Here is a 72,089-nt window from a genome sequence, read left to right as displayed (position 1 = left end):
AATGACAACAATTAATGAGAAGAAAAGTTCAATAATCCATTCCACCATCAACATCTAATAATCATTAACAAAAAAAAATCTAGAAGTAGTTGATAATGAAAACAACCACGAGAAAAAATGAGCTCACAAGAATATAATATAATAAGTAGTCATGTTTGAATCATTGCTTGTATTTTTTGCAAAGTGCAAACCGTGCATTATAACTAACAAGCACCTGTCTCCAAGAAGAAATATGTTTATTGCATGAAATAGGTGGATCTCGAACGTCATATCATCAAGCATAGGAAAGTAACAAAAACAGTAAAGATCAGTTACAGAACTCTACAGGACAAAAGTAATAACAATGATATAACAAGAAAGGTAATATGCTAGCTACACATGATATGTCAAGACAACATTTTAACTTTTATAAGTTAGCATATATTTTGTTGTCAAAGAAGATATGTCATATTCTTATATTATCTTCTATCATGTTTAAAGTTAAAAACTACAAAAAGATGATCCATCATATTCCGTGGCATACTATCATACTTCATCAAGTACAAAGACCCTCCATAACATGCACAAAAGAATGATCCATCATCTTATTATATAATCACTCTTCTGTCATGTTTAAGGTTCAAAAATACCAAAAGACATCCCATCCATTTCTCATACTATCAAATATAACCCTCCATCATGTCTAAAGTAAAAAAATACAAAAACAAAGTAGCAATAACTAAATGAAGATCCAATAATTTTATATAATATTTATTTTTTCCTTTGAAGTGCTTTCTGTGGAGAATTGAATGAGCATACACATTGTGTAACACATGTATAAAAAGATAGGGCCACATACCTGTCCCTGCCATTGCGCTGATGTGAGAAATGAACGATTTTCTCAATCAAACTGCTCTTGTTGATGAGTACAAGCCTTCAAGCAGTGGGCGAGCAGGGACCAATCTCTCTAAGCCTTCAAATTCCACACTTACACCACTGCTTATCATGTGGCATATATAGGTATCCAAGGGATACCTTTGAAAGGTCACCATGCATCATACCAAAAGGTATGATGCATGGAAAGAGACACATACGAAGGGACACTTTATTTCCCAATATTCTCCCACTTGACCCAAGTATGTGAAAGTTGATGTGGATAGGTCTTAAGTCCACTTTATCAGTCCAAATTTGTTATTATGCTAAACTCTTAAACTTTATGAGCAAACTTGATGCATAACCAATAAAAGAAAGAGAGAGAGAATCATATCTTTATTACCAAAATGTGATCACATAAAAGTCAATGTACATGATTACAGGGTTTCAAACAGACCCATCCTCTTAACGTGTTCAACATATAATCTTAAAGACAAACCCTTAGTAAGAGGATCAACTACTATTTCCTTAGTCCCTATGTTATCAATATACACCAAAAGATTCACTGTCCTCTCCTTTACAACAAAATACTTTAACTCCATATGCTTACAAGATGTACTTTTGTTGTTATTGGAAAAGGATGCAACTTCATTATCACAGAATACTTTCAGTGGTCTCCCAATGGATTCAACCACCTGAAGTCCTGAGATAAAGTTTCGCAACCAAATGGCTTGTGAAGTTGTCTCGAATAGAAATATGAACTCAACCTCCATGGTGTGGACAACAATAGTAGACTGCTTCCCACTCCTCCAAGAAATTGCACCACCGGCTAGCAGAAATATGAATCATGTGGTAGACTTTCTACTATCAGGACAACCTCTCAGATCTGCATCTGAATAGCCAATAACCTCATGGTGGTCCATCTTTCTATAGGTTAACATATAAACCTTTGTCCTTTGCAGATAGCGCATGACTTTCTTAGCAGCCTTCCAGTGAGCTAGACCTGGATTCGACTGAAATCTGCTAAGAACTCTGACTGCAAATGATATATCAGGGCGAGTGCATGTCTGAGCGTACTGCAAGTTGTCGACCACTTATGCATATGGTATCAGGGTCATTTGTCCTTTTTCTTTTTCAGTCTGTGGGCAGTCTTTAAGGCTCAATTTATCATCTTTTAATATGGGTGTCATAGTAGGAGCACAATGCTCCATCCCATATCTTTTGATAACTTTATTAATGTAAGCTTTCTTGGAAATGCTTAGTACACCTTTAGACCTGTCTCGACAGATCTCAATGCCAAGAACATAGGCTATCGCTCTCATGTTTTTCATTTCAAAATGGAAGAATAGAAATTGCTTGGTTTTTGTGAGCATATCATTATCATTGGTTGCAAGTAAGATCCCATCCATATAAAGCACCAGAATTATGAACTTACTCCTACTTGTCTTAAGGTATACTCGATCAATGATATTTTTTATGAATTCAAAGGTCAAAATGACTTTGGTGAACTTCATATACCATTGACCAGAGGTCTGTTTAAGTCCATCTATTAACTTTTTCAACTTGCAAACCAAACTGTCTGACTTACCTTTATAGAAACCTAGAGGTTATTCCATGTATACCTCTTCACTTAATTCACCATTTAGAAAAGTTGTTTTTACATCCATTTGGTGTAGCTCTAGATCAAAATGAGCTACTATGACAAAAATAATCCTCATTGACTCTTTAATTGATCTAGGAGAAAATGTATCGTTATAGTCAATGCCCTCCATTTGAGTAAAACCTTTAGCAACCACCCTTGCCTTATACTTTTCGATATTGCCTTTAGAGTCTCTTTTAGTCATGAAGACCCACTTGCACCCTGTGGCTCGTTATGTTGTTGGTGATGCACGAATCATCTTGCCTCCTACTTCAAATTAAACTCAGAATTCCCAACCCAAAAACAATATCTCGTGGAAAAATACACCCCCAAAAGGACATATAGGGGTCTCATCCACAACACGTCGTGTGTCAAAGGCTAAAAGAAAAAACAATACACAATGATACCTACAATTAGCTTTCTTAGATACATGTTTAGCTTAAAGAGATGGAGTCATATCAAGAGTACCTTGATCATAGGTTATTTCGTTCATGAATTTGTTCATACTCATAATGAACAAAATCAATATTCAAATCAATCATCAAAACTTTACTTATTAAAATATAAATATATTGTTATATACCATTAATTGTATAAATTTTGGTGTACTGTGAGTAGATTGGAGGGAACCATATGATGGATCTTGACCACCATGAACATGATAATGCAAGGTCTATCTACACGTCTCAATTACTTTGAACCATAATTACCAGTATGTGAAATGGATACGGGAAGAGATTCGATAAGCGGGCAGTACAAAATTGTATGAAGCGTGAAGCAAAAGGGAAACAAACGTTAAGAGAAAGAAGATTTGAGAGAGAAGCGAAATGGGATACAAAAGGGAAGCGAAGTGGGATATGAAAGGAAAACAAAAGTGAAGTTACAAGGAAGCAAATGAGAAGCGAATATATTCATAGTAATTAAAAAAAATATTTTATCAAATCAAGCAAAACGGCATTAAGTAATTCATCAAATATATGGATTATAAACAAATAGAAATCAATGACAACAATTAATGAGAAGAAAAGTTCAATAATCCATTCCACCATCAACATCTAATAATCATTAACAAAAAAAAATCTAGAAGTAGTGGATAATGAAAACAACCACAAGAAAAGATGAAGTCACAAGACTATAATATAATAAGTAGTCATGTTTGAATCATTGCTTGTATTTTTTGCAAAGTGCAAACCGTGCATTATAACTAACAAGCACCTGTCTCCAAGAAGAAATATGTTTATTGCATGAAATAGGTGGATCTCGAACATCATATCATCAAGCATAGGAAAGTAACAAAAACAGTAAAGACCGGTTACAGAACTCTACAGGACAAAAGTAATAACAATGATATAACAAGAAAGGTAATATGCTAGCTACACATGATATGTCAAGACAACATTTTAACTTTTATAAGTTAGCATATATTTTGTTGTCAAAGAAGATATGTCATATTCTTATATTATCTTCTATCATGTTTAAAGTTAAAAACTACAAAAAGATGATCCATCATATTCCGTGGCATACTATCATACTTCATCAAGTACAAAGACCCTCCATAACATGCACAAAAGAATGATCCATCATCTTATTATATAATCACTCTTCTGTCATGTTTAAGGTTCAAAAGTACCAAAAGACATCCCATCCATTTCTCATACTATCAAATATAACCCTCCATCATGTCTAAAGTAAAAAAATACAAAAACAAAGTAGCAATAACTAAATGAAGATCCAATAATTTTATATAATATTTATTTTTTCCTTTGAAGTGCTTTCTGTGGAGAATTGAATGAGCATACACATTGTGTAACACATGTATAAAAAGATAGGGCCACATACCTGTCCCTGCCATTGCGCTGATGTGAGAAATGAACGATTTTCTCAATCAAACTGCTCTTGTTGATGAGTACAAGCCTTCAAGCAGTGGGCGAGCAGGGACCAATCTCTCTAAGCCTTCAAATTCCACACTTACACCACTGCTTATCATGTGGCATATATAGGTATCCAAGGGATACCTTTGAAAGGTCACTATGCATCATACCAAAAGGTATGATGCATGGAAAGAGACACATACGAAGGGACACTTTATTTCCCAATATTCTCCCACTTGACCCAAGTATGTGAAAGTTCATGTGGATAGGTCTTAAGTCCACTTTATCAGTCCAAATTTGTTATTATGCTAAACTCTTAAACTTTATGAGCAAACTTGATGCATAACCAATAAAAGAAAGAGAGAGAGAATCATATCTTTATTACCAAAATGTGATCACATAAAAGTCAATGTACATGATTACAGGGTTTCAAACAGACCCATCCTCTTAACGTGTTCAACATATAATCTTAAAGACAAACCCTTAGTAAGAGGATCAACTACTATTTCCTTAGTCCCTATGTTATCAATATACACCAAAAGATTCACTGTCCTCTCCTTTACAACAAAATACTTCAACTCCATATGCTTACAAGATGTACTTTTGTTGTTATTGTAAAAGGATGCAACTTCATTATCACAGAATACTTTCAGTGGTCTCCCAATGGATTCAACCACCTGAAGTCCTGAGATAAAGTTTCGCAACCAAATGGCTTGTGAAGTTGTCTCGAATAGAGCTATGAACTCAACCTCCATGGTGTGGACAACAGTAGTAGACTGCTTTCCACTCCTCCAAGAAATTGCACCACCGGCTAGCAGAAATATGTATCATGTGGTAGGCTTTTTACTGTCAGGACAACCTCTCAGATCTGCATCTGAATAGCCAATAACCTCAAGGTGGTCCATTTTTCTATAGGTTAACATATAGACCTTTGTCCTTTGCAGATAGCGCATGACTTTCTTAGCAGCCTTCCAGTGAGCTAGACCTGGATTCGACTGAAATCTGCCAAGAACCTCGACTGCAAATGATATATCAGGGTGAGTGCATGTCTAAGCGTACTGCAAGCTGTCCACCACTTATGCATATGGTATCAGGGTCATCTGTCCTTTTTCTTTTTCAGTCTTTGGGCAGTCCTTAAGGCTCAATTTATCATCTTTTAATATGGGTGTCATAGTAGGAGCACAATGCTCCATCCTATATCTTTTGATAACTTTATTAATGTAAGCTTTCTGGGAAATGCTTAGTACACCTTTAGACCTGTCTCCAGAGATCTCAATGGCAAGAACATAGGCTACCTCTCTCATGTTTTTCATTTCAAAATGGAAGAATAGAAATTGCTTGGTTTTTGTGAGCATATCATTATCATTGGTTGCAAGTAAGATCCCATCCATATAAAGCACCAGAATTATGAACTTACTCCTACTTGTCTTGAGGTATACTCGATCAACGATATTTTTTATTAATTCAAAGGTCAAAATGACTTTGGTGAACTTCATATACCATTGACTAGAGGTCTGTTTAAGTCCATATATTAACTTTTTCAACTTGCAAACCAAACTGTCTGACTTACCTTTATAGAAACCTAGAGGTTGTTCCATGTATACCTCTTCACTTAATTCACCATTTAGGAAAGTTTTTTTTACATCCATTTGGTGTAGCTCTAGATCAAAATGAGCTACTATGACAAAAATAATCCTCATTGACTCTTTAATTGATCTAGGAGAAAATGTATCGTTATAGTCAATGCTCTCCATTTGAGTAAAACCTTTAGCAACCACCCTTGCCTTATACTTTTCGATATTGCCTTTAGAGTCTCTTTTAGTCATGAAGACCCACTTGCACCCTATGGGCTTGACTCCTTTAGGCAATTTGACAAGATCTCATACTTGGTTTTTGGTCATAGAGTCTAGCTCTTCTTTTATGGCCTCTATCCAAGATGAAGATTGCTCACACTCAACAACTTCCTTAAAAGAATATGGATCCTCAATATCTATGAAATCATTGGGCTCCTATAGATACACCACATAATTTGGATGGTTAACTGGTCTTTTAATTCTTGTGGATCTCCTGACAGATGAATGGTGTGAGTTTTATGAAAACCCTTTTTAAAACAATATTTTTAATGAAAATTCAGTGAAAGCCAAACACCAAAAATATAAAAACCGGCTTGCACGAGTGGTGGAGTCCGGGTCGATCTCAGAGAACGGGATATACTTGTATTCAAACACACAACTATGCTACTCTTTATTGCCAAGACAAAGAATTAATTAAATAAATGAATAACTAAAGAGTGTTGCCCTACGTAGAGGGCTTAAATGAATAAAAGAATAAAACGGCCTTATTACAACCCAATGAATTGAATCAACTAAAATAAAGGCCTAAAAAAGAAAAAGGAGAAAAAAAAAATCTTCAGTGCTGAGGTCTTCTTGTCCCCTTTTAAGACTTTGCTTTTTTTATTTGCATATCACTTTGTGGTCTCTTGAGGGGCCCTTCTGAGGGTCTGAGGGTACTTTTAGGGCACTAAGAGGGCTCTACCGCACATTCCAACGCTTCCCTGCAAGACACAAAACACAAAACAAAGCAGTACAAGGGAAAACTAACAGGAATTTACTAACTAATGGTAAAAGAATTCAGCAAAAATAAGTTTTGAATTAACTAAACTAAACTAAACATGAACTAAACTATGAACTAAACTATGAACTAACTGAAAGACAAAATAGCAAAACAACCTAACTAACTATAATCCAACTAATGTAACAAACTAAGGACTAGATTAATTCAAGAAACTAAAGTAAACTAAAGTAAACTAAAGTAAACTAAAGTAAACTAGGGATTACGAACATAATCAGCTGAACTAAGAAGTTAAACTAATATTAACAGGTTAATAAAGAAAGCAATTAACAAGAACTATAAAAATAGTGATTAAATCAAATTACACTAATCGACTAATCCGAATCAACCCTAAGGCTAATGCTAACTATATGCAAGATAAAAAAAACTTACTAACTAATGAATGACATAATGAGAGATGTCGTAAGAATTTTCAAAATTAACTAATAAATTAAAATTAAACTAGGCAATCTATCTAACTAAATCAATAAATATAAGAAAAAAAAGATCAGTCATCTATTACTTTCACTAAATATGCAAGGCACAATAGACTCAACTACTTAATTGACGTGAACTGAAATTAAAACCAAATTATACTAATGGACATAAAGCTACAGCAAAATGTGACTAAGAATTTTTTTTTTTAATGTGAACTATTCTAAAGGCAGAACCGACTATTACTGGAGGGAATACACCCTTGACGATTAAACCTAATAAAAAATGTGATGTGGTTGTGCTAAGCTACCAACGAGTGGACGAACATAACTAACTACTTATTCTACTTTAATCATTGTGGAAACCAAACTTAATTGAAAACTAATGAATAAATAAAAAAATATGCACAGGCACGCTACTAGCTAATTCGGCTAAAGAGAATAATGATAACTCAAGTTAACATCTAAATTTAATCTACTGGATGAAATAAAAACTCTGTAATAAAATCTAATTGAATTTTAACTAATGAAGGACAATGATTTAATGGTATTAACAAATAAATACTTAAGCTACCTGTTTGACAAAGCAACAGAAGATGATCCTCTACAACTAGCTACGCTAATTTAATATGATAAAACAGCAAAAGAAAAAAAATATTGCTTTAATCTGAACCTAAGCTAACAAAACAAAACAGTTATTCCGGATGAAGAAAACAAATAAACTATCTTAATGTCAACCCAAAAGAAAACAAACATTAACAAAGCCTACTAAACTATGCTATGTAAAACTTTAATCAACTAACCTATGCTAACATTAATTGATTTACCTGTGCAGGAATATGACAGACTACCACGATAAACGTTAGAGACCTCGAAAGGAAAGATGCTAACCCTATGCAGCTTGTTTCCGATGGACGGGTTGAAGAAGAGAGCGGTCTTCTGTGATGATCACATGCTTGCCACCAAATCTGAGGATGAAAGGAAGAGGAACCAGGGAGGAGGAAGGTGAGGGGAGAGGAACGAAGAGAAAGGAAAAGAAAAGAAGGGAGAGAAGCTGGTTGGAGAAGGAAGAGAGTGGGAAGAAGAGAGAGAGACGAATTAGAGAAGAGAGAGAGTGGAGGCGTGAGCTTCAAAATTGGAAGACGCCTCTTCTTTCTCAAACTTTCCTTTTTATAATAGTTTAATTAGGTTTTGGATTTTTTTTTCAAATATTTCAAACAACTCCATTTTTTTAAAAGTATTTTCCAAAAACTTAATTAATTTCTCAAAAAGGCTCAGAAAGGGTTCACATTGCTCAATTTAAAATTTGATAAAAACTTTGAAAACCTTCGCAAACAAGCATTTTTTAAGCAATTATTGACATGATCATGCATGAAAAATATATGAATTTATGTGTAAAAATTATGCATGATCAGTGAACTAACTTGATCAACTTGTGGATGCTCTTCAGCATGATCCACAAATGATTTTTCTTGAGTTGGTGCATCACAAACTGGATCAACTTTTGTTTCATCATTCAAATGATTAATGAAAGGAAGTTTTAAATTTTTATGTGGAGTAACTTTATCCTGAATTTTCTCAAAAGAGATATTTTGCAATGCATTTATACCAACTGAACCATCTTTTAAAAATCTAGCTTTATCTTATTCTACTATTTGTGGTGTATAAGGTGGACAATAAAACCTGAAACCTTTTGACCTTTCTGGATAACCAATGAAGAAACTACTGATTATTCTGGGGTCAAAAGCCTTAATATGGGAATTATATAATTTTGCTTCTGCAGGACAGCCTCATATGTGCATATAACTTAGACATGGTTTTCTACATGTCCATAACTCATAAGGTGTTGTTGAGATAGCCTTAATAGAAACCTTGTTTAAGACATGCACGATTATTTGCAGAGCTTTACCCCATAGGGTGATGGAAATGGTTGAGTAGTTCAACATTGCACGTACCATTTCTGTAAGGGTACAATTTCTTCTTTCAGCTACACCATTCTGGTATGCACTTCCTGGCATGGTGTACTGAGGGACTATTCCTTCTTCCTTAAGAAATCATGCTAATAGTCCTTCTCGTTGTCCCATCTTAGTGAAACGCCCATAGTACTCGCCACCTCAATCTGATCTTACTATTTTTATTATGTCCCATGTTTGTTTCTCTACTTCTTTCTTGAAGTTTTTGAAAACATTATAGACTTCATATTTTTCAAATAACAAATAGAGATACATGTACCAGGAGTAATCATCAATGAAGGTGACGAAGTCTCTTTCTTTTGTATGGCAAGGAGATAAGGGTCCACATACAACTGTATGAACAATTTCCAACTTGTAGTTGCTCCTTTTGGCATATTTCTTGTATGTGTTGGTTTGTTTGACCTTTATGCAATCCAAACACGGTTTCTTAACTATGAAATTAATGGATTTAAGAATCCCTACTTTCACAAGTTGTGGGATCCTATCTTTAGAGATATGACCCAGACGACGATGCCAGAGCATATAGAATTGTTCATCTAATAAGCCACGTTTATTGTCAATCAACATATTTTTTGAGAAAAGGGTTTCATAAATTTGGACATTAGATTCCAGATGATACAATTCATCACATACATTCGCGGAACCAACAAGAACTGAATTCTTATAGATAGTCATTTTTGAATTTTTAAATTTAAAACAATATCCAATGAAATCCAGTTTTGATAAAAAAATGACGTTTCTGCTGTATGTTAGTACATAAAATGTATCAAATACGTCCAAAATAAAACTATTTTCTAAAATCACTCTGCAGCTTCCAACGACCTTAACATGTGAGCACATCTTGTTTTCTGAGAAGATGCTCCTTTCAAGATCCGTTGGATCCCTTTTGTTTAGAAAGACCTGCAAGGTATTGACAATATGAACAGTGACACCTGAATCAATCCACCAGCTGTTAGTTGAAATGTTGATCAAATTACATTAATGAGAAATGAATGACAAATTATCATTCTTTGCCAACCAGTTCTTGTGCCTCATGCAGTCTGCCTTTAAATATCCCTTCTTCTTGCAAAAGAAACACTTGATAGAAGATTCTTCATGGGACTTGGCGCCTCACCCGTTGGACACAGATGCATCTGAGTTCCTCTTTGTCTTTTTCTAAATGTCATTATTCTTTGGTCCATGCCTTTTGTGGCCTTTATGAGAAGATACATGAGCACTATGTATCTTCTCTCCTTTCAGTCTCTCTTCTCCCTCAACACACTTGGACATCAGGTCATTAAATGTCCATTCGTCATTATGTGTGTTGTAAGAGATCTTGAAGAGTCCATGTTCACTAGACAGAGAAGTCATTATTAAGTGGACCAAAAAGGAATCAGATAAGCTAACCTTCATGTCATTCAATTGAGTTGCTATATTTCTCATTTCTAGAATGTGTTGTACGATGTTCCCTCCATCGGTATATTTCATAGATATTAACCTTGTCATCATGGTGCTAGCTCTTGATTTATGTGAACTAATAAATTGCGCCTCTATAGCTTCCAGAAATTCTTTTAATTTTCTATGTGTGGGTATGACGCACCTAATATTCTTAGCCACATGAGACTGCAGAAGCAGTAGGCTAAGTCTATTTAAGCGCTCCACTTAACAAAATTAATTTTCTGTTCAGTTGTGCTATTATCAGTTAACGGTGCAGACTCAGGCTTGCACAAGGCTAAATTTAGATCCATATAACTTAATATGAATTCTACAATTTCCTTCCAATCACTAAAATTTGATTCATCTAGAAAAAAAATATGACTTAGACCATCAAGAACCACAAAATTGGACACTATAATGACAAAAAGACATTCATAAATATTCATGAATATTTAAGATTTAAAAAAGTAAATGTAATAATAAGACCTCTATCATTTACACTTTTCTAGGCAAGTGCTAGGAGTCATTATGATCCCACTTTGGTGAGTACCCATAACACGCAAATGCACTTCTTCTTCCACTATTTAATAAAACTGAAAAGACATGAAGCCAGAGACAAGTTGACATGGCACCTTTGGGTGCTATATGTTTCATATGTTGAGATACACTCTTTTCATTTCATCCTGCTAGACTTTGAACATGACATCACTGCCTTTGGGTAGTCCATCATTTCATTAAGTTTGACGCAAGTCTAATATTGACTCATTTAATTATTGGTACAGAATACCTTAATTAAGCATACATTTGACCACTTTGGTGATTACAAATGCATCTTAATCAAATTCAAATGACATTCTTTATGTCAATATTGTTCATATAATGCACAAAAATACATATAAAACATAAATAAAACATCATGCATCATAACATAATGTGTGTGAAATAAACTAAGTGTTATATATGGAATGTGCTTAAAACTCCTTAATTGATGCAAAAACTGAATGAATCAATCACCTGAATCGGTCTAAAAAGGCTTTGAACCGATCCAAAAAACACTGAATCAAACTGCAACATATAGAACTGGTCCTAGAAAACACTGAACCAACCCTCAAATGCCTCGAACCAATTCTGTACTGTCACGAACCGGTCTCAGAATGCAAAGAACCGATCTGAAACAGCCAGTCCCAAAACTAGTCAAACCTTGATGAACCGGTTCCAAAAACAATTTGTCCAGTTCGAGATAGAAGAACATCTCATTCCGGACAACAGGGAACACACTGTTCCGAAACATGAAATGGATCGGGTCGGGTTCAATGAGAAACAATACTCAGGATTCGAAAGCCAAATGGATCCGGGTCTTGAATTGCGGATCTCGGAGCGCTCTGACGACCCAAGATCCATAAACTTAATGGATCCGGGTCATTATCTCGGGTCGGTCACACTAGCAGACCCGGATCCAGAAAACTTAATGGATTCGGGTTGCAGGTCTGATTCCCGAAATCTGAAGTAGACTCATATCCAAAAACAAAAATGGATCCAGGTTACAGGTCCAAGGCTCGGACCCCACCACGGGTCGGGTCAGGATCCCAGGATCGGGTCTGCAAACTTCAGACCCGATCCAGAGTTTTAAATAAAAACCCGTTAGCGTTTTCTCCTTCTCAAAATTTCTGAGAGAGAGAGAGAGAATAGGAACCCGATCAACCGAAAACGGTGGGCAACGGGCAACGGGTGAAGCGCGAACATCCAACGATCAGTGTCTCCAACAGAGGGGTGCAGATACAATGCCGGGAAAACGTTTTCCCCAGCGTCGCTCCTCGACCCTAACATGATGGTCTCTGTGGTGGGTTCGATCGACCCACAGAGGGTAGACGACCCTCGATCGGAAAAAGCTAGCTTTCGGTGGTTGATGGACCCGACAGACGCAATAGAGGCGATGGACTCGATGATCCGTCAGCATACCCTAGCATCGGCAAAGCTTCCATCAATCCAACATTCACAGGAGCAGAGAAAAGGGGGGTTTGAAAAACCCTCAGATATCGCATGTCACCAGACGACGATAGCACTCCCCCCCGGCGTCAACCCGCGGTGACCCTGGATCTGGCGTTCTCAGCAGTAAAGCCCTTCCCCTCCCGAATATATATATATATATATATATATATATATATATATATATATATATATATATATATATATATATATATAAATGCATTATCTCGGCGACGATCGACAGCAGATGTTGTCGGCCGTCGGTCGAGACAGGGGAAGGGGAAAAGATCTGAGCTGAGTCGCCGACTCGAGTATCGAACCAAAATGGTTTGATTCCTGAGATGAGCGATCTGACCTGGTTCAATAGAACCGAGTCTCTGTTCGGGTTAGGTCCATTTAGATTCAACTCAGATCCAAAAGGATCCGAGTCAACACCGGTTCCAGAAATGGACCCAGTTTGAAACCACAATGAGCACGTTGGTTCCTTCTTCTTTTTTCTGTTTTAACCAGTGTGACAAATATCGCAAGATTTATGAAAATCTCACAATAATATAGCGAGAAATTGCCTAAAAGTTTAAAACAACAAATTTCTCACGAGATTTACAAAATATCACGAGATTTATGAAAAAACATAAATACTGCGATTTGAATATGATATTTATATTTTAAACTGCTATTTATCACAAAAAAAACATGTATTTTTATTTTTGAATAATTTTTATTAATATTTTCTTATAAAATTAATTTTTATATTTTTAATTAATTTTTTTATTGTCAAGAATTTGCCAAAAAATGTGACATTTATGGATTTTTTTTTAATTTCTTGCAAGTTTTTAGAAAATGAGAAATTGCCGATAAAAACATTTGTCACTATTATTTTAACAAAAATACAAAGAGTGGAAAAATAGGGTCAATGGGGAACCTGACTCTGTACCACAATGTGGAGACTTGAATGAGCATAGACATTGTGTAATACATATATAAAGGGATAGGGCCGCATACCTATCCCTACCACTGCGCTGATGTGAGAGACAAACGATCTCCTCAGCCGAATTGCACCTGTTGATGAGTGCAGGCCTTCAAGCAGTGGGTGAACATGAACCGATCTCTGTAAGCCTTCAAATTTCATGCTTACACCAATGCTCATCATGTGGTATATATAGGTATCCAAGAGATACCTCCGAAATGTCACCATGCATCATACCAAAAGGTATGATGCATGGAAAGAGACACATACAATGGGACATTTTATTTCCCAACACTTGCACTATGTCTAAAATTTGCATAGACACCTTCTTTTTCTACTCCCTCGATCATTTCTTAGAATTAAAATATAATTTTAAATCAAATATCAAATGAAAAGAGCCATAAACAATGATTTAGAGTCCACATGCACACACAACTGTTAAAAGCTAGATGTGTAACCTGTTATGATTGTTGATTGTGAATGCAAAAATATGTTGGAATCCCCTCCATATGATGAAACACGAGTTCGAACAAGAAGTCACCTTGCTCAATTATGTTGCATAGTTTAAGATGAAAGATCCAAGTAAACTAATTGGGATTGTGGATAAGTTCAAGAATCTGACATAAAGCACATGATCAGAACATTTGCTTATATGTAAAAAAAGGCAAATACATATATAAATTTATAAATATATGAAAACAATTTAACTCTATCAAAATTACAATAAAAATATGATGTTTCTATAACAAAAAATGACCTTATTATACGACAAAATGACTTGTTTTTCGAAATGCCCTTTATTTTGCTAAAATATGCCTCATTACATCTCTACTAATGACACATGATAGGGATGAGATATAATGACACTTGTAATAAGGACAATCCTAATTGTCGTCAGAAAATTGGTCAAAACAAACCTGAGAGGTTAACTTCTTTCATTCATAACTTCCTGCTCCAATGTCTCTTTGAGATGATTTTTAATGTGTTTTAAAACTCATATCCTCAACTTTAATTAACATTTTTAAGCAAAACAAAATTCGACATTTTTTATAGTAAAAAATGTGTTTGAATTGGGCCCTATCTAAAAATACTTTTTTTTAATAAACAAGTCACATTTTTTATCGTAATTTTTTACTACGATGTCGTATTGACTTGATTTTTACTAGTTAGAAAGCTAAAATCTTCTAGTTTAATTATTCTTTTAGACAAAAAACTTGAAGATGTTGTTTTAGAGGCAAGAAATGAAGTTAAAGTTATTAAAACATCAAAATTTGTCAAAAACAATGAATTTTTTGTACAAAAAGTATCTTAGTTTAAAATTTGGTGTCTATAGAATGCCCTTCTTTGTTATCGAGCATGTAAAACTCGATCGACAATAAAGAAGTAAACACCAAAGCTTTGAAAAGAGAGAAAAAGATTGCTCTGACAAAGTATTTTAAAAAGGGAGAATTTTTACAAAGACAAAGACATATATGGCTTGTTGATGATGTTAGCTAAAGACACACATAGCTTAATACAAAGGTCTCTTTGTAGTGTATGTCTATATAGACAGCGAGGTTTGGGCAAACACAGTTGAACTATAGATTAAGCTAGTACCTTGTTCTACGTGAGGACTTTCCCATGAACTTGGTGTTGTAAGTGGGAAGTCTTGCTGAATGAGGTCAAACAAATACATAATAAGTACCTTTTTTTGCTCACAAAATTGCATGAAAGATGGTTGATGATCTTGACAAAGGTGATTTTTTTTTTCAAAACACAAAGACATAGACAAACTTTTGGGCAAAGGGCATAAAAAAGGACTTAAGATATTTTTGGACAATACACAACAATTCACTTGAGTATCAGTATCGACCGATACAGTTGAATCAATAGCCAAATGATTTTAAGTCGATACCTATACTAACAACATTGATTCATACGCCACACTTTGGACACAAGTTTGACCACATCGGACATGATCAAACATGTTTGGTTGCAGCTTGCATTAGACATGATCAAACATGCCTTTTTGGACATTCTTGTCCAGTTTTTTATAAACAATTTTTTTTTAATTTAACAAAGAATATTCCAATCTTTTAACCAGTTTTCTTTTTTGAGAAGCCCAAAAGGGCACTTCACATGCCTTCCAAAAGGAGCCCATACACACCAAGGCTTGATTGACCGACGTTATAGAAAGAGAGAGGTCTTTGACTCTTGTGTCTCCTTTAACGTGGAACTATTTTTCTTGTGTTTCAAAAACTAAAGAATGACATATATTGATGACATATGTTAAACTTGCTTCTCCCACCACGTTTTTTGAAAAATGTTTCTAACACTAATGCATATGACACCCATTTGCAGTTCATTGTTCTTCAAAACCATGTATTGTTGGAACTCAAGACCCATGATTAAATCTCATAATTCATAAATTATTTCCCAAGGTATAAATCCACACATATATTATAATGTGCATCCAAAAATTACATCATAGACATGTTGCTTAGGATTAAGGATTGGGTTTATGACGATTTGTGTGCTCATTATATGGGTTCAAATTACTCTATCAATAAGTGGAATAACCTATGGACTTAATATCCATCTATCTGCAAGATTATCCTGAAGTAGGACTAAGTAAATTTTTTTCTAATTGGACATGGGACAATTGGATTCCTATAAGTTGTATCGGTTGCAAGAAAACTTGTTAGTAATATGCATACAAATGCATAGACAAGACATAATGATGCATGATGAAATATTCTGATTTGGCTCATTTTGATCAAGGTGAACACAAAGCAAGTTTTTAAGACAAATTTTCTTACTCGTACATTATCATATTTTGAGAAAACAATGCAAGTGATACTTGGCATTAGCTTACTTGAAGTTGACATCGTCATATTTAAAAAATGATTATGTTAACAAAATATATTTATAGACGTACCTCACTTTGCGACTTAATGATCAATCGTTCATGGCAGAAGATTCTTGTTGATGACCAACCATCTGTCTCAAAACAAAGAAAAAACTTTGTCTCACACGACGGTCTCCCCATTATAATGAGTAGCCGTGCAAAGTGGGAGGTCTTGCCGAAAACCAACTGTCGGTCTCAAGACGAAATGCAGTAAGACAAAGACATTTTTAAAAGATTGACTCAAACTGGCACTTATTGCAAAAACTATGATAGTTATTTGTATTGTGAAAAGCCCAATTTGGATAGAATTGATAAAGATTGAAGAATCCTTTTTTGTCCTGATAAATCTTGTTGTAGAATCAACTTGTACACCTAAACAAGACAACACGAATGATTGGATGCAATATGAATGTTGTGGATGAGACAATCAAATCATGATGTTAAAGAACTTCATGACAAGACAAATGTGACATTTATAAATGACAAGGGTGCATGATATAATGCTAAGTGTCATGGTGGAGCTTATGAAATGCAATGTTAATGGCGACCTAAGTCTAAAAATGATGCTATAATTTTTTTTCAAAGGAAAATGAACTTACTCTTGCTAAAAGTTCTGAGAACAAATTTTGAAAATGAAAACTTTCATTTGATTAGATGTTTTCCATGAAAAGTGTTGCAAACATGAGAATAGTGAGTGCAGAAGTGAGTGAGTGTAACTTGCATTACTCAACAACAATTTGTTAATGTTGATTTGATTTCACTTTCTAATATTTTTTACCTAATTAAAGTCATCACAAAACAAATAAACTTGCTCTTCTTTACTAGAATAAATCTCTTGTCCGACCTTTAAAATTTAAAGTGACTAGTCATACCAACACATGTATAAGCTCATGCTTCAATGGTTGCTAATCTAACTTCACAAATATTGAGACTTTAGAAACTTCCAAATGAACAAGACTCCTTCGCCATCTCAGCCTGAAAATGAGAACTTTAATTGTGTAAAATCTTGGGAGTTTTCACTTTGTTGCACTTTAATCTTCTCACTCCAAAGTATGCATCAAACTGATCCATATTGAATATTTCCAAGTGGCCAATCATATTTTGTAGGCTTTGTAGGAAGCAAATATGATATGGGTTATTAGACTTGGGATATTGGGGGTATTTGATAATAACAATGGTAAGGTATGGGATGATTTTTTTAATTTTTTTAGGTAAATGAACTTTTTTTTTTTTGGGGGGGGGGGGGTCATGTGACTAAAAAAGGGTTAACAAAGAAGATTAAATATGACATTCTTGACTGTAAGGCTCAAAGAAAATCTAGTGGGTAGGGGAATCTTGGGCATCTCTTGCTTGATACATTTGATTGTAAAGGAAACATTGAAATTTTTGGGACCTTTTCGTTTTTTTGCCATTTTTTAATAATGACTTTTTTTGACATTTTTCTCTTTTTTATGACATTTTGGCATTTGTGAGGATTTTTTTTCCTTGATGTTCCTCTTCACAAAATAAAAAAAATGTCCCAACACGAGGCCTAAATGGGTAGGTTTTGTTTTGTAAGATGAGATAATCAACTTAGTCATTTTCAAGGATGTTGAAAACAAGGCTTAAGAGCAAAAGGCACTATAGCATAAGATGGATAAGTCTCCAACACCAACCAAACGAAGGCAAACATAAGGTAGTCTTGTAATGCCCCATAATTTTACCCAAATTTTCAACAATTTTTGTTTTTTAAATAAGCACAATGAAAATATATAAACTAAATAGGTTAAAGTCTTGGGCGAGTTACGGGTGTTAGCATCCAACATGAACATTAATTTATGAGAATTAAATATCCCTCAACCTATGCATTTAAATTAATCCTAACACTCAATTTATCACACTAAATTTAAAAATTGTTTAAATGATAATTAAGCAGTGTCCCAAAATCTCACAAAAATGTTGACCCGATGGCACCAAATGTAGCATCCCGCAACCGCTCTGGCTTAATCATTCCTGACCTAAAAAATTGTTAGTAAATGTGGATCAAACTTCACAAGTCTCAACAAAAAATATTTTTCAAGGCACGCAAACAATGTGCCAACACATAAGAGTATGCAACATTTGGAATTATAATAATTCAAGCCATCATACTTATTTCATAAATGAATTCATGCAATCATAAACTATATATTGGGCATTTGCCAATATTTGAAAATTGAAGACAAAACCTGTCTCAAAGCGTATCTGAACTAACAATAGTGCATCAACATGGTTAAAAATATGCATAAACAACTAATTACGGTAAAGTAAAGTTATACATGTAAGATTTATGTTTCACTTGATTAACCATCTATGGGGATGCACAGTTGGAATATGTCGAGACATATGAGACCACCCGAGAGTTTATTATGCTTTGGTCTTTTAAAAGCCAGAATGACTATCTAAATCAGATTCCTAAAAAGGTGGTATAATGACTAAGAAAAAACCCCTAAACGTTGAACTAAACAAGATGCATATGACTTCTGCAAAAGGCACAAAACAAACCCACCTAAGACAAAATTTATTAGTCTGGATCTCCTAACTTTGTAGGCGGGCGATCATTGAGCTATTATCACTCATAGAATAAAACAACAATAGGCCAACATAGTTTATACCATCTACTCTCTCTAAGGTAGCCTGAGACTAGATGAGTATCCATCTTTTTAGGTTATTTCATAAATTTTCATGTGTAATCTCACTTGTACCTACCTCATTGGGCATTCAAGGCTCCAAGAGCCTAGGTGCCTCCCCAAGGTATACAACATGCCTGCCTCCATGGCAAGAGCAACAAACTACTCGAGTGTGGTAGTCAAATGATTTTTTTTTTTGCGTACATTATGAAAACTCATCCAGTGAAATTCATGGTGCATTTAAACCAGTTGAGCTCCGAAACCAAGCCTTGGTAACTTTAAACCAACCAGGCATTAATTTAGGATATGTGTGCATGTAATTATTCAATTTTATAAGTTTGGGCATACACATCATAACTCTTGGTATTTTTCAACCACATGCCCAATCTCAGGCAAAAAACAGGTGTACACATCACACTGTAGCATCATAATACATTCAAGGCGTGTCACATACAAAATTTCACAAGTGCTCGTGTGGCACCATAAAGGTTCTACAGAACCTCATGCTCAGTTTTGAGCTTTCACATAATCATGACCCTGCAAATTTCATATTGTGCACAATTATCAAATACATGCAACAGACGGTCCATACATTGGACATGGTCATGATATTCATATGTGAATCAATACCAAATTTACATAAAAAAACATATAGCATTGTTTATATCTCATTTTTTCACAAATCTAGGTAATAGCATAATATTCTCTTCACGCGCATATGATAAAATTTGCATTTTTGCGAAAACATACACATGCACACTCATTTCAATAACATGATGGAGTAAACAATAAAATAAACAATCTTTTTGCATTTTATCAAGTTTTCCAAAGGAACAACCACCTACTTGAGTGCAAGATAACACTTTTGAGGATCTAATCATGCAACCAAACCATACATGTAATGAGCATTCCATTTTAAATATATTTTTTGTTTTTTGTTTTTTTTTATTTTGTTTTTTTTACTGTAGTTGGGCTATGGCAGACCTTTGGCATGCCCACAACCCATCACTAGTAAAGATTGTGACACACTAGCAGGGTGACAACTTGTTGTTTGCCTAGTGAGAGAAAGGCAGATTGGGGTCACACTCACACCCCAGCCTAATGCAACAGTTGTTGTGCACCACCGAAACACAGTTGGCTGGGGTCGGTTAGACCTTGGCCTGTTGCGCTTAGCAAGGCAAAGTGCCCTACAACGCACACCAGAGAGCTACAGGTTGGGGGTCAGGTAGACCCCAACCTGCCATGCTCATCCTTGTATAAAGAGCAGCAACAATTCCTAGCAAGGTACAACCCATCATGCAATGCCTTTTGCACCCAAATTAGGGCCAGGCAAACCCTGGTCGTGTTGGGCCAAGCCAACCAGACAACTCTGGTTTGACAGCACCCCAAAGTCACACGACAGAGTGGGCTAGGATCTAACAGTCCCCTGTCTGCTCACACTAACACACATCACAAGTATAAATTTTTTTCTAACATAAAATAAATGGGCTATGCCAGTACCTGCATATCTATTTTTTTGGAACAATTAATACAAGAAGAACCTTATTGAATGGTGGAAAGTGTGAATAAATAATCATATAACAAAACGACATCAAAACTTCATAGACAGAAGTTCATGTATGCATGTTTATATATTATTTTTATTCTACATACGAAAGGCATCAAAACATGCATGATCTAATGAATGAACATGTTACTCATGCATGGAATTTTATTTCATGATTTAAAGTACGTAGATCTAACACTTCAACTTATAATATATATACATATATTTTTGAATCTCATCAACACACAATGAATCAAGTGTTGAATGTATGCATCTAATATGTTAACATATACGTATATATAAGTAGATTTTTTTCTCTTTTATTCAACCCAACTCACATGCACATTAGCATGATCTGATTGCATGTGATATGCTATCGATCTTATCATTGAAAGTAGATCAATACACATACTGACATGTGTCCCAGCATGATCCCATATGTTGGCTCATTATTCATGTAGGATAGTCGATGACTCTACCTCATAAACAGATCGATTGATTTGCAACACATATCATGGTTGGTCAGCCCTCGGACGTGTGTATGTTTATTTGGCCTATCAGAACTTCGTTATTGGAGTCCTTTCACCCTTAGTGTGTGGAGGTATGTGTGAGAGAGAGAGAATCGATAGAGGGAGAGAGAGATTGAGATAGGAAGATAAATAAAGAGGAGTGACGTGTGAGGTTCCCTACTAAGTAGGGCCTCACACAAATTGGTAAGGGAGAGAGAGGTGCACCTCCTTTCACTTTCAGTGCCCCTTCACGCATAAGGTAAGTCTTCAAAACTCTTTTTCTTATCTTATCTTTTTTCCCCTTTTTTATTTCATTTCCATAGAGAAGAGGGGTCCATCCTCCCTTCTTCATTTATCTTTCTTTGCTTTCCAAAATTTTGAAATCTCCCAATTAAGTAGGAGGGTCCCACTTGGGAGGTGCGACCCTCACTTTCCCAATTTGTTTGATTCTAATTTCTTTAATGTTAAGCTTTGTGTTTAGGTAAGTTATTAAAACTATTTTTTTACCTTTAGAAAATATAGTAAATAGATATTTAATTTAAGCAATTTTTTTTATAAGTTTTATCATGGTAGGAGGGCCCACAAAGGGGGTTGAGCCACCCTTGGGATCTTGCCAAATATTTTTAATTTAGTTATTAATTAATTTCAAAATTCTAATTAAAACCCTAATCTAGATTTCCTTTTGCATCTTGGATCCAATAACATTTGAATTCGATACAAATCCATATCCAATTCTAAAATAGATTTTGGACCTATCTGAGATCCAAAACCAAGTATCAGATCTAAATTAATTTAATTGGATCCAACACCAAATTGAATTAAATTCTAAATTATCTTTAAATTCCAATTTCTCAGGGAATAAAATTTTAATTTAAATTCATTAGAACCTTTAAATTCATTTGATTTTATATTTCAAATTTTCATTCACTTTTGGTTATATTTAATTAAAATAAAAATCTAAATTTTATAATAAAAATTAAATAATTATAAAAATTTGACAAGTCTTACATTGTTCCTCCCTTAAAAGAACTTTGTTCCCAAAATTCGCTACAAGTTTTATTCAAGCAAATGATGTACTTTTTTCGCATACCAGCTTCAGGTTCTCATGTGCACTCCTCGATGCCATGGTGTTGCCAACGTACCTTTACCAAAGAAATGGTCTTGGTCCTCAACACAAGTTTTTTCCTATCCATAATCTCTACTGGTATTTATTTCATGGTTAGATCTACCCGTACATCCACGTCTTCGTATTCTATCACATGAGATGAGTCATGCACATACTTTCTCAACATCAACACGTTGAAGACATTGTGTATCTGCGAATACTGGGGAGGTAATGCTACTTTGTATGTCATCTTGCCAATAAGTTTCATTACCAAGAATGGTCTGACATATCTCATACTCAACTTTCTTTTCTTACCAAACCGAAAGACACTTTTGGTAGGAGATACTCATACGAAGACAAAATCTTCCACAACAAATAATGAAAATTAAAATTTGTTTTGGAAAACTCTTGGACCCAACACCTTCTTTACATGCATTTAGCTTTCTATAATCAAGTTTTATGAGATCAGCTACAACAGGAACACTAGTAATATTATTATCAAATCTCTAAGCATATAGAGTTGGATATTTTAACAACGGTTAAATTATAATTAACTTGGTTATAAGTGCAGTCCCAACTAGCCACCAATCAGAACTTTAGTTGTTTTCTCTTTGGATCACACAAAAGTTTACCTTTCCTTTTTCCTCATGTTTTTTTTTATTTAAATGAAGACCTTTTTTAATATTTTGAAGAACTCCAAGAACTCAATTGGTTTCTTGGCATAGATAGATGACCTGGTCATCTCAAGCAATCTTGTATTCCAAGCAACATGAGACACTGCTCAACTCACAAAATCATTAATTAAAATATAGAAAAGAAAAATAGACAATATAAGAGGTGTCCATTAAGAAAACGCCTATTATTTTCATGTGTTTCCTAGCAATGGGATTTGAATGTAAGGAACTATGTTAATGACTCAATCTTCAAGACTCCTATGATCTTGTTAGTGTTCCATCAAGGATACTATATATGGTAATCAATATTGACATCTTAGTGGGAAACAAAAAACAAAGAAAAATAGTCGAAGTTTGCTAATCCTATTTCCATCTTAGTAATAATACATTTTTTGTTCTTTAAGAATATTGGTTGTATCTATTTTTCTCCTTAAAGTAATCAAGCTAAGGGAGAAAACCTTGGGGTTCAAACTCGAGTTCCCTTGGTTATGATAGCTGGGACATTCTTCCCATCTTCTTCACCTTTATGATTAGTTAATAAAAAAAAAAGCAAGAATAATAATAAACTAGTAAAGAAGTCAACCTAGAGGGTGAACACTTCCATGTGGGATTGGAAACCCCTTTACATCCTTTAAAAGGAGACCCTCATACGGACCCCCTATTGTTGGGTTTTTTAATCCCCCCTCTCTCTCTCTTTCATCCCTTTCTAGCTCTCTCTTTCTCTCTTTCTTTACTCAAAAATTTCAAAAAAAAACATATCACATGAAATAATGATCAATTGCATAAAATGCAACCACAAAATCACATATGAAGTGTTTATGTCTCTTTGAACTACATAAAACATCATCAAACATCGTCTCACAAGAACAATGCAAAATACTAAATATCTTGCAATTAAGAATATGCCACAAGACTCGTACTTTCATATTGCATAAACAAAAATATTATGACAATAGTTGCACTTGATTTTCAATCGGTTTTCACTCATTACTTGAGTGCTCCATTGCAATGACGGATCATCTTAAGCCATTTTCAATGGAGGAGTATGGAGCCTTATTTCTACCTTGATATAAATCTTTAATTTTCGGGGATCCAACTGATTACTCATAACAAAGATTTTTTACCTTAACCCATTTTCTTGAGTGAAAAAATAGTGGAAATGAACTTTTTTATATTAACCCACTTCTTTGGGTGAAAAAATTGTGTAAATGCATTTCTAATGGCCTTTAGACAAATGGAAAAGTCATCCCTTAAAAGGTATTTAAAACCCAAAATGAAAAAAAGTAACTTTCAACCTTTTTAAAGTGTGTTAAAGGTGTATCATAGGATACACCTTATATCGTACGATACTAAATGGTACAATTGTGTATTGTATAATGCACCCGTTACGAGTAGGATACACACTTGTATCGTGATATGAGTGTGTATCATATTACAAAACCCAAAAGTAACGATATGTATCATATTGTGTCATACAATACGGTACGATACTTACAACACTGCCTGAAATACTACTCATAACAGAAAATTCCATAAAAAAAGTTGTATCCCTGTATCTACAATTGTACATGTGTGACATTGGACCAGAACTATGTTACCAGGACACACCACTTTAGGTGTCGTACCTGTGTCAACACGTGTCAACACATGTTGGGTATGGGTACCAAACATGCCATTTTGTGTGTCCTATATCATATTATATTATATATTTTAGATATATAATATATTTTTTCAATATATAATATACTATATTCAGTTTATTTTGAATTTCTTTTATATTTATATGATATTTCATATATATATATATAATTGTATCCCCATACCCACATTTTTCAGAATTATTGTGTTGTACCCTTTGTACCCACATCCGTACCCAAGTGACATACGACTAGAAGAATGGATCACATTAAAAGAGAAAAGGGATCACTTGGAACCAGAAAGAAACTTGAATGAGCTTCCTTATTGGTAGGGATGCACACAAGCCGAGCTCGATCTGAGCATGCCATGTACGAGCTTGGCTTGTCCTAGAAATGTAGTGCTCAAACCCGACTCGTGTCGGGTACCAAGCTTGGCCCAATTCGGCTTATTAGTTCATAATGAGTTGAACTCTAATCTTTGGTGAACGAGGAGGAACCCTTCATGGCTTGGCTGGAATGCCAATGATGTAGGAGAGGCCTTCGCAAAAGAAATATGTGGTCAATGAGGAGGAGGAACCATTGCTCTTTGGTCGGACCTCTAGAGGACTTCACAAAGGAGGAGGCAATGAAGAACCCTTGGCCAAGTTGTCGATGTAGCAAGACATAGTGTAATACCTGCAATCTTTTGAGGCATTTTCTAAAACTTTTTTATTTTACTTATTGTGTGATAAAATAAAATTTTGAATTTTAGGTAAGTAAGTATTAGAGGGTTTGTAGGATTTAGAAAAAATTTAAATATGAGAAAATAACCCCTATACGGTCAACGTCTCACCGAGTTTGAATTTTTTAGAAATAGTTTCTAAGAAAATTTGAATTAGCCCTTATGGGATAAATTAAAATAAATAATTTAGTTATATAAAAAATTATTAATGGAATTTAATAAAGTGTAGACTTAACTTAAAATTCATTTATTAACATTTCATGTGAATTTGCATTTTCATTTATGAATGATTTCATTTGAATTTAACTTGAATTAAATTAGAATTCATAGAATGAAATTCAAATAATTAACCAAATTTTATAAAATGGTAGGAGTCCATAGGTGGGCCATCCCATCCTATATGGCATCCTAATTTAAACTTTAAAATATAATAAATAGGTGGGTCGTCCCATCCTATATGGCATCCTAATTTAAACTTTAAAATATAATAAAGAAAAAATAAACTTTAAAAATAAGTGAAATTAAAAACTTACCAAGGAAAAAATCAAAAGAGGAAAACAAGTCAAAGGTTCCTTTTTTCAAAATTAAGCCCCATAAGGGGGGCGCCAACCCTAGAGTGGTCTAGAAAGGTTCAGTAAGGGCTGTGATGTGAGTTTTATGAAAATTCTTTTTAAAATAATATTTTTAATGAAAATCCAGAGAAAGCCAGACACCAAATAATAAAAATTGGCTCGCATGAGTGGTGAAGTCCGGGTCGATCTCAGGGAATGAGAAATACTTGTATTCAAACATACAAGCTAAACTACTTTTTATTGCCAAAATAAAATAAATTAATTCAATAATTAACTAACTACGGGAGTATGGTCCTACACAGAGGGCTTAAACAAACTAAATAAATGATTTTATTACACACCCAATTAATAAAATAAAAGAATTTAAAATCCTGAGCTAAAACTAAAAGAAAAGGCTTCAATGTTTTGAGTCTTCTTGTCCTTTCTTGAGTTAATGCATGTTTTCTTGAACTTTTGCTTTTTTGGGGGCTCCTTGAGGACACTTCTGAGAGCCTGAGGGGACCTCAGAGGGTACTTTTAGGGCAAAAAAATGGCTCTATCGCACGTTCTAATGCTTTCCTGCAAAACACTAAAACACAACGAAGCAGTACTACAAAAACTAGACAAGAAATTAACAGTTATGACTAAAAATATTCAGCAAAAACAAGATTTGAATTGACTAAACTAAACTAAACTATGAACTAACTAATAACAACCTAACACTAAAAGACAAAATAGCAAAACTACCTAACTAATAAAAATTCAAGAACTAACTTGCAACACACTAATGGCTAACTAATTCAAGAAATTAACTCACAATCTTACTACTCCAAGAAAGCAATAATTCAAGAATCAAATGTAAACTAAAGAAACAAGAAAATAACCCAGCTTAACATGATAACTAATTAATTAAATTAGTATTAACAAGTAAATCTCATGAACATGATCTAACAAGATCGGCTGCATGAAACCATGAAAATCGGCTAAAGGTAAACTATCCTAATCGACTAATCCCAAATTGACTAAAACTACTTATTAACTATGTGCAAGATAAAAAAATTATTAACTAACTAATGAATGACAAAATAAACTAGTTTAGCCTGAATTCTATGATGTACGGAAGATGAGTATAAACTAACATAATTTGGAAATAAAATACAAATATTTGTTTAACCTAAACTATGCTAAAAACATATTCCAATGCAATAATAAAATAGCAATCGACTAGCCTATTTTTAATTACCTATGCATGGTCAATAAAAAAATTAGCCTCTAAAGCAAATCACGTGAGTTCAATGTAATATAAACTAACTAAATAAAGCTACAACTACAGGCAATGCACTAGTTGACAAAAAAAACAAAACACGTTAATTAGATGCAACAAAAAGAAGCCTAAAAATGTTACTTGAATATAGGGGTGGCAAAATCTGACCCGACCCGCCAACCCGCTTCTTAGACAGGTTAGGGTTTGGCTTAAACAAGTTCATGTCGTAAACGGGTCGACCCGCCAAACCCGTTTATTAAACGGGTCGTGTTCGTGTTAGGGGTATGCCAACCCGTTTGACCCATTTAATAAACGGGTTAGGTGGGAGGGTCAACCCGTTTACACGAACCCATCAACCTGCAACCCGTTTATATATATATTAACTTATCTAACCTTGACTTTATGTTGAAGTTTTATGTTAATGTTGGTAGTACAATTCCATACTGAGTTTTGCAGAAAAAAGTATAATATGTATTTTTTTTTGTGTTTCTAATTGTGTTATTCGGGTTAGACAAGTTATTCGGGTTACTCAGGTCGGTTATCGTGTCTATATTATCGGATCGACGCGTTTAATAAACGGGTCACCGTGTCATGTAATCGTGTAGTGTCGACCCGACCCATTTATTAAACGAGTTAACCGTGTCGTGTCGGGTTAACCGTTTAATAAATGGGTCGTGTTTGCCACATCCGACCTGTTTAATAAATGGGTCATGTTCGTGTTGAGGTATTCTGACCCGCCGACCCGACCCAATTGCCACCCCTACTTGAATATGCCTAAAGTATGATTGACTAACTTATGTAAAAATCAAATAACCTCACCTATATAAAATACTGTTAACTTCAATTGCTTAAAACACTTGTTAAGGAATAAATGGTTGAAACATATAACTACTGAAATTAAGAGCTAAGCCACTTAACCATGCATCGACTAAACTATCTATGTTATTGAATTAAGAAAACGTTGATGTTATTCTGAATCATGACGTAAAAAAAAAACAAAAATGATGAACCTAACATAACATGCAGATCATAAAAGAAATAAAACACGATTTTAGAAAAAAAATCTATAAAGAAAAGCTAATCGGCCAAGGAAAAAAATATATATTTATTTACTTGATAAAACAAACAAACGAGCACACTGAATATATAAACAAACTTATTGCAGCTATTCTAAACTAAATCTAATCCTAAACTAACCTAAAACTAATCAAGAATCAAGAAAACAAAATACAAATCCTATATTAAAATTAATGATTTACATAAATCAAGATTTTTCTATTCATAAATTAAGCTAAACTATCAAAAAATGAACTATATATTTTTTCTTTTTTATTTATTTTGAGATGCAAACATGAAATAAACTAGATGAAATATGTAGCTAATATGATGATCTACGAAACTATATGCAATAATTAACGTTATGCTATGCAAAACCTAATTCTATGGTGAAAAAAGAGAGAGAAAGAAGATCACCTCGCGGAACGCTTCTGATGGAAGGGTTGAGAAGAGAAACTGGTTGATTTAGCTGCATTCACACTACCCCGATGAAGATGAAGAAGTTGCTGATGATGAAAGGGTTTGAAGCTTGAAGAAAAAGAGGTAGAGGAAGAAAAAGAGCAGAATAAGGAGAGAAAGAAATCGACAAAAGAGTGAAAGAGAGCAAGGGAGAAAGAGAAGAGGGAGGCAAGAAGCAAGGGGAGCTTGAGGCTGCTGGAAAAATATTTTTTCCAGCCCTCTAAACTACTATTTATAAGCCTAATTAGGTTAAAATAAAGTTTTTAAAAAGAGTCCAAAATATTTTTTCAATTTTCAAAACAAGTCTCTTATGAAAACATGTTTTTTCTAAAAATCGAAACTTACTAAACTAATTAGCTAATACAAACCTAAGCTAACTAAACTACAATTAAGAAATTCTAAACCTAATAAAAACACTAAAAATGCAGGGAAAGCTTTGAAAAACTCAATTTTTTTATAAAATTCAGTTCAATACGGTTTCTCAAAACTAACGATAAAAATGAGTTTTTACAATGATTTTAACATGGATCATGCATAAATAATGATTAATAAAATATGAATATTATGCATGATCAGGCTGGACTAATGAAAGAAGAAGGAAAGAAAGGAAAAAAGAAAGAAAGAAAGGAAAGAAAAAAAAACAATTACCGAGTCAACTTGCTTACCAAGCAAGCAAGTTGAATTTGGTTTTCAAATATGGAAAGGGGGGTCAACCCATGGGGGTTGACCAACCCTTCCCTCTTATATATTATATAATATAATATATATACCTTATTAAATATGATATACATATTATATATTATAGGTTAAGCTAACAAACAAAAAAAAAGGAAAAAAAAGACGAAAAAGAAATTTAGGAAAAAGAAAAGGGAAAGAGATAATTTTAGTTGTTTGGAAACTAAGCTAAGATTAGATCAAGGGCTGAGATTAGCCCCAACCCTTGATCTAATCTAAGATCTATAAAAAGAGAGGAGGGGCTCACGCCCCCTCCTCCCCCCCCCCCACACACACATTTTGTTCCCCTTTTATTTTTTTCCAAATTCTTTCTCTCTCCCAAATCCCCTTCTCTTCTCTCTCTTTTCCCTACACCAAGACTTTGGGAGGGTTCCACGTGCATGAAGAGAGCATTAGGAGGTTAGGTGTGAAGTCGTGGTTCATGTGGAATGGCCGGTTCGTCCGAGAAAACCTCTTTACGTGCGTAGGATTGGATTTCACCAAAAAGGTAAGAGCATCTATGCTCTACTTGTGAAATGGAATTTGTGGCACGAATTCCATCAATTTTTAATAAGTATAGACCATAAACCAAGCCTCACACACATGGGTTTGACTTAGAGCTATCGAAGTATGAAAATAGAACGGGTTTTTGAGAGAAAATCTCTTTTGAAAATATATTTTTCACAAAAACCGGTTTCTCAGAAAATAAAACCATAGATTTTCAAAATACTTAAATTATGTCATGATTTTTCTATAAATCTTGATTTAAGTTAGCATAACATGTTAGTATAGACGTTTTGTAACAAATTTGAAGGACTTTCATGGTCGAAATCCTTTGATATTACGTATTTGACTTTATAGGGTTTCTCAGAAAAAAATTTGATAAATTTAGCGAAAACCATGATATACTTAGTTAAGTCCATATAAAATCTAATTGTAATTTATAGAATATGTACATGATGATATTCTATAATTATTGTATATTTTTTTTATTTTTATTTGTAGGAAAATTTCATGTTTACTTATTAAATTGAGTAATTTACCAAAATTATTTTTGAAGAATTAAGCCATGTGTAAGACGGGTCTATTTTTTCAACCAAACGGCTGAGAAAAATAGATTTGTCAATTGTAGATTATGTTATCCTAGCATAGTGTAATTTTTATAATTTTTTTTATTTAAATTATGCTAAAAAAATCAGAGTTATGGATTCGGGTGACCCGTTTTGGCCTCACTTGAATACAAATACCCGATATTACGTATTTTCAGTCGGACATTCGATTGGTAAATTGTTCGTATTTTTCTTGTTTGGAAGAGTTTTAATAAGAAGTTTACTGCGTTGAAAAGCTAACAAAATTTTACATATACTATGAAAATTTGGGTTTTGTTCATGAACTGAGCGTTGTTGTGTGATAGTTAGAATAAAAAAGTACATGTCTCTAGTAAAATATTCATAATTTTTTCATGATTTTTTATGAATGATTTGCGGCTCTGAAAAGCTGACAAAATTTCTTTTTAAACGGTAAAAAATTCAACTCTAAACTCTTCAACAGTTAGATAGAGTAGAATCTTTCATAAGTCTAGAACAAGTCTAAAGACCGAACCCCAAATACTTGCCTAATTGTATTTTATGAATTGTGTGCTGTTACAAACAATATGCAGACTTTATATGTTATAAAAGTTTATTTATATGCAAAGAATGATATGTCAATATTGAGACATGAATGCATATTTAATTAATGAGATATGTTTCCTTATGTGACCATACGTTAATTAAAGGATCGAAAATCAGACTTTGTATATTTTAGTGTAAATGTTTCAACGTTATCCTGGATGTAATATCCTATATGACGATGATGTGAATTTATGCATGCAAGAATGTTTATCGATTGAGTAGGTTTTACACCATTTTACTATATAAACCAAACGGGTCCCCAAGAGTCCAAGGCCCCTCCCCTCCGCGTTAAGAAGATGGATGTTCCTCTCTTCTCCTCGTCCTTCTGATGCTGACCTTCCGGAAGACGTGAGGCCATGGCCGACACGGACGGCAGAGAAGCAACACTGGACAGATATCTCAATCTATCATTACTAGCAATTGATGATGACGGTAATGAAGATGTTGCAAAAGAAAGTGACGAGAAGTTCTCTGAGAATCACAAACAGAGACACGATGACCACGAGCAAGAGCAGCAGCAACAAGAAGACGAACACTATCTCCTACAATCAATACAGGCAAGAATCCTCATCAGGCAGCTCCCCAGCGAGGGCCTTTCCTTCCAGTTGTGGCCTGCAGCCACAGCGCTGGTTTCCTTCATGGATCAACAGCATCCACCCACCCCTTGCATCGACAAGCTGAAAACAATCACCAACAATAGACCCATCAGGGCCCTAGAATTGGGATCCGGCACCGGTTTGGTGGGCATCGCCGCGGCCGCTCTCCTTGGAGCTCACGTTGTCCTCACCGATCTCCCGCACGTCCTGCCCAACCTCCGCTTCAACGCCGCTGCTAACGAGGAGGCGGTGAAGGGCACCGGAGGCGGCGTCTCCGTCGACTGGCTGCGATGGGGCGACCGCGACGACTGCCTGAAGCACCAGGGCCTGGACCTCATCTTGGCGTCCGACGTCGTCTACCATAGCCACCTCTTCGATCCCCTTCTTCAGACGCTTCGGCTGTTGCTGGGCGAGGAGACCCTTCTTGTGATGGCGCACCTCAGGAGGTGGAAGAAGGACGCTGTCTTCTTCAAGAAGGCGAAGAAGTGGTTCGATGTTGACTTGATCCATAGGCGCCCGCCCTTCCCAGGCTCTCGAGTCGGAGTGGGCATCTATTGTTTCACCAGAAGAAGTGTCTGATAGTGTTTAGACACACAGTGTAAGCATGTATTTCTTTTTGCAGCTTCCTCACCATCTTTGCTTGTCTAGGTGAGTTTTGTGCAACTGTAATAGGTGAATCTTTGCCATCAATTTTGTTCAGAATAAGAGTCATGTTACATCGATAAGCAGCATATAAGCAATTTATGTTTAATCACTAGGCATGTAAGCTGAATTGTGTAACAGGAATGGCCTGTTTGCTCTTTTTGCTAGATTGTAGTTCATGGGCTCTGAATTGGTCCAGGTATCATTCACCCCCTCCGTTTCTTGTGAATTTTCTGTGCTCTTGGTTTACTGTGTTGCAATACCTGTTGGGTGACTTCCTATCACCCCTTCTGATTTTCTTTAGATTCAATAGCCTTGCTGCATGGTGAATCTAGATCTCTCAACAGCATGGGATACAGTACTTGGCACCGCTGAGAAATTTCTCATCGAAACAACAACCAGAAAAATAGAATGAAATGCAAGCATCTCCTATTGGTTCTGCTTTTAAAATTCTGAAAACATGTAATCTTTGGATGCACCTGAATTCTAGGAAAAAATGTCTAGATTTTGACTGAATCAAGTATTGCCAATCTCCTCTACAGTAGTATCTAGGAGACCTGGTTGAGTCTTAGTTGAGTTAAGATACGTCTTTCGTAACTGGACGCTGATTATATACTCTTAGGATTTGACTAAATTAGCCAAGAGAGGGCCAACAACTTCCTTTGGAACGATCGTGACCAGTTCTTCAATTCTCAGCAATTGCACTACTAGTGAAGAGCAAATTGGAGCTCACCAACTTTTACTACATTCTGTATTTCTAGGTGATGTCTTGAGAACAGAGGCATAAAGTTCTAAATCTTTTTGCAATCTTTACAAATAGAATAGCCTACTATAGTTGATATTGATGTAACAAATCCGAAGGTATCTTGATTGACTAGATATAAACTCTGGCACACGTTAATTTTACATGCTAAAACAGTTAATCAATCTTTTGAACAAGTCACGAGGCACCATACATAGTTCATATTCACAGTTACAACTTACAAGAGACAAACAAGCACTGAATATCCCTAATAGATGTGAAACACAAAGAGCCATCTAGTTTGATATCTAATGTAGATCCCACATGGTCTTCACAAAAGAATTTATTTTTCAGTGGCAATGTTCAATCAAATGCACCGCCGGCAAGAGAATGAAAAAAGAAACGACAACCTGCAAAATTCAGCAAAAACAAAAGGAGATGACAATTACATAATTGTCATTGTTGCTACAGCTTTCTGCAAGATAATCAACTCAAAGGTACTAAATGCATGAATGCATTCAATGCAAGATGGCTTCATGTGAGTCCATGTTTAAACATCGACCAGTGCTAACCGATACAAATGAGAAGATGGCAAAACATACAGCCTCTAGCTTCCTAACATTAACATGTTACGCAATGGTGCAAAACAACAAATGGGGTGTGCAGGCCCTTGTGTATAGACGAGGAAAGGAGCATACTGCAGTAGGATTATGTTTCAAAAATCAAGAGCACAATGGGGAGTCAAGCAAGCTAATAATGCACATGCCCTCCCAAACCCCAACACCCACACAAAAGACAGCTCCAATAACTGCAAACCAGTTATGTGTGCATGCAATTATTCAATTTTATAAGTTTGGACTTACTCATCATACACTATTGGTCTTTTTCAACCATATGCCCAATCTCGAGCAAACAAACAGGTGCACACCTCACACCGTAGCATCATAATATTCATGGCATGTCACATATACAAAATTTCACAAGTTCTCGCATGACATCACAAAGGTTCTACGAAACCACATGCTAAGTTTTGAGCTTTCGCATAATCATGACCCTTCGAATTTCATTATTGTGCACAATTATCAAGTACATGCATTCATATATTGGACATGGTCATGACATTCATATACTAATCATATATCAAATTTACATGTGAAACAAATAGCATTGTTGGTATCTCATTTTTCTCACAAAGCTCAGTAATAGCATAACATTATTTTTATTTGCATATGATAAAATTTGCATTTTTTGCAAAAATATACACATGCACGCTCATTTCAATAGCATGATGAACATAACAATAAAATAAATATTCTTTTATCATTTTACCGGGTTTTCAAAAGGAACAACCACCCAGTTGAGTGCACGATAACACTTTTGAGGATCTAATCATGCAACCAAACCATACGCATAATGAGCATTTCATTTAAATTATATTATTTATTATTTATTTTTTTACTGCAGTTGTGTTGCGACAGGCCTTTGGTAGGCCCTTAGCCCACCACTTGTCATGATTGTAGTGCACTAGCAGGGTGGCACAACCTGCTGGTTGCCTGGTGAGAGAAAGGCAAACTGGGGTCAGGCTGACCCCAGTTCGGTACAACAGTTGTTAAGCACCATCGAAACACATCCGGTTAAGGTCAGTCAAACCCCAGCCTGCTGCACTTAGCAGGGCGTAGTGCCCTGCAACACACACCATAGAGTTGTAGGTTGAGGGTCGGGCAAACCCCAGCTTTCCATGTTCAACCTGGTGCAAAAGCAGCTGTGGCGCCCAGTAGGGTGTGATGGGCCATGCAATGCCTGTTGCGCCCAGATCGGGGTCGGTCAGACCCCAATCATGTCGGGTCAGGCCGATCAGGCAAGTCTGGTATGACCGACAATACCCAAGGGTAACACGAGGACCCCTGTTCGCTCACACCTACACACATCACAAGTACATTTTTTTTTTCTAACATAAAATAAATGGGCTATGGCAGTACATGCATATCTTTTTTTTTTCAAACAATTAATACAAGCAAAACCTTACTGAATCTTGCAAAGTGTGAATAAATGATCGTATAATCAAAATGATATAGGAACTTCATAGACATGAGTTCATGTATGCATGTTTATTTTCTATTTTTTTATTCTACATACGAAATGACAACATTAAAACATGCGGTCTAATGAATGAACTTGTTACTCATGCACAAAATTTTATTTCATGATTTAAAGTATGTAGAACTAACATTTCAACTTATAATATATATATATATATATATATATATATATATATATATATATATATATATATATATATATACATATATTTTCGAATTTCATCAACACACAACGAATCATGTGTTAAGTGTATGCATCTAATATGTTTACACATACATATGTAAGTATATTTTTTTTCTCTTTTATTCAACCCAAATCACATGCACATTAATGTGATCCGACCGCATGTGATATGCTATCGATCTTACCGTTGAAAGTAGATTGATACACATATTGACGTGCATCCCAGCATCCTATATGTTGACTCATTATTCATGTATCATATGCACATTTGCATGATCTGACCGCATGTGATATGCTATCAATCTTATCGTTGAAAGTAGATCGATACACATATTGACATGCATCCCAGCATGGTCCTATATGCTGCCTCGTTATTCATGTTGGATGGTTGATGACCCTACCTTGTAAATGGATTGATTGATTTGCAACACCGAGCATGGTTGGTCAGCCCTCGGACGTGTGTATGTTTCTCCGGACTATTCGAACTCTGTTAATGGAGTCCTTTCACCCCTATTGTGTGGAGGTATGTGTGTGTGTGTGTGTGTGTGTGTGTGTGTGAGAGAGAGAGAGAGAGAGAGAGAGAGAGAGAGAGAGGTGCACATTCTTTCCCTTTCAGTGCTCCTTCTCTCACAAGGTAAGCCTTCAAAACTCTTTTACTTATCTTATTTCCCTTTTTTTATATCATTTCCATAGGGAGAAGGGGGTTGATCCTCCCTTCTTTATTTATCTTTCTTTGCTTTTGAAAATTATGAAGTCTCCCAATTAAGTAGGAGGGTCCCACTTGGGAGGGGCGACACTCACTTGCCCTTTTGGTTTGATTCTAATTTCTTTACTGTTAGGTTTTGTGTTTAGGTACATTATTAAAACTATTTTTTTAGTTTTGGAAAATATAGTAAATAGATATTTAATTTAATTATTATTATTATTTAGATAAGTTTTATCATGGTAGGAGGGCCCACGGGGGGCGAGGTGGGGTGAGACATAATTGAGATCCTACCTACTATATTTAATTTAGTTATTTAATTTCAAAATTCTAATTAAAACCCTAATCTAGATTTCCTTTTGTATACTGGATTGAGATTAGATCCAATTCTATTTGAATTGGATACAAATCCATATCCCATTCTAAAATGGATTTTGGACGTATCTAAGATCCAAATCCAAATTAATTTAATTGGATCCAACACCAAATTAAATTAAATTATAAATTATCTTTGAATTCTAATTCCTCATTGAATTGAATTTTAAATAAAATTCATTAAAACCTTTAAATTCATTTGATTTTATATTTCAAATTCTCATTTGCTTCTGATTATATTTAATAAAAATTAAAATAAAAAAATTTGCATCAAAATTCATCTTTGTTTATTTACTTAATTATAAAAAATTTACAGGTCTTACACGTCTTGCGATCCTTCTGCTTAAAGAGTTTTTTCTTTTAGTGGATCATCATGGTCTTGAACCATAGAATACGAGTACGTGCATGCCCTTTTATGATTCATCATTTGCTATTTTCAAGCTTCATAAAGAGATTTATCCTTTTATTTCATTAGAAACTTCTTTATTTTATATTGTCTTTTCATAAAGTGCTAGACTTTCATGTTTTCTCTTCATAATAATGGAAAAGAAACCGACAATTGCTAATGATGCAATGAGTGAGATGAACTGCATGTTAATTTCTCATGAATGTAATGACTTCTTCGGCAAAATTCATTCAAGTGAGATAAATAAAAATCAACAAAAAGGGTAATCTTTTTTAAAATTTTGAAATTTTCTATTTTTTTGGATTTTTCAAAAAGCTATTTACAAAAGACAATCAGACGACTCATTCATATTCCCAAAAGATGTGAGAATGATGAAATGACTTCGGACTATAAGAGTTTGAAAGCAAATCTCATATGAAAGATGTTGTTTTATCTCTTATGACTATTTGATCTGATGTAGAGAACAATGTGTGATTTGGATCTAACCAAGCCATAGACTACAAGTGTTGTGATGATAGGTCCATGACATTTTCCTCTTAAGGTATAGTGTGTTCAATATTCTCATTTTGTCCTCCTCCCTTCTAATATTGATCATTTAAAATATTAGGATTTGGACTTTTATTCCATTGTTTCGCATATGTGGTTTTATAAAATGATAGATGATGTTGATCTTACACATTATACAAAATATATGCTGACCTGTTGACTTTGTTAACCAGCATAAACTTATTGTGTATAGTGCAAATTGTAGTTGACTCATTCATCATTTTCAACATTAGAGGCAGAGGTTCAGATTGATCTTGCAAAGATGTTGGTTCTTTCCTAGATGCTACTAAGTGTCTAAGCTAAAATCAGAAGGTTGATGAACAACATGAGCATGGAAAAGACAAAGTTGCATTTTTTCTCAATAAATTTTGAGTTATCTTGGGGAATTTCATCAACAAAACTTTATTCTTCTTTAAGAGAGATATGATAAATTTTAACTTTTTGAGAATTCTCCATGACTTGATCTAGACAGTTCATATGGGCATGATCACATGTCTACCAAGGTGGATGGGTAAAAGTCTTCCATCACATCAACATATTAAAAAATTCCTCCTCAATGGAAATTTTAAACACGTCTTCTTTTTATAAGGTGGGAGAACTAGTGGTTGATTCAAACACAATATGAGTTTCCTCTTCTGGAACCATCACGAGGCTTTTTTCTTCTGGAGCCTTTGTATTGCCTTATTCTTCATTATTATGACATCCTCAATGGATAACTCAACAACAATATCTTTTTTATGACTTTGTCAAAATCATTTTCTTCTTTCTCCATGACTTGAGACTCACATTGGTGGACCTGAGTGCAACCAGGTTGTGGTGATTCAAACCACAATGAGGCTCCTTTCATGTCAAAAATGTCAATTTAGACTATGAGAATTATGACAAAAAATCTCAATGTTGGCTCAACTTTGCTAATCAAGTGGACAAAATCATTAATGCAACTTGGTTCCTCTTAAGCTTCTTCATTTTTCATGATTAGTTCACCTTTATCGATGTAGTCCTGGATTATATGCCTAAGAAAAATGCATTCTTCAATATCATGACACACGACCTGATGATATATGCATAATTTTTTGTGATCCCTTCATTTCATTTGTATATGATTTGACACTTTAGGAAATTCAAATTCTTCATTTTGTAGCAAAATATTCAAGACTCAATATTGAGTATGCTGGATCTCGGTGAACTCTATGTCACTAGGCCATCTTGGATTTTGAGTTTGCCCCTAGTTTTGCTTAAGAGACTTTCACTTTTTTCTTTATCTTCAAGGAGTAACCATACTAACTTGGATCTTGGGTGACTCTTCTCTTTTGCATCCATCCTTCTCAGAGCAACATTGACCATAATCCCATTACATGTCTCTTTTAAGGTTTTCTTCCATCTAGGTGACAACAAATCCACAAAGGTCTCATGTCTTTGAGTGGCCAAGAGGCCTTTGAGAAGTTGATTGAAGTTATTTATGATGAGGGTGATAGTGTGAGATTCAATGATTGGAGCTTTCATATGTTGGTATATGAATATCCATTGATTTATAAAATCTTGAGCATCTTCATCCTTTATTTTGCCTAAGATCTTATAATTGACTGATCATCGACAAGGCATCAACTTTGAATCGAAATCTCTTGATAAACATATTCATCAAAGTCTAGAATTGTTGGATCTAATGGACGTCCATGATAGAGAACCAAGACATAGTTTCTCCTTTAAGACTTCTCGCAGACTATATGATTAGTGTATGGTCGTTGCTGAGACAGTCTGAACAAGCATTCAAGAATAGGTGACATGGGTATGAGGATTTTCTGTCCCATCAAATTTTATAAACTTCCTATAGATGAGACCTAAAGGTTCAGTATCCTGGCTTTGGACAAATTCTAGATTTCATATGATCTCCTTTAACTCCCTTCATCTATCAGGTCACATTTCAGAGTTCCTCTTTGAGGTTCTAAACTCATTTTTTATACTCATTGGACTTGGAAGATGCAGCTTTACCTGTTGGGGATCACTATTTCTAGCATACTGATGGGCTAAACTTTTCTGATAGGGACATTGTAACTCTTTTATTTGTGCACTTGCTTACAACTCTTTAACTAAGCTTCATTTTTGAGGAATTTCTATTGGATTTTTTGGCACAAAAAACTTTAAAGTTGCATTAGACTTCTCCACTTCCTCTAAAATTGATATGTCTAGAAAATTATGAGCTACACCTTGGTCCTCATCCATGTCCATGAATTGAACGTTGTTCTCATCCTCTTCTTCTTTTTATGAATCTGATTGGTTTGGTATCTTTTTTGATGGGTTCTTTGTTGGATATCTCACCATATAGAAGTACTCCCAGATGTTGGAGGAAAGCCTCAGCTAACAAAGTTCTTAACTTTCGAGTGTCTTTGGGTAGCTTTCCTAGATTTTTAAATGGATTTTTGGACACATGCTTTGGTTTGGAGGATCAATGAGATCCTTTTGTGGATCCATGGTTTAGGATCTTGTACAAGCAAGAGACCAAACAAATAAAAACAACACACAAATCAAGATTTTGAAAATGAGTTTCCAAATTCTCCTTAAATGCTCCATGAATATGTGAGGTCTCCTCCAAATAGGTTTTAATGCGATGAACTTTTTTTGTAATAAACCTTTCACGATATACCCGAATTAAAGTTTCAGATATTGCAAGAATTTCACGATTTCTTTAGCCCATCACCGATGTACCCAAGCCGAAGGCTTTTGATACTAGTGGAGGGTTATATGTATATCCAAAACATAGGACAGGTTGAAGGGTTTTTGAAAATCCAATAAATAAAGCAAAGACTCTATAATCAAAGTCCTAAAAAATAAGGATAAATAATAAAGAGCATAGACAAAGCAAACATTGTTTTCAAACAAAATAATTTTTTGACTTGTTGGACATTCATATTTTCCTAAGAAATTCTAAGTGATATGCAATTCTCTAACAAGGTTTTTCTAGGTGAATTTTCTAAACTAAAGTGAGAAAAAGTAAACACATAATCTATCTAGTGACTGTAAGAAAACACACAGGAAAACACTATGGTTTTATATCCAATACAAATTTTATTGCAAAAAAATACAAATGGATCAGATTTTGGATTCAGGTATGGATCTTTTCCAAAAAAATATATTCAGTTCCAAACACCACAAACAACAAGATGCATACACGAGTCTTAGGAACCGGGACTCCAGGACCCAAAAGAAAACCAAGTTCGATCTAAAAAAAGGTGTTTTTCAGGTTTTTTTTTTTCTAAGGCAAGAAATAGTTGCTGAATTTGCTACTATTTTTTTGCCCTAGAAAATGCAAAAATTTGGAAAGATTCAAAACATAGAAAAGATGAAAAAAAATATTTTCCAATGATGTATGGCATGCTGAAAATCAACAAGAGGGTGCTGAGATATAGTCTCAGAAATGCTCATAACACAGGCGTTGTTATCTTTGTTATGTCAGATAACCTCTATTTCAAACCTTTTTCGTCGAAAACTGAAAGAACATCAAGAAGAACAAAATGAGAGGAGCTCATTATCTTTTCAACGCCACTAATATTACAATGATTTAATGGTTGGATGAGGATATACACCTCTAGGAAGACAGACAAGTCAGCTATTTTGATATGCAGAACAATTTCCAGATTTTGATTTTGGATCCAAGGAACAAAAACCCTAGAGGGGTTTTTAGCTCTAGCTTAAAACTAGAAAGTTCTAGATCTATTATTTATCTTTTCAACGAATCTAAAAACATGAGTTTCCATTGTTGGGTCACAAAGTTACAAACCAAAGAACATGTCGTTTTCTGCACAAAATAGTCAAGGCAATAATTGTTTTTGTCTGTTCGACTTCATTCTCAAAGATCGTAAATTCAGAATTGGAAAATATGTCAAACATATGAAATGAATTTGTGTCCGTTTGCTTTTCAACGAGTCCTAGATTATTGAATAGCAATCTATGAGCAAAAATATATGGCCTTGTGACTGCATCAGTATCATAAAATAGAAAACATAAATATGCTAGAATTTGAATCCAAGGTGGATCAAGATCCAAAAAACAATGGTACTAACATCACAACGCTATCCAATATCTCTGATCTTTAGATCACATGAATGGTTCCATTATGCAGATCCTCGACTTTTGAAAGCAAAAATGCAATTTTTCCTACGAAAAGTATTTTAGAAAATGGGTTTGAGATCCGAATCTGAATTTTAGAAGATAATGGGAATCGTTCTTCGAGACCTCACATCTTTCATCTTCCATTGAACAAGGATCAGCCGTAACATGGATTGCATATCATTGTTGTTGGAGCTTACATTGTGAATATGGGCGTACCTCAAACATGAATTCCTAAAAACAATGAGTTTTGTGGGGAAACCCAACAAAGCTTGAGAAACATATGAAACACACAAAACATGCTATCGTTAGAATAATCTAAACTTGATAAAATATGCAAAATAAATAAATAACAAATAAAGTACAACCAAACTCACCTTCTACTTAGGTAACTCTTTCAATGTTCGACTAGCGCGAGAGCATGGGTGACACTTCAACTTGGCACAGGGCTCGATATGGGTATGAGTTGGGAGCTTTGGATCCTAGATTGGGTTCAATGTGGACTAGAACTAGGGTAATCGACTAGGCCAAGTGGGCTAGGTGGGTCGATTAGGCAAGGTCGAGTCTTTAACGAGATTTTGATAAAGAGATAGTGTTAGGAATGCAAGGGCCAAATCTTACAAGTAGGAGAATTAATACCCTCATTTATAAGGTTTGAAGTAGATCCAAATATGCTTCCTACACATCCGAGATCCAAGACAAGAATTAATATAAGGATTAACATGGATTAATACTCAACGTAGTACGACAATAATGTTAAATAATGTTTGAATATAAATAAAAAATTTAGGTACAATATAAAGATAAATGCCTTCAACACCACCAACATCCCAACCATATTTTTTCTTCCACTCCTCGCACTACTCAAACTTGCCTACATGTATGCATGTGAGGTTGCTTCCCTTACATATTGATCGATGTGATTCAAGTCTTGCAACAGTTTAATGTACGATGCATGATTCGACTTCGCATCATTGTCACTGAATAAACATATGCCAAAGAAATAAAACAATAATGCTCTCACCTACTTCTCCACCCTGCTATCGCCCTTCCCTCTAACACACATTAGCTTCCCTTTTATCGTTCCCCTTGTTGGGGTGATAACGGTTCATCAACCATAATAATTGAAGTCATTATCCTATGAACGTATCATCTTTGCTTTTAAATAAAGATCACATAGATGCTTGAAATCTCTCCACCGATGTCCACTCATTGGCTTTTCATGACACTTAAATACAGTGATTTATGCTATATCCTTCAACGTGATAGTCATCTCAATTTCTCTGAACTAAAATGTGTTGGTTGCTGGATTTCATAACTATACAATGACTTCTAAGAGATTATGACTGATGTTTTATGGCATGATCTCCAAAATTTTTTGAAAATGCATTCAATGCGACTACTCCTTAGCATCCTCCGTTAGTGTTACAAACCACTCGTGTGCTTGGAACCAGTGCATGTGCGATGTTGGATCTTTTGAATCTTTTGGTTGCAGATCCTGCAATTATAAATAATTTTATTGAATTAGTCAAATTAACCATTGAATTACATACACACAAATATAAAGTTTTAACAATCCAGTTATCCTAAAAATATGTTTCACACATGCATGACAAATTAAACAATTAAGTGCAATATTCAAACTAGTTGAAATGATTACTGGTAACATTAACAACATTCAACTAGTCAATTGCATCTATGAATAACAGTAACCTTAGCAACATTCAACTAATTGAAGTGAATTAATAATTATATTAGTCACATTAGTCAATTTACTTTTTAATATTTAAATTATTTAAATAACCAATTAACATAAAAGGTTTAATAAAAAATTAGGACTACCAAGTAACTTGAGTTAATTTCTCTATAACTTAAAATAATGTTTATGAACACAACCAAATTGTTTATGCACTTTTTAAGTGTGAAGGAATGTTAATAGCAACTATTATTGATTCAACTAGAAAATAATAATTCATGCTTCACACACACACACACACACACACACACATATATATATATATATATAGTGAGAGAACTTAACATATTAGGTCCTCTATTTTTCATTAGGTGTCTAGGTCCCATAGTCTGAGGTGTTTTATGATAAATCTGAACTGTTAGATGTGTTTATCATGCTCAATTTAGTAGGAATCGACTCTTGGATCATGTTTTTTTATGGTAAAATATATTTTTATGAGTCAAGAAAATTTGATGCCTTTATAGCCATTGATTTTTGGATCACCCAAAAAACATGTATATAGGTCAGATTTCAGCGATTCAAAAGCTAGTTCCCACTAAAAAAAACCTATAGATCGCGTCTATAGTGTTAGATATGAGAAAAAATACTAAAACTATGATTTTTGAAAGAGCGTAACTAGACTTAATTATAAAAGGGGGCCTAAGAAGCACATTACTTATATATATATATATATATATATATATATATATATATATATATATATATATAATATCTTACATATTGAACTGCAATAATCAAACTAGTTATCCTAAAATTATGCTTCATATACACACATACATATATATAAATATGATAATTTAATTAGTGATGGAATGCAAATTTCATAATGAACAAAGTATCTGTCCATGAGCACCATACCTTATTTCTCATCGCGACCTTTTTTTTAAAGCTTGCACTTTCTCCTCTAGGACATCATCCTCAAACCTTTGAGGATGATCCCCCCCTTACAATCGTCCACTGCACACTCCAACCCAACCTTGATATCGCCTTGCATCAAATCTAGCCGCAAAACCCTTACTCATATCCACTTTTTGAGAAGGGTTCATATTAACCTCAACCTTAGGGTTTGCATCCTTTTGTTGGTGGAGTACCTCCTTCGCCCTTATACATGATTGTTTTCCTCTATTATCCATACTCATCTTCATCTCATCATTGTCACTGCATGTGGCCGTATCTTCAGCTTCTTCTATCCAAGCATTGAAGTTAGCAACAACATAACAATGAGCCAATGAGTTACTCTTCTTTACCACTGAGTCACCCTTCTCCTCCTTAGATGCTTTCGGAATGAGAAACAAGATTGTGATTACAAACCCTTCAACCTTTATACATATTCTGCCTTATATATGAGCCACTTTTAAATTATTAGTTGTTGTTTGGCCTACATTGAAGGTGTTTGTTGTTGATTGTTTGAGCATAATTTTTTGGGTTTACAAAGGGTATAAATTTTGTGAAAAAACATGATACCCGAATTATTGGCATTGGATGTGTGTCTCTCTCTCTCTCTACCCACGTGCCAATCTTACTTTGTGCTTCATAGTACACAAGATAACCCAATTTGTAATTTTTCTTATTTAGTTTTCTCTGTTGTTCTCCAACACTAGAATATGATATGTGTGTGAACTCCTTGAACACAATCTTCTTAGTGGCCATATTATATTAAACAAAACCAAGTTTTCTTACAATAATAAGACAAAAAATATAAGTAAATAGACGGGCAACAAAGACACAATGCGTAGACTAATGAAAATGCATTGAAAAAAAAAACTATTGACAATGCAAAAACTTGAATCGTTAAGGAAACAATAAAAAAATCAAACAAATATTCCCAAGATACCATATTTATCATACAATATACACAACGTACCAACAACTAAATTGGAAGATAGCGACATACAAATCATTGAAATTAATGACATAGGCTATTGAGCATGTAAAGATAACTTGAAAACCTTGCAATTCTTCCACAAAATAACTAACTCATACCATTTGTGAAAAAAAAAGAATGATTCAAAGTGTTGTTTCAAATAAACAACTAGTTTAGCTGGTAAAGATGTGCTTACCGAAAAAATCACCGTCGATGATTATAGAATACTCAAGGATGAATTGCCATTGATGAATCACTGCAGTTGATGAATCGCCAGAAATAGTTGTCAAAAGAGTCTCTGGATGAAAGTTGATGGAAGACCACACAGAACTCTAGTCTATGCAAAAATAGCCATAGGGTGCCAACACTGGATTCTTATACTCAATCGTTTAGGAGTGTGACCTTCATGAGGTATATGCGTTGATCGTTGCATATATGCAACTTTAGTCCAATATTTGCAAAGTTATGACATTTAATTTAATAGGAAGTTTGCAAATATTTTTATGTGAATTTCGTGAGACAGATTTAGATTAAGTAAGATATTTATGAGGTTACGAGGTTCAATTTAACTGGAAGTTCACACATTTTATGTGAATTTAATATTATATATGTGAACTTAGTCATATATTTACAAAGTTTCGAGGTTAGTCAAATTTTGAGTTTTACAAGATATTCACAAATATTATTATGCAGACTTCATGATGTATGAAACAAAAATGTGCGAACATCCTTTCAAGTGAGAGTTTAAGATACCCGATGAGCAGAGTGATATGTCACACACATTTAATGAGTTTCACACATGCGAAGGGTAAAAAGGTCCTAACAAAGTTGTTTATTTATAATCTTAGACATTCGGCAAATTTTGACAAATTATAGGATTTTTTGAGAAACATCATTTTTGTTGTAAAGTATATTTATTTTTTGTTTTTAAAATGGGTGATAATTAAAAAAAAAGTTATTTTCATTAGTGGATTAAATTAGATTTAAAAATATGACCATTCACTATATTTTCCATAAAATCCCTCATGTTTGTTGCACGTTGTGGAATTTGCACCAATCGGCTAGAAACATTAGGGGTCACTCATTTTTTTTATTTTTTATTTTTTAGGACGAGGCAACCTCGTCGAGAACCAGGTCACTTAATGGGCCCGCTCAAGTGGTTCACCAATACCCGAAGCCTTACGGAGCTCACCAGTTACAGGCACCCTTGGGGGCTCTCATTATTCATGATTGGAGTTGAGTTGGATCTATCGTATCCGACCAGGTCCGGCCACGCAGGTTCGGATCCACGTTAAACCCGACCCTGGATCCGAACCATAAGGTTTTAGGGTTTCTTTTGTTTTCCACGTGTATATAACCATTGCCCGGGCTTCAGACCTGGCGCCCGCCTCTCTCTCTCTTACACACACACGTAAAACCCTAAGAAGAATTTTAGGGTTTCGGGTTTTAGAACGGTTCCCTCCCGCACACTGCTCTCTTTTATTCCTCCAAGCGTGGTGCACATTTCTTCTTCTTTTTAAAATCTCTCAAATTTCTCTTGCTCATCCTCTCAGCCGACTCATTCGACGCTAAACCCTAGTTTTGTTGCCTTTTTTTGCAGTTCATAGCGTTCTTATCGAACTTTATTTAGTGATTTTCATCGTTCAACCTTTGCTATGGGAAAGTCCAGCAAGAAATCGAACATCGTGGTAAAACATGTAGCATTTCACAAATTTTTTGGATTTTTTGTGATTATTTTATTATCTTATTTGATTCCGTCGATTTCATGGACCAGGTTGCTGCGCCTTCTCCTGCAGTTGCGCCAACGAAACCTTCAAAAAAGGGTTGGGGTTTCATTCTCATTTGTGACTGCTGTTGTGAGCTTGTAGCGGGATTTGGCACATCTGAATGGATTGTGATTGTTTCGCAGGAAAGAGAGCGTCGGAGGAAGAGATTCAGAAACAAGCTAAAGCGAAGAAATCAAAAGTGACGTACGTTGATGTCCCGAAGGAGGATAAGTCTTCGTCCGAGTCCGATGAAGAAGCGGTATTCACTACTCGCAATACTAACTTGCGTTAATGAGCTATTTTCATTCTGATTCCACGGATATAGTTTTTATTTTTTTAAACCATTTGTTCGTGTCACCTATTTATCTATTGATTTTGCACCTCCTGTTGTTTCCGGTCATATACTTTGTGTATATTGAAAATTTGAAATTAATTAAATTAGTCACGTGCATGAAATTGAATTGTCTCTGATGCGTCTGATACATAGATTGATATTCAGATGATAATTCTTGTTCATCATGTGTGCATAATCCTCTGAATAATCAAATGCAGTTCTCTTGAAGCGTCATATTACACGGCTTGCGATAAGTTTCTTTATAGCAGATGGAAGTGTGATTGATTGTTTCTGGTAATATGCCTACGGGAAAGCATTCTCCTGCTCACTCTTGATGCTTAATCGGTGGCTTTATTATGCTACCAATCCTGCAGAATCATGCTTAAGTGTTCCCATGTACAAAATCCCCAAAATGATCATCTTCTAGTGTGAATAAGTCAAAACATGATATGCCTTTTGAATTGTTATCATCTTTCCATTCATTAAGAGTTGCCTTTGTTGTGGATAGATACTATCCCTTCTGTTGGCTCCCTTATCCTCACTTGAAAAAGCTGGGAGTCAATTGATCTCAATATACATGAAGACTTGGATTTTTTACTGTGGGCAGATTTATTACAGAACTAGAAATCCCTTTGTTGCTATTCTGATGGGGTTGTTGTCTGAAAGTCTGGATAAGGTTTTGTAGGTTAGATAACTAGATTGTATGAACGACGTAGTTTTGTTGGCTGTGTGATATAGAAGGATGATTTGCACGTGCAATTGTTAATGCATACAAGAAACAACGCATTGCAGGCATATGCACATCTACACTTGCAGTGATGAAGGCCTGAACATGTGGAGTTACTCTATCGATCTTGTGATTTGTTTTGTCGCTTCAATGATTTATTGACATGTTATGCAGGTTAAAATTTTTGCGAAAAGGTTAAGCAACCATTCAATCCTGCAGTTAAAAAGACCAGTAGTAAATATCAGTGTTACTGGAAGCTTCTTAGATAGATGGGAAGCTCGCTTTGGATGCCCGATACTCCTTGCATGCGAAACTTGATGAGAATCTCGATTCTTTCACGCTTCTCCTTTGCATTCCACACACTTCATCTATTCTTATATGTTTTCTCACTCTACTTTTCATGTTTTTTATGTGTTCCCTCTCACTCTTCACACACTTCCATGTGCTTTCCCTAAATTGGCAGTCATCATTTTTAGATTTTGTTAAAAATTTAATTTTTATACTAAAACATCATGAATTTTAAGAATAATCACTTTTATTTTAGTTTTTATCTGCGTTTCATTTCAATTCCCATTCAATTCTTATATTACTTTTTTTTATTCCTTACTTCCTGCTTCCTATACATTTTAAAATGCATCGCTTCTCGCTTCCGCTTCCCGTATCGTTTCCTGCTTCCGCTTCCTAGTCTAGCAACCTTGGTAAAGATTCATCATCTGATGAGGTGAGACAATAGTCAGTTCCTCATGTCTTGTTTTATCTATTCTGGATAGTTGTGAACCTGTGTAGCTTTTTTCTTCTTGACATTTGCATACTGTTGGCTACACAGCTTTATACTAAGATGAAAAATGCTGTCCCAAGTTCATTATATCATCTGGTTTGGAGAGTTTGCAAGCCGTGCTTCTACTGTTTTGCCTTGTGGCATCTGTATGCTGTTAGATTTTTTTTGAGAAGCTGTTTGCTGTTAGATTCATCGTTCTTTACTTCCATATTGTGATATGTGCATTTAATCTTGTGAATTTTTTTAGGACCTTAAACCCACAGCTAAACCTTCTGCTCCAGCTAAGAAGGCACCTCAAGCTGCATTGAAGAACAGTTCATTGCAAAAGAAGTCCAGCAGTAGTTCAGAAAGCGATTCAGATTCTGATGATGTATGTTCTATTTCAGTTGGTAATTGCTGTCCATTGTTGATCATAATTCTAAAACATAAGTTGATTTGCCTTTTTTTTTTTGAGTTTGGGGTAGGGTAAGACAATATTTAGATGAACATTGTTGCTAGAATGTAATTCATTAGTTGCATTAAACTGTTTTTACATTTCAAGAATGATTTGTGTGTATGGGCATGGCACATGGGTTCACAAGGGTGTAGGGGATGTGTGAGTCAATGTGGTGCGTGTGCGGGTGATACGTGGTTATGCATTTTTGCAGGGGAGGGGTACTTTAGTCTCATGTTAGAGTAAAGAGTGAGCCATGTCACATTGTTGCAAACCTATTGTAATTTTTGTTGAAAATGTGGACCTTGTCATGTTGGATGCATAACTGATTGTAAATTATCCCGTGACACGGTGGGCAAAATATGTCTTGTGGATTGCTTTTGTGCATAGTTATTTTTGCCTTTAGATCTGCATACTTTTGGTTTTGGATATTGGTGCTCCATATTTAGAGGCAAGAAAAATCAATCATTGAGCCTCAGATTAAGCTCTGTGGTTGTTGACATTCCTTTTTAACTTTCTTTTTGTGGAATCTGAAGCTGCTGCATATGCTTCGGTTGAATAACTCTTTTTTTGGATTAAAATGTCGAGTTTTTAGGGGCCTTCAATTTTCATGTTTTCTCTTTTCATTTTTTCTGAATAATGTATGTGCAGGAACCTGTAACTGGGGCGCATCCTGAAAAATTGTTTCAAATTGCCTCAAATAATGGGTCATTGTCTGCCTCCAAACACAAAGATGAATCGACTGATAGTTCAATCTCAGATGATAGTTCCGATGAGGATAAGGTATGCATTCAATAGTCTTAGAATAGAACATCTACTATCATGATAATCAGTTGACATTACTCTTAAAGTTGGTGCTTGGTTGGCCATAACCTTTTCAAGTCTGCAAATCAAAAAGTCAAACAAGAGTCAAGTGATAGTTCAGATAGTGACTCTGATGACAATGAGGTAACAAGAAAGTTTTTGTTGTCTACTAATGTGAAGTTCTGGGCACTTCAATTGCTGGGTGGGCTTCATGTTGTACTCTCTGTATTGTTTACATCGTCTCCAGAAGTAATAGTTTCTTTGCTCTTTATGAGAAATTGTTGATGTTTTATTCTGGAGGTGTTCCTTTCTTGACTCCTAAAGGAAAACATGATGGGGCTTGAAGGAAATGTACTTCACAAGTTATGCACCTTTTCTCCATTTTTTTAATATTTCATATTGGTTTCATTTTCTGCATTCACTTGGATGCTTTTATATCTATGCTTTCGTGGCTACTTTAGTTCTGCTTCCTGCATCTTTGTCAAACCAAGGGACATAATCTAGTGATATTGATAGTTCTGATAGCGAATCAGAAGATGAGGTAATACATTAATCTTTTATGCAGCATGTTTATTGTGGTATACAAATGATTGAGATGCTCATGATTTGAAGGTGGCTGGTTTTCTCCAAGTTCATTTCTATCTGGTGTTTCTCATACTATTAGGTATGTGTGCACAATGAGCCAAGCTAGCCCGAGCTCATCTTGTTTAAGCTCGGCTGGAGCTCTTCCGCTAAAACAAATGAGCCGAGCTTTAACTAGATAAACAAGCTGAGCTTGATCAAGTCACCGAACTCGATTAGGCTCGGATAAAGAATATGAATATTTTTTTGTTTTCAATGTGACAGAAAAGCTGTTGTCACTGTAATGGGTAGGGTTGTGTCCTTTTTGTCAGAAGGTAGGTTTGAATCAAATCTTCTTGTTGTTGTCAACCATTTAAGGATGTATAGCTTTGGTGCTCTCTTTGTAAACAGAAAAAGAGGCCTACCCTAGTGGTGAGGCCCTCTGCCATTATTTTAGAGGTGGCAGGATCGAATCTCGCCCCCTTTGAAAATGCAAACCATATTTTTTTTATGTATTACGGTCAAGCTTGTCTCGAGCTCCGAGCCAAGCCATTGCTTAACAGTATTGTTCAAGCTTGACTCCGAGCTCGAGCCGAGCTTGAGCAGATGTGTTTCTGGCTGAGACGAGCTTGAACAGCCCAGGCTCGGTGCACCCCCAAAGTTACTGTTCTAGATAAAAAGTTGTCTGCATTCCCAAAAACTGTGCCTGTTGGTGGCTTAAAAAAGCAGAGTCAAGTGATGGTTCAGTCTTCAGATGATGAGTCTGAAGTGGTTGTAAATTTATTTCTTTTTTGTGGATCTTAAAATTCTAAATTCTTGTTTTACCTTTTATGAATTTGTTATTTGGTTTTAGCCTTTGAGCTATGTCACAGGGATTCGGCCAACTAGGTGCCGCACCTGCGTCGACGCTGATGCGCGTGCGGGTGTGGCACCCGATGCGGTCAACCTGACACTGGGTGCGGTCAACGCTCCCAGGGTCATTTATGTCCAACTTTTGGACTTTGTATATATATATATATGTGTATATATGTATATATATTTGCTGCACCCCCGCACCTGCACCCATGTGACATAGCCTTTGAGATATATATTATTTGTTGTGCAATTCTATTTTTCAGTTAATTTGTATCTGCTTGTTCAAGTAGTTTGTGAGTTAATGACGGCTTGTGTCACCAAGCTCTCTTGTTTGTTGGTGTTTGCTTTTGTATCTAATCACAATGCTTTTTTCAGGATGAAAGCTCTGAAAGTGATGAAGAACTTCAGAAGAAAAATTTGGAGCCTACAGTTAGTCTTCTTGCTCCCTCTTTTTGAGTTTGATGTATGTTTTTTACTTCATTGCTTTGCCACACCATTTTTCTTACATTAAATATTGTTTCAGGCTTCCCCAGCTTCAAACTTGACCAAAAAGATCGTTCAAGAGGACAGTAACAGTGATGAGGATGACAGTTCGGATGAAAGTGAAGAGGAGGATAAAAAGGTATGTCTGTTGTGTCCTAACATCTTATGTCCCTGATGCTTTGTTCATTCAGATGTTTTATTTGTTCCACGTTGCTTGTCTATTGGTGAATAAAATATTATGCACAATAATCATTGGAAGCTGCTATTGCTTGGCAGGGAATCTGATGTAGGCTAGTTCTTTTTTCTCCCCCCTCCTTGTGTGTGTTGGTTAACCAAATGCTTGCAATTTTCTTTTATGGGCATAAGCTTGTACTATGTGATTCTTTTTAACCACATGTACATTTTTTGGCTTCATGACATTTGACTATGGTAGCCAAGGGGGTGAGGAAAGTGTCACTTATTAACTGAGTCCTAGAGGTAAAAACCTTTTAACTAGTATTGCACATGTAAGATAATGCCCTATCTGCAGTACACCACATTTTAGAAGCTTGTAACAAAATGAAAAAATGAGGGAGAGATTGTCAGGGAGGAATCTAGAGTTGTAAACACAAGGTATTTGTTTAAGAAGCCAGTTCTCTTGTGATTACATGCCTACAAATAAAGGAAATCTATGCAGTAAAAGCCATTAGTGGATGAAGCAAAATTTGAATTCAGAGATAGAACACACAAGATATCCAAACGGCTAACTTTGATTGGGTTAGAATGGTGAGAAAGAACTCTTCAATGTCACATATTTGCAAATTTCACATTGTAGAGTTGCTTCCCCATATAAACTCTATATAACCTCATGGCTTAACATGTGACTTTGGCATGGATGAATGACCTAAACTTTAGGCCATTCTAATATAGACTCCAACATAAGAACCTTTTCAGCCAGAGGTTGACATGGATATGTGGGGATGTTCTAATATACATGCCTCTCTTACATCCATGTTCTGATATATTGCTTTGAAGTTCTAAAGAAAAATCAATTCAGAGGGAAGCGTAGTGGTTTTTGCCACTTCATGTCTTTTGATGAACAAGTTAAGAACACAATGAGCCTGTGGAAACCATACTAATTTTGTCAGGGTGTAAGGATTTATCAAACATTTCATTTTGACAATAGGATGATTAGATCCTCTCTTGCATCCATGTTCTGATATATTGCTTTGAAGTTCTAAAAAAAAAGCAATCCAGAGGGAAGCGTAGTGGTTTTGTCCACTTCATGTCTTTTGATGGACAAGTTAAGAACACAATGAGTCTGTGGAAACCATACTAATTTTGTCAGGGTGTAAGTATTTATCAAACATTTCATTTTGACAATAGGATGATTAAATCCATTTCAACGGGGTTATGTTTGCTTCGAATCTAATCCAGTTATCAAACTTGTTTGGGATTTTACAATCCCTCTGAATCCCAGTGCCATCCTTGCGTTGGTATTTTTTTTTCTTGTAGTGCATGTGGAAGAGAATTCTAAAAAATTGTAGACCATGGTATATAGTAAGGGAACTTGTTTGGGATTTTACGATCCCCCTGTTTGTGTGTGCACACCCTTAAAGGTATAACAGATGAGGGCATGGAACTCATCTGTAGGTGTCCCCTTATAAAAGCATATTTTGTTTCTTTACCATATCCTTCCACATTATGCTGTTCCACAAATTGTTTGTGATTTTTTATTTTTCCTTTTTTGCTCATCATTTTCTTTGGTGTGTCCAAGACTCCTAAGGAAAATGTGGTTAGCGAGGAAGATTCATCATCGGAGGAAGAGAGTGAAGATGAGCAGCCTTCTAAGACCACCAAAAAGAAAGTAAGTACTTGATTGCTATGGCATGGTTGTGTTATCTGCGGTAATTGTACTATGTTCTTTTGTTTTTTACAAGGTTGGTAAATGCTGTTGTGCTTTCCAATCTTAGTTTCCTTTTTCATTTGTGGAGGGATGTTCTGTTTATCATCAATAAACTGTGTACAAGTTAAGTGAACATTTCATATAATAGGCATGTGGGAGGGCTATGTTGAGGATCATATGACTATATTGCTTAGTCCTTATTTAGGAATTATTTTGAGGTAAATAAAACCCAGTGCATTTTAGTATTAAATTTGTCATTTAGGTCAACTAAAATTTGAAGGACTTTAATGGTTTACAGATAATTAGTAACATGTCGGGTTTTGTCTTTTTAATCTTCAAAGAGAAAGGATTTGGAAGCACAAAAAGAAATCTCAATCTTGGCAACAGAAAACAGGTTTTTTATTTTCAGTAGAGAATATTTATTTAAGCACTTGTATGGTTGGCACTGTTATTTCTTTATTATTTAGCTTGTTTTAAAAAGAGAGTGCTGCCTGTGGCTCGAGTGAAATTTTGACATTTTTGGGTGTGTGATGAGGAGGTAAATTTTATTGAAGAAAAGGTTTCTTGAATGGGAAGGTTCTACAAAACATATTTTCTCTATTTTCTGTGCACATTTAAATTGGGCCTCTCTGGTAAAGGTCCACTTGCACTTGATAAAAGCAGCTATCTCTATCACCATGATACATATACTGAGCCATGTGTCTAGGACATGGTTGCCAGTCGAGGAAGCGGGAGCGGGAAGCGAGGCACTTTCAATAATTTAGGAAGCGGGAAGCGTGGGATGAGTTAGAAGCGAATCATGGACCGTCTCGGAAGCGAAAAAAAAACTAAAACTAAAATGGAAAAAGAGGGAAGCCTGGGGGATGCATGGGGGAAGCATGTTTCCCACAAAAGGGAAACATGCTTCCCAAAAAAGGGGACTCTTCCCCACGCGTTTTGGAAGCGCGACGTTTCGCACTTCCGAAACGCGTATCGGGGAAGTGCGCTTCCCATAATGTAGGGGTGCTTCCGGTAACTCTGTTCTAGGATGACATGACATGACACCTGATATGCTAAGACTTCTGTTGGACAAGGTCGATGCTGTGTGTGTCAAGAATTGTTTTTCATGCCAATTTGATGTCTTGGTTATAGCAGATTGATGTTATTTTGACACATAATAACATTTATTCTGAATAATTTCTTCTTCATTCTCTTCTTGTTTGATTTATTCTTTTATCATGTGAAACTGTTGGGAAAACTTGAAGAGTAAAATTGGCATTGAAATGGAAGATATAGCAGCTAAATCAGCTAAAAAGGTTGATACAAAAGGGGTATTTAAACATCTCTGTTTTCTTTTTCCCCATCAATTTTTAATTCATATGTTACATTAAAATATTTGTTTTTAATTTATTTTGGACAGGCCAAGACTCCGGATACTCCCCAAACCCTGGCTTCTGGGTCGACAACATTGTTTGTTGGCAACTTGGCTTTTTCTGTTGAAAGTGAAGATGTGTATGCTTTCCACCATTTTGTTATTTGTCTGATATGTTTGCCATTTAATATTTCTTTTTTCAGTTTTCACGTGTTTTCTTTGCATTTCTTTAGGGAAGCATTCTTCAAGGATGCTGGTGAAATTGTTGGTGTTCGTTTTGCATCAACTCAAGATGGCCAGTTCAGGGGGTTCGGGCATGTTCAGTTTGCCACTGAATCTGCAGCTAAGAAGGTAACCTTTTTCTTTTTCGCGAGATCCATTTATCGTCATATATTTTGAATGGGTAATGTGTATGCATACAGTTGGTTTGGGTTGGTTTGAACCTGACCTGTCAACCATTGTTTCTTTTTTAAATTTGAGCACGGTGAAAAGGGCAGGGCCATTTTGGCTCTGCCCCCTGGCTCGTTTGAGGTGACCCTTTTTTGCTTCCAACCCCTTGACCCTCTGCCTTTCCTCTCTGGCACACCCCAACCACCTATTTACAGAGAGAGAGAGAGTTGTGAATGGGGACTGGCAGGGAGAACTGTGGAGTGTCGGTATGTATGATCCTTGTGGGTCTTGCCTTGGCTGAATTTTTTGAGTGTTGTCTGCTGAATTTACACTAGTTACTGCTGAATTTACACTAGTTACTTTTTCATGTAGGCTATGGAGTTGAATGGCAAAGAATTACTCGGCCGCCCTGTAAGGCTTGATATTGCTCGTGAAAGGGGTGCTCAAGAAAGGGGTGGATACACTCCAAACAGTGGGTAAAGCATCATTCTTCTCACCTGCCATGCAAAAACTGTCTTAGTTTTGTTTATTTGTTATTTTAATAATTCAAAGGCACCATTTTCTTTCAGAAGTCAAGCTCTTGGATTCTTGCACTCTTTTCATCACAGTTTTAAAACCCAGAGACTTGCGACTTGGCAAGGCATGGGTTTACTCGTGACTTGCCGAGTCAACTCGGTCGAGCCATGGCGATTGTATATTTCTATAAAAAATATCTAATATGTTTGTATATATTGTATAATTAATTTTTACGGATAATAAGTATTACAGTATGCATATTTTGTATACAAAGTATTATATATTATAATATTACATTATTAATTATGCAATATCATTTATATATAATATACATAATATGTATATGTATGACTCGGCTGAGCCATGACTCGGGTGACTAGGCGGTGTCAAACCATGACTAGGCTGAGTTTTGTTAAGTTCCGGGTCATTCAATAATTTGACCCGGTGAATGGCTGTGTCGAACGAGTCACCGAGCCACCAAGTTGACTCGGTGAGTTTAAGCACTGCTTTTCACATCAGTCATAGTTAGCAAGCCTGAAGTATAGTTTATTTCTGTAAATAAAAGAAATGCTGAAATCCTTTCTATATTTCTGCTTCCATCACTGGGTCCATGAAATCAGGCCCGATGTATGATTTTCATTTCTTATTCTCGTTGACAGCAATGAGAGGTCTTTCCAGAAGCCAGCTAACTCTCACACCATCTTTGTAAAAGGTTTTGATAAGTCTCTTGAGGAAGATCAGGTACTAATGATTCTGAAAATTCAGTGTATCTTTGCCTGCGTTTTGGTTTATCTTTATTGATCATGTTTCTCCTGAAATTTCCTAACTGCAGATAAGAAGCAATCTACAAGAGCATTTTGAAGATTGTGGAGAAATTACTAGGATCTCTATTCCCACGGATCAAGAATCTGGTGCTGTTAAGGGGTCAGTTGTCTATAATTTTGCAAATGTTTATCCATATTGTGTAGTTAAAAAGCAACTAATGCAAATAACTAATAGGCTGTCAGAAAAGAAAATGTTGACAACTGCTCTTGAGGTATTTATAGTCAGTCTAGTTGTCATGATTGTCGTCATGGCCCCCCCACTGGGATCTTTAAACCAGAATCTTGTTTTGAAAGTGGATGTCAGTGCTACCCATGATAAGAATCTGGACGTATTGTTCACTGTCTGTGCATGGTTTTATGGCTTTCTAAAAATAGATATTTTAGTCCATTAGATCTGTCTGGTTCTGCCTATCTACGTGAGCGATGTCCAGTCTGGGTAAGATACCCTAGCTACCTGGTCACTCAATTTTTTAAACTCATGAATTTTGATGGTGATTCATGGCAAGTTTCCTTGTTCCCGAGTGGGTTTCCTTTTCCTTTAAGGAATTTGTCTTGGTGTAGATATAACTTCAGTTAATGTAAAATCTATATGACCCAACCTTTTCATTTGTTACAACTATCGTTCACAGGTTTGCCTACGTAGATTTCACATCCAGTGACAGCTCCTCCAAAGCTCTGGAGCTCAATGGTTCGGAGTTAGGTAATTACACTTTGACAGTGGATGAAGCGAGTCAAAGAAGCAGTGGAGGTGGTGGTCGTGGTGGTGGTGGCCGGTTTGGTGGTGGTCGTGGTGGTGGTGGCAGGAGTGGTGGCCGGTTTGGTGGTGGCAGGAATGGTGGAAGAGGATTTCAAGATAGTGGTGGCCGGTTTGGTGGTCGCAGTGGTGGCAGGGGAGGTAGAGGTGGCCGTGGAGGAGGCAGGGGACGTGGTAATTCCTAATAAACTCAGTCTGGCTGCTGCTGATACATATTAGATTTGTTAGTTGCATGCAACCTTATAAGTTTCCCCAAGGGGGGTTGGCGTAGTGGGGTGGGGCCTTGGCTGTTAGACGGGCAGTCAAGGTTCGATTCTCATGGGCATCACCCCTGTGCAAGCCAATGCCTAGCATAGGCTCCGGGGGGGGGGTGTCCTAGCCTCGGTGAAGTTTCTTAGTTACTTGCGTGCAACCCTATTATTAAGTTAAATAACATGCTTAGGGCTGAACCTTGAGAGCCAGTGGCATGCTTGGCAGCTGTTGTCACCATGTCAAACAAACCACCACCACCATTGGGTCTCTTGGTGCTGTGCATGAGCATTTATTAGGTCATATGACTCTTTATATGCCGGCAGATGATGCATTTTATCAAGTGCTGTTCTGTCTAATTTGGGGTGCCCGAATCGGCCGTGCTGTTTGTAGTTGGAGAGAATGCATTATGGTACCAACGGGGGCTCCGCTTGTTTGGTAGGAGCTGTTAGTTCCCGTCAACATGTTTGGGACTTTGGACCTTGCAAGTTCAAAACCCAATGGTATGTTGTGTAACTGGTAGGGGTCTGCCTAGCCCCAGCTTGCCTTTCAAAAAGAAAGAATGCATTATTGTAATACATACAAACTGCTGGGATACCTGACCACAGCTGGATGCTAATTAGATTGATCTATTATTCAAGCCTATTATGTCTCAATTCTGAAGTTTTTATGCCTGGGTACCAGCATTGATCTAACCTGTTGGTCATTTTTTAATAAATGTCTCCCTAATTGGTCATTTTTTAATAATCTCCCTAATTTGTCAAATGGTTCTGTTTCATTCGCTGTAGAAGTGCGCTTATGGCTTCTTTTTTGTTTTAGTACGGAACGCTATCGATCTAATAGAATCTATAAATTCATGCAGGAAGGAAGACCTCTTTTTGATGATTAAATGAAGTTGGTGCCTGTGACGGGAAATTTGGCACCACTATTTTCGGTGGGATTTCAAAAAATTTCCTGTGTTTTGTGGTTTTGAGGATTCTGCATATTGTTGTACTTTGATCTTTTGATATGAATAGATGGTGAGCTTCCTTTTATTTTATCACAATGTTTATGTGGGATGGCATTATAGAAGGGTGAGTTTGAATCTTGGAAGACTGACGTTTTGGGACCGTTGATCATTTAAAGCCTACAGTTATAAAGTGTATTGGGAGGCTGGTAAACGAACCGAGCTCCATGTCATGCTTTGTAGCAAACCGAGCCAAGCTCGTTCCGAAAAAGTGAGTTTCGAGCTTGGCTCATTTACGAAAAGTAATATGAATTAAACTGCATATGGAGCTTAAGCTTGAAGCATTTCGATTTGAAGTTTAAACCTATTCCTTGGAGGGACAACTCAATATTAAAGGTAAAAATATATTTGTCCGTGTGGAAGAGCCTAGCCAAACACTTGTTTAGTCACAGGTACAACATATCATTTTGGGTCATGTTTCTTCGTTCCTTTCCATTTAGACCTGCAGTCCCCTCATAAATCGAAATCTGGGACTGGATTATTTCAGATCTGTCCCTTTATCAAAACTAAAAGAGAATAATTAAAATGGGAAAACAAATAAACGAATGTCACAAAAGCTGCTGGCAATTGTCCGGTTAAACAGTTTGAAGATTAACCAAAGAAAAAAAGGAGGGAAAATGATTCGTCCAACGAACCAAATGAGAAGACAGTAGCTTAGACTCAAGGGTTATATATAATTATATAATTTTCTCTTAAGAAAAAATGTAAGTTGGAAAGAAAATCTGGCAAATCTTCCAACCGAACCAAACAAGAGAAAATTTGACTTAAAAAATGTTCTGAAATGGCCTCATTTGATATGATTTTTTTTTTGTTTCCGCTTCAGAGATGGAGAATTTTTTTTCTATAGAAAATTTTCATTTTAGGACAGCCCCCCCCTAATTAAAATACCATCCAAGGTGCTGCCTCATCCTCATGAATGTTGCCTTCTTCCTGAGTGTGCCAATCTCTTACATTTTCCACCCAATTTTCTCATGTCACACAAACAAGAGAAAAATGTTTTCATCCAGAGAAGTTTTTTTTCAAGAATTCACTCAGAGAAGTTGTCATATGAAAACTTCCCATATGTAAAATTTTCTTTTCCTATGAGTTCTTTTCTCACTTCCAAACGAGCTCTTTGTTTGAATAAGAGAAATTGATGTTTCAAATGGATTAACAGATATAGGATTTTGACAAAAGAAAACGTAATGACAAGAAAATTTCATCTTCAAATTATTTTAAAATAATCTTTTATAACTTCAACCTGCAAACTATCAATGCATGATCTCAAACGAAAAGATGAAAGATTGGGAATACACGATCAGGCTGGAATTTGAGTTGAATATAATTGCAGCTGATGTATGAAGACAAAACTCAATTTTTTTTTTTCACATTATGTGATAATATATGATCATTTCCAAACTGGTTCACATGACTTGAAATGTTTTATCAATAAAAATAGAGCGACAATTTGTGCAATAGTCACAATCTTTTTCCCAATATTTTCTCGATAAAAATATAGTAATAAATTAAACAATTGTTTTTATATAATTTGAAACAATATTTATAACTATAAAATAAAAAAAATATAATAATAGAATACTAAAAACACAATAAAACCATGATATTATATAGGCAAGACACGAAATTTCTTGTGAATCCAGTGGGAGTTTGTGATGAATGGATTTCTCTAATAAAGTTATGGAGAAATTCAATAACTCTGTGGCATTTATGCCTATCACTAATGAAATTTTGTACGTAAGGGAGGTAACATTGAAACATCAAAGGCTACGTAGCGAGGATTTCTGTAACAGCTCGCTTCTATTTTCATATGTTAAAAAAATTTATAAGCAATTGATAAGCTTCTTCAAGAAGAAACGAAGTAAAGGTCATATAGATATGGCATTTTACGGAAACTTGGAATTGAAATTGTCATAGATTTGTTTCTTACTCTGTAAGAAAACAATGTCAGTCACGTTTATGGCATTATTGTGGACAACCATATATTTGTTTGGATAATCCAAGGGAAGAAACTCCCCATCACTGACCCCACTTTGGCTGGATCCTGTTAGTAAAATCCTTGAGGTCTTCTCTGCCTACACCCAGCTTTGACCTTGCAGTAGTAGGGTATATCACTTATGACGTCCAGTCAACTTGGTGACATTCACAACTCGCCACTACCATATGAGAGAAGCCCTAGTGGGCTACCAAATACATTTTCTTCTAACAATGAACACAACTTTGTTTTTTTTCAGTGAGCATGTAGGACCGTAAGGTACTGTTAACTGTCAACAGGAGAGAGAGAGAGAGAGAGAGAGAGAGAGAGAGAGAGAGAGAGAGAGAGAGAGAGAGTATGTATTACAGTTTGATCGATTCTCATGCATAAAAAAATGAGTCCATACATTCACTTTTAATAAAAGTAAACTAACTGACTAAAAGCATATGTGCCATTTAAAAAATGAAAGAGAAAATTGCTTTATCATTTCAATAAACTAACTAATGTGTTAGACCGACCCCAATATCAACCTCAAGATTCCTAAAAGTAATGGACAAAACATTTGCATCCACATGTTATAAATGAATTAAATTTGATCTGAATCCAACCACGTATCTGATTCAAAAAATTGATTTTAATAGAAAACACTCTGACTATGTAAATCTCAATAGATATCCAAAACATAGTCTCAGCTTCAAACCAAAGATTTGGTCAAATCCTATCCATTTTCAACCCAATAATTAAGTAATTAAGAACACAAACAATTTAGATTTGGGTCAGATATCTAATTGAACTTTCATATATATATATATATATATATATATATATATATATATATATATATATATATATATATATATATATATATATATTAGGAGTGTCAACGGATCGGGTTTAGTCCAGGCCCAGGTGGAACCATACTTGTATTGGATTTTTGGGTATGGTATCAGGTCCAGACCATAGTCTAATCGGGTTTACTATAGGAGAAACCATACACAGTAAAATAATTTTTTTTTATCATTTTTACATTAAAAAATTGTGGGGTTTAATCGGAACTCAAATTGGGCCTGGGTATGGAATAAAATTTCACAAACTATATCCAGGTTCATGTACTAATTGGACCTTCAGGTCTAGACCCGAGTCTTAATTAGACCTTCTTATTTGTCACCATGCCCGGGCTTTATAGGGTTTGGTCTGGGTAAACCTGATCCGTTGACACCCCAACTACGAGAGAGAGAGAGAGAGAGAGAGAGAGAGAGAGAGAGAGAGAGAGAGAGAGAGAGAGAGAGAGAGAGAGAGAGAGAGAGCATTCACTATTCAACATTACCAAAATACATCCAAGAGAATATTGGATGAGAGAGAAACATAAGAGTAAGACAACCACAATCTAGATGGTGGCGGTGCACAATTCAGAGTACAAGCAAATTAGACCCCCCTCTCTACTATATAATTTAAGAGCCAGATACACATCAGACATGACCTGTTGGAGAAGCCTTCCGAAATCGAATTTGATGCCCCTAAAGAAGATGTCGTTTCTTTCAGTCCAGATCACCCACCATGCTGAAAACAACCATACCCACCAGAATAATCTCCATATTTTTTGTTCCATAAAATCATGGGACCAAGCAAGAGGTCCCAAATAGCGAAACTCGGAGGAGTTTGAATAGACGGTGCACCCCAAGTTTGACAAAATAAGTCTAGAACGAGCAGGCAAAGCCAAAATAGGTGAGTCGTGTCCTCTACTGCCTTCTCGCAAAGAACGCACTTGCTAGGAAATTGAATCCCCCATTTCTTAACGTTAATCTGGGTTTGAACATGATCCAGAGCCACGAGCCACGACAAAGCTTTTGCCCTTGGAGCGGGCCCCTTACCCCACATACAATCACTAGTAAACCAGTCCATCCCAGATGGCAACAAGGAATGATAACCTTGCTTAATGGAGAACCTATCTCTGCTCGCCATGGCCCAGTGAAGCCACGAGTGGCCATGGACAGGCCAAAGATCCCTGCCACTGAAGGAGCGAAGTGTCTTTCGCCACTTCAGCAAGAGGGAAGAATGACACACTGAACTGGGCGTCAAAAGAAGGGAGTGAGGTAGACTACCATATTTTTGCCTAACAAACGTAGCTCAAGGAGATTGAGATGTAGAAGCTACCTAAGCCCACTTCAAGACTAAAACGATGCTCCTCTTTCTTAGAGCCGGAATCTTCAAGCTGCCTCGCTGCAGAGAGAGAGAGAGAGAGAGAGAGAGAGAGAGAGAGAGAGAGAGAGAGAGACTAACAGAAGATCCAAAGTCTACAAGACATGTTTCTTTTTTAATGATCGAGTTTTTTTATCGACCTGACTTTATACAATGGACTTTTATCATTCATTTAGTGAGCCACAAGTTTTGGATTATGAATTTTAGATGTTTAAATGAGTTTTTGCAAGCACTAGAAATTAATGGCTCACAACACTTTGTATTGTAAAGTTTTAAATGAATTTTGAGCCATCAATTTTTCAATTTTTGAAAAACATGTCTATATATTGTAAAGTTTTAGTATAAAGCATATTTCTTACTAAATAAATTACAAAGAATAAATATATGCGATCCTATTGATGAGATGCTCAAGCATTGGAGAAAGGAAGCCGTTAGATCATAGTTGGTTGTAGATTTTGGCCATTCCCTTGGTTGGATGGTCCTCTTTTCTATATATATATATATATATATATATTCAATCTAGATATGGATCTAGGTCTAGATATGAATCCAAATCTAAATAACTTATATCTAACACAAGTCGATAATGTTACGGAACCAATAAGATTTGCTTTTGGTCCAAATCCATTGCCTGACTATTTTGTGGGATTTGTGGTACCCATAAGCTGTTAACAAGAGAGAGAGGGGAGAACTTATTTTAGGCAACTATCTACCAGAATTCTAAGGAGTTGTAAATATCAATATCGTATGGGGCCTTGAATCGTTTTGAAAACAATTTAGATTCACGTGAATCAGCAGATTTGGATTTGGAGATGAATCTGCTAATTTTCAGCTAAAACATGGCACGTGTCACAAAATAGTTCCTACTTTATAACCTATATGCAGAATAGTTCCTGCCTTATGCTATTTTGCAAATGGGTCTAACCTTTTTATTAACCTTTGCAATGCAGTCCTTGAGGTTAAGAGCCGTTTGGCTTTTATGACGGTAACTGTTAAAGGACAGACAAATTGACAGTTCTACCTTTACTGGAGCACCAATTTGCAAAATGTGAATGCGACAGGGATTAATTTGCAAAAAGCTAATAATCTAATCTGATGAGGGGCATTTTGGTGACCAGTTAACCATGGTTAGTGTTTGACCATGGTTAAACTAACAGCTGTTGACAGAAGGATCAGTTTGCAATAAGGGTGAGAAAGGAGAGAACCAATTTCGCAAAATGACATAAAACAATGACCTTTTTGCAAATCGGCTATACGGCGGGAACCAATTTGCAGAAAAAACCCTATTAAAAATCACCATTGGATCAAGGGCCGGATGCCAAGTCACTCACTCAGAAGGATTTTCAAGGATTTCGCGTCTGTGCAAAACAAGTGAAAATGACCATCAATAGTGATTTCCAGTGTCACCCGATCCAAAACCGTCTATATATTGTAAAGTGAAAATTGGGATGTTAACCCGCGGGCTTCTCACCCAAGTCAAATGATTGCAAACGGCCATCTTCTTCTTCACATTGTAGTATTCAACCCCAATTGCAAAAAAACAAACTTTGCCTACCTCTCTCTCTCTCAACTCCATTTGCCAAGAATCGAACTTTTCCCATGCTCTCTCTCTCTCTCAACCCCAATTGCAAAGAATCGAACTTTGCCCTCTCTCTCTCTCTCCATGTTCCCCAATATTTCTCGCTTCTCGTTGGTTCTTATTTGTGAAGACTAGTTCGACCATTTCCATCACAGAATCACTTCTGCTGTTTGCAATAAGAGACGCAGAATGTCTGTCATAAGTTGGAGCGCCCACGTCTCCGATGTTTCAGTAAAAGAGGTAGAAAGAAGAGGAAGAAACTTACCATCTTCAAGATTCCGGGGAGCACGGCTGCGGGACCTCTGCACGCAGGAGAGCGAGAAGTTTCGGGCATGGCGATGCAGTCGAATCAGACCGCATAAAGGGTCTCTGGACCAACTTCAGGGGAGCCGTCGACGAAATCAAGATAGAGTATCAGTTGCAGTGGCGTAGCTAGGATTCATGGGGGGGGGGGGGGGGGGGGGGGAGAACAGGGGTGTAGCAAAAAAAAAAAATTTGTGTGATAGTCGGGGGTTCGGGGCCCCCGATTTTTTTTTGAGATAAAATAAAAAATGGCTACAATTATAATAAAAATCTATTTCATATGGACGAATCAAACTATTTGCTGCATTCAGGGTTGGGCTTGGATTAGGCTGGGCTACAAAAATGGATAAAAATCTATTTCATATGGAATCAGGACTGGGCTTTAACCCCCCCCCCCCCCCCACACCCAGCTACGCCTTTGATCAGTTGGATGACAAGCTAGGGGCATGAGCAGTTTGAGCAGGGAGAAGGGTCCGAGGATAGTTGTAAAGCTTTGGATTTTCAAAACAAAACTTTGTCAAAAATTCTTAGATTTTTTTTTCTTCTTTACAACAAAATTTAGAAAAAGTCTTTAGCAGCGAAAATAAATGATAGTTAGTTATCAATTTTAAAAAATGTCGGGCAAGTCATAGGTATGTGACTAATCACTCATTGACCACCAAAATATTCTATTTATGCAAACCGAAACAAGTTATTTATTATCACACTATTTGGTAAAAAATATTGTATAAAAATTGGTTTTGAAAATGAAATGTTCAATACAATATGAAGAAATCCTGAAACTTTTGATGCCGCCCATCTACACATATCACATCACAAGTTCATTACCTGTATCCCCAATAAAACGGGTTTAGAACCATCATTGGTCTGATAGAAAAACATTCTAATTCTAACATGTACAAAACTTGAAACTACAAAAAACATCTTTAAGCTATTGTTGAAAATAACATAGCTCAAGTCTCCACGACTTAAAGTATAAACACGAAAAGCCTCTTCAGGGTCGTGGTTGAAATATCGTAGCTCAAGTCTCTATGACTTAACGTATCAATATCCCACAAATTAAAGCAAGAGCTCATTGAGCTTAGCTTAACCATGCAGATACAACTTGGGTCCTTTTATCGATCGATCCAATAATGTACCAATGTCAATACATTTTACAAGGTTATGCATGAGTAATAATAATGCGCATTGATTCATTCATTTATTCATCGTTGAATCTATAACTAATGTATTATTTCGATATTAATTCGTTCACTCCTTGGTACGTGAGATAACTTAGCTTCGGCGTCAAACAAAGCTATCTGAGAGTTTATTATGCTATGTATTTTGTATACCCCAGAGGCCTGAGTGACCTTGTCCATAGCGGAGCGACAATAAAAGTACATATCAGAAGACCCCCACTTGGCTGGTTCAGATGCATCATTCTACTGCAGTAGCAGAGTTCAATCCCTATATCTTAAGGATAACCCAACTTTCAAACCTCCGAGTGATGGGAGGTCCCTTAAACTCTTTGGTTCATAATATCATACATGTCACTTGAGGTAGTACCATCACTGTCATGCCACAGTGAGCGCAAGTCCTGAAGGGGTTCGATGACATAATCTTTCTTATTATGACATCTTGTACCACATAGGCAATGTAGTGCATCTGCGGCAAGGAAACATGTACTAAACTCACTCAGTTTTCCAAAGCACGGTCCGCCCATGTGGTCCAGGGACTACCGTTATGTTTTATTCATATGCATGCAGGACCTCACTCTCGGCATCTACGACCTTCACCCCTTTTGGGTGGACAACTAACTTTGACATAGCGACTCTTACGAGTCTTGTTTTAGTACAATATTTCAGATGGGTATGCATAGACAACGATCACTTTGGATCAACTGATCAACGCACGTAGCCACAACGAGCACTGACGTAAATAAGGCACAATGACTACTCTGGCACATTGACCCTTATGAGTACGGTGCCCTTGAAGGCGGAAGTGAAATGAGCCATTGAAGCAGGGTTCCGACAATAGGGGCATCATAGTGCCATTCATACTAGCTCAAGCAAGTATTTTGCCATAAATTTTGACAGCACTTCTTTCATTTGACGAAGAAAGCGTGATGCTATTTTTTACTATGAAAGGTAACTTATTAGAATTTTGACAACACCTCGTTTGTTTTACAGAAAAAGCGCTATGCACTTTTAAGCTCAGTGAATATCTTTTCAGAAAATTTGGCAGCACCACCTCTGTTTAACAATGAAAGCGATATGCTCTTTTAAGCTTGGTGAGCATTTTTTTAAAAAATTTGGCAGCACTTTCTCTCTGTGATAGAGAAAGCACCACACTCGTTCGAGGATAAATATGCACCATTGTGCATGCTTTGCATCTACCATGGTTTATTGGAAACCCATGCCTTAATTAGACCATACGCAAGTGACTTAGATGTTTACGTAAAAGTGATTTTACGCAAATTATAAAACCTTTTTAATATGGATTTCCTCGCCAAATATCTTGAATGAGCAATGGTATTTGGAATCACTTTGATGATAGGGAGCGGTCTCCATTTGTACGCTTACTTATGCGCCGCTATATTTAGTAAAAGTGGGAGCCTGTGCACATATAACACATCAACAATGTAAAAAGCATATGTAAGGCTCGATGGGTGAAACAAGACTAAATAACTTACAAAAAATATGAGTCTTGGTACCGTTCGGTGTAACGATAATATTAAATGCATAAGAAAAGTGCATAAATGAATTGCAGAAAACAGAAGTCTTGGCACCATTTGACAAGCTGACAATACAAGAAGCATAAGTAAATACATATATATTATGGAAAGCAGGAGCCTCAACACTGTTTGATGTGATGATAATACACAAAATATAAGCACATACGTATATATTACGAAAATCTGGGTACCGTTCAACGTGATGGCAATCTCAAATGCATAAACAAAGCATCTATCGAGAAAAGCAAGAGCTTTGACACTATTTAGTGTACAAACCTACCAAGGATCGATGGTGGTGGGTCAACGCAGTAGTTGAGGTACTCCTAGGTCATAGCCGACACGTTCTTTACGTTTGGTATGATCACAACCAAGAGTGTCTCTTGCAGAACTCAATAGTGCGACAAAACGATGAGGTTTAGACTAAAATCAGATTGGACATAGTTTAGGTCTAACTAGGTTCGAACCTACCTCAAGTGGGTTAGGCTATGTTAGATGGGTTGGACCTAGTAAAGAAAATGGTAGAGGAGGTCAAGCAATCACGACTAAGGGGTTTTGTCCCAATTGATTTCATTCTAAGTCAGGTGGGTCCAAGCTCACCTCAAGTAGGCCCAGTCTAGGTTAAGTGGGTTTAAGCCGAGCTAAGACCAATACAAGAGAAGAAACAAAAAAACTAGCCTAGTAGGTCAAGTTGACTAGACCCAACTGAGCTTAGCCTAGGCTAGGCAGGATCGAGCTCACTGCAAGTGGGTTTGGTCTAAGTCAATTAGGCTTAACCTAGGCTAGAACCAAAAGAGAGAAGAGAGAAAGATGAGAGAGAGAGAGGGCTGTAATTTTTTCTAAAAGGAGGGGGTCTCCTCTTATTTATAGAAAAAAATGTGGATCTTGGATCTACATGGGGTTTGGGTTTGATCCAGATGATCCACCTAATCCAAGATCTAAACTTAGTGAAAAAGTAACTAAATGACATCTATGTCCATGTGGAACCCACTTAATAATTTCATGGGATATTTATGTGGGGCCCAAAAGATATTTTTGGTGAGATATTTTTATGGAACCCGCAGGATATTTTTATAAGGCCCATGTATTTTTGGGATTTTGCCGATACTTTTCGCAAAAAAATATGAGTACGCCATTTTCTCTGCATCGACGAGATGAGACGAATTGGCTCGTTGAAATCTCTTAATTTTGTCAAGGGAGAGAATTATGTCTCCCTAATTGTTTGAGCATCTTCGAAGATATATACATCCTAAGTATAATTGGTTCATTGAAATCTATTCGTTTCACATTTGAGGTTCATATGATAGTTTTACATAAGATACCTCTTAGTTTTATTCAAATTTTTTACTAAAAAAATATGGGTCTTACAATTGTGGAGGACTCCAAGCAGAGGGAGCTCGAGGCCAAGTGGTCAACCTTAGAGAGGTTGAAGACTGACCACAATTTGATGTGATTGAGGCTTATTCAGCAGTAGGGTGCACTTGTTCTGGAGGCACTTCAACGCTCCAAGTACGTCGGTATGTATGCCTTGCTAATTCCTTTTCCTTCTTCCTTTTTTGTGGGCATTTGAATGCCTCAGATCAAAAGACTTTACATCACACAACATAGAGGAAATTCAATATGTTTAGTTGCTTTGTTTCTGGACAGTAGTTTATGTGGATATAGATCTTTAAGTATTGCAATGGAGGTTGAATCAATTGACAAGGTGGAGAATGTAGATAAGGGTGTTGATAAGCTGCAAAAATATGCGCTCATTTTGACTTCACCAAGGAGAAGTCGGACACAATCTTGGTGAGAGACTAAGAGCATGTATGAGTCTAGAGATATGTGGGGTGGGTATGAGTTTAGGGATGTGTGGACTGAAGAGTGTGGGTATAAGCTTAGAGATATGTGGGGTGGGTATGAGTTTAGAGATATGTATGGTTTTGGAACTAGCTCTAACTGATCTAGAATCGACCCAGAATTTAGATCCGACCCAGATCCATTATGGATCAAATTTAGGTCTGGACTGGGTCAATGATCCAGATCCCACCTTGAAATTATGGATCGGGTCTGGGTTTGGATTGAGCTGTGGACCCAAATTCAACTCGAGCCCACTTTTGGATCAGGTTCAGATCTGGATGAGTTATGGACTCGGATATGACTCAAATCTTAATTGGATCAGATCTAGATATGGACCAGCCTAGATTGTGGGTTCCAACCCGGGACTCGATCATAAATGGGTCTGGATCCAGATTAGATTCAAACCGAGAGATCCGACCCGAGATCCATTGGAACTGAATATGGATCCAGATTGAATCAGATCAGTCTAAAATATCCATGCACTATTTAAATCTTTAAATGATTGAACCAGTTCTATGATCGATACAGAGTGTTTCAGGACTGGTTCAAAGCCTTTTTTTACTGGTTCCTCTCAGTTTTCAATGGTTCTTGAATGTAGAAATTTTGTTTTCATGAATCTATGAAGGAATATGGATTTTCTCATTCGGTTTTAAGGGTTTATAGGCTTTTGTACATGTTTCAGACCAATTCGTCTATTTTAACACCGGTTCAGGACCGTTTGAGATCGGTTTGGGGACATTTTAGACCAATTACAACATCAAGACCCTGGGTTTTACTCATTAAAGCACATTTTTTATCATTTTTTCATGCTTTATACATGTTCATTATTATGGAAGCATGATTTTTGCATGTCTCATGCATGCATTTTATGTTGTTTAAGTTATGCAAGATATTTAAGCATGAATTATGATTAAATTCTTGACATGTGATGTGTTTTCATCAAAAATTATTTATGCATATAAGTTGAAGCATGAATTTATATTTTATTTATGAAATAATACATATTTTATCATTAATATACATGCATTATCATGTGTACATGGGTATGCTTCATAATACAAATATGTTTGCAATAAAAGATATCGATTAACTGACTCATGCAATCACCAAAGTGATCCGAGTTTTGTTGATTGAGGATTCTTTGTACCGTGTTAAGACTCAATATTATGATTATGTGTGACTTTATGAAACAATGATTTTACCCAAAAGTAGGTTATTATTTTTCAAATTCACACATGGTGTAATAGTAGATGTGTATACCAGCACATGAAACATGTTCATACTCAAATATACACTGTTGAATTGCCTCTAGTTACATGATCTGCTAGTTTCACCAATTGAAGTCAATTCCTTGTGAATTGAGGAGACAAAACAACTATGAGTGTTATCATTTCTACAAAAGTGGAACGATAATGGCCCAAATATAATTGTCTCAGAAAAAGAGAATAATAAAAGGTCTCATATTTACCTTTTTGATATAAATATCGTATAGAGCGATTTCACTAGATTATCTTTGTAATATTTTTGATTTGTAATTTCTTTCTGTCATTTTTTTATTATTGAAAACAAAACAAAAATTAGATAGATCAACGGCTCGAGTTGGCCATCGTCCAAACCGAGAATAGATCTAGATCTAGATTAGCATTTTTCATATTTTTAGTTTCCTGAATTAATTTATTTCTTAGTTATTTTGTTTGATTAATTAGGATTCAAATTAATTTAGTGATTGGTTCAGTCGATTAGTGATAATTAATTTTTGTTTTAGAAATTGTTAAATAGAATAGTGATTGAGTTTAGGAAAATAGTTAGTTTAGTTTTATGAGTTTTTATAAATTTTCCTAATCTTGTTTTGTATGCATCTGAAGTTTTCGGACACATTTTGCGAATTTGTAATTGGGTTCAGACCCTAGACAAGTCTATTTACATTCTGCAATTTTTTGTCAGGTTTTGATGCTGATTGATAGACTGTCGCATCATTTTATACGAGTCTATTCATAAACACCTATTTTTTTTATTTTTTTTGCAATTTTTTTGTTATTGTAATTGTTTTGAGAGTTTCATGAAGAATTTTTTAATTCCATAAATCGTGTCAAATTTCTGAGTGTGTCAATAATCAATCTAAAAATTTTCATTGGGATTTAACACAATTTACTCATCCATTCTGTAGATTTACGAAAACCTGTCTTGATAGAAAATTGCGAAATCGCATAGGACGAAATTTGGGATTTTTGCATCATTAAGTTTTCATTTTGCAAAACTTGTTTAGTGTGTCGTGTTCTAGAATAGAGGACACTCTATTTCAGACCAGATCCCAATAAAATCAATTTGGGGTTGTGTTTAGAGTTTTGAGTCTTTTCCTTGATTTTTAATTGTTTTTTTTGCAGTATTTTTATCTAACCTAGTCGAGTAGAATTTGCATTTTGTTTTCGTGTTTTTGTTTGTTTGTGCAGATGGCTTCTACGACCTAGAGGTGTAGTGCCTAAGTGGACAAACACGGATCGATACCTGAGGATTTGAATCTTAGTGCATGTGCAGATGCAACTCTTTTGTTTTCTT

General features: G+C 35.8%; 2 protein-coding genes across 2 annotated transcripts; both read left to right on the top strand.

Annotated features, from left to right (window-relative positions):
• Window positions 1-31,548: 31,548 nt before the first annotated feature.
• LOC149845323 (uncharacterized) lies at window positions 31,549-32,513 on the top strand. Its single transcript, XM_089987562.1, has one exon. The coding sequence runs from the start codon at window positions 31,549-31,551 to the stop codon at window positions 32,365-32,367; it is 819 nt and encodes a 272-aa protein (XP_089843688.1). The 3' UTR covers window positions 32,368-32,513.
• A 14,074-nt stretch (window positions 32,514-46,587) lies between these two features.
• On the top strand, window positions 46,588-58,958 carry LOC149845322 (uncharacterized). Its single transcript, XM_089995693.1, has 16 exons — window positions 46,588-46,705; window positions 46,810-46,897; window positions 46,984-47,032; window positions 47,119-47,234; window positions 49,062-49,184; window positions 49,899-50,030; window positions 51,843-51,896; window positions 51,991-52,089; window positions 53,707-53,796; window positions 55,235-55,326; window positions 55,420-55,537; window positions 55,949-56,052; window positions 56,752-56,833; window positions 56,925-57,016; window positions 57,546-57,844; window positions 58,782-58,958. Exons 2-16 carry the CDS (start codon window positions 46,865-46,867, stop codon window positions 58,799-58,801), a joined length of 1,503 nt encoding a protein of 500 aa, XP_089851819.1. The 5' UTR covers window positions 46,588-46,705; window positions 46,810-46,864; the 3' UTR covers window positions 58,802-58,958.
• Window positions 58,959-72,089: the final 13,131 nt, after the last annotated feature.

The sequence above is a fragment of the Nuphar pumila genome, chromosome 2 (assembly GCF_984573655.1).
Source record: "Nuphar pumila chromosome 2, dmNupPumi1.hap1.1, whole genome shotgun sequence".
NCBI classification, from domain to species: domain Eukaryota; kingdom Viridiplantae; phylum Streptophyta; class Magnoliopsida; order Nymphaeales; family Nymphaeaceae; genus Nuphar; species Nuphar pumila.
This window is presented reverse-complemented; position numbering and strand designations above follow the sequence as displayed.

What these genes read in the sequence shown, in the direction of transcription:
- LOC149845323 (XM_089987562.1), top strand. Translation starts at nt 31,549, where the DNA reads ATGGCCGACACGGACGGCAGAGAAGCAACACTGGACAGATATCTCAAT.
- LOC149845322 (XM_089995693.1), top strand. Translation starts at nt 46,865, where the DNA reads ATGGGAAAGTCCAGCAAGAAATCGAACATCGTG. An exon ending in AACGAAACCTTCAAAAAAGG is followed by an intron (nt 47,033 to 47,118) that starts GTTGGGGTTTCA and finishes ATTGTTTCGCAG; the next exon opens with GAAAGAGAGCGTCGGAGGAA. An exon ending in AGAAAAATTTGGAGCCTACA is followed by an intron (nt 51,897 to 51,990) that starts GTTAGTCTTCTT and finishes ATATTGTTTCAG; the next exon opens with GCTTCCCCAGCTTCAAACTT.